The following is a 50691-nucleotide window of genomic DNA, read 5'->3' on the forward strand; positions in this document are numbered from 1 at the left end:
GAAGCAGTAGACAACCAAGGTCGTAAGGCAACTTTGGGCAGATGGAAACGTTCTGTATCTAGATTGGGCGTGAGTTATTCACATTTGTCAAAAGTCATCTCTACTCTTTAAATGGGTATATTGTGCCTGGTGGCTCAGTTGGTTAAGCGGCTGCCTTTGGCTCGGGTCATGATCTTGGGGTCCTGGAATAGAGCCCCGCATCGGGCTCTCTGCTCAGCATGAGCCTGCTTCTCCCTCTCCCTCTTCCTGCCTCTCTGCCTACTTGTACTCTCTATCTCAGTGTCAAATTAAAAAAAAAAAAACATTTTTTTAAAATGGGTATATTTATATTTATATTACATATTAATTTCTGTAGGAATTACATTGCAATAAAATTGTTTTTAGGATTTAAAAAAAAAACTTACAATCCTCATGCACTGTTGGTGGGAACGCAAACTGGTGTAGCCACTCTGGAAAATAGTAAGAATGTTCCACAAAAAATGAAACAGAACTACCACGTGATCTGGCCACGCCATTTTCGGGGCATGCAGGCAAAGGAAATGAAAACAGAGTATCAAAGAGTACTTGCCCTTCCATATCCCTTGTAAGCACTAATTCACAGCAACCAAGATGTGGAAACAGTTGATATGTCCCGCAGTGGACACCTGGATAAGGGTGTGTGCTGTGTACACAAAACAGCCGTGTCCAGCCACGAGAAGGAGGGGAATTCTACGCTTTGCAACAATAGGGAGGGACCTTGAGGGCATCGTGCCGAGCGGATGAGCCAGAGAAAGACAAATACTGCACTGTAGGATTTATATGTGAATCGGAAAAAAGAAATAAGTCAAATTCATAGAAAGAGAGAGTAGGTTGGTAGGGCCGGGGAGTGAGATCGGGAGAGGCGGGTGAAGGGATGCCAGCTTGCGGCTGCTGGTTGAATGAGGTCTGATGATGTTACGGTGACGACAGGTGACATATCGTATAACTGGAATTTACCAAGGGAGCAGAACTTACGTGTTCACACGCGCACAAGAGACAAACATGTGAGGTTATTAACTGGATGGGGGACCCCTTCCCAGGGTGTATGTTTACCAAATCACAATGATGGACACCTCAAATGTCTTACAGTTTTATATGTCATGACACCTCGATGCACCAGGTTAAAAAGGCAAAACCTTGAAGAACTCTAGAGAGTCTTTTGAACGCCAAGGAGAAGAACATCGTGGTGGCAGCAGCCCAACCTCCACAGGCTTGGTCCTCTCCCCACCGCCTGGTAAGGGTCTCAGGGAAGGCCCCTCCCCCTCCCTGCGTCTGGACCGGGAGGTCTGCAGGAGGCACCCCCGCGGCGCTAGCTGGCCCTGCCCAGGCTGGTCTCGCACACCCAGCGGAAGACCCTCTGGCAGGTGTTGTCGTTCCACTTGCCGTCGTCGACTTCGAAGTGTGCGCAGTCCTCGCCCCCGCCCAGCCCGTGCCCATCCCAGTTGTCTGGCTGGTCTGGCTTCCAGTTCCTGCGGGGAGAGGACCGCAACCTGCTGGGACGGTCCGAGGGCACCCCGGGGAGGTGTGGGGGAACCCGGGAATGAGGGGCTGAGAGCCAGACCCTGCAGGAGCAAGAGCTCCAGGCGGGAGAAGGGCACGGGCAGCCAGGGCATGCTTACTTGAAGTTGGTCTCGTAGTCCGTCCCGTCCACCCATTTCCAGGCTCCGTCAGCGTCAGTGAGGCCCATCCACGTTTGTGAGCTGATGTGCTCCTGCACAAAAGTCTGGGGCGACAGAAGGCCAAGGGTGAGGTCTCCCCAGCCCAGCCAGCTCCTTGCGCTTGACATGTCCCCTCCATCTGCTGAGGCTGGGGCTGTTTCCTCCAATAACCCAAGATGAATCCTCCGAGGGTGGCTCAGCCAACTGTGTGTGGGGGGGGGCGGGGACGTGGATGTCAAGCCCCCCAGGTGATTCCGCCCTGCAGCGAGGTTGAGAACCGCTTCCTTAAATGGGACACGTCCTGGGACCCTCGCCCCTGCGGAGCTCACCTGCTCGGCTCTGGAGTTGACGACCACCAGGTGTGCGCTCTCCTGCCGGCAGTACAGGTTCGCATCTGCCCACGTCTTCTCGGAGGAGCCGGAGAACCAGTAGCAGCTGCCCTCGTGCTCCAGCCAGTTAGGGGGGCAGCAGGTATTTTGAGACCCTGCAGGGCCAGGGCAAGGGAGGGTCTGAGACACAGCGCCCGCGCCCGGAGGGAGGAACAGGAGATGGGGCCCAGCCCACGCGCACCCCCTCACACCCCTCACCGTTGCTCTTGAGAGCGACGATCTGGCAAGTCAGGGATCTCAGGTCTCTGGCCAGCCGCTGCACCAGAAGGAGTGTATCGGAATGACCTGGGACACACACAGGTGCACGGTGGGGGCGGTGCCTGGGGCTCAGCTAGTCCCTGGTAGCCCGATGGCCCTGCCCCGGTCCGCCCCAGAACCCCCTCCACCCACCCCACCCCGTGCCCTCCCAGCACAACACACCCCGTCCTGGTGGAGGGGAGCTGCCCCCCCCCCAGAGGGGAGCGGTGTTGGGGTTGCTGACCTGCTTTGAGCTCCTGCTGATCCTTCTCGAGCTTGCTCTCCAGGGAAAATACCTTGTCATTCAAGCTACGGGCTGGAGGGGCAGGCACTCAGGACCCTGCAGCTGCCCCCACCCCAGTCTCCACCCCCAGAGCCCCAGGGTCCTGAAGGAGCTCACCTGCCTGCACCTCCTGCTTCTGATTTTCCACCTCGGCTTTCAGAGATGTTATCACTTCTTGCATTTTGCCTCCTGCAGGACAGGGGGACTTGGTGGGCCTCCAGATTCAGCGCCGCCTCCCCTACAGCCCCCGTGTCCCAAGCCGCTTCTGTGCGGGGCTCACCCTGGGATCTCAGCGCCTGGACCTCGGCCTCAGTGTTTGCAGTGAAGTTGCTGAAAGTTGCTCTCAGGGTCGCCAGGTCCCTCCGAAACCTGGAATCTGAGCAGGGAGGGGACAAGCAGGGCTGAGATTTACGGCCCCTCTGAGAGCTGGCGCTGAGCCCCCCGTGTGACATGGCTTGACTCCCTGCGTCCTCCCATGACCCAACTGGAGGGGACAGGTGGTATCCTTATCCAGAATCCCAGAGCAGGAAACAAAGTTCAGAGAGGCCAGGTCATTTGGCTAGGTTATCCAGCCCATAAGTGCAGAGCCAGCAGCCACCCGACAGGCCACTGTCCCTCCCGGCCACCCACACGCCCCAGCGCCCCGGGCGTTCTCTCTTCCCTCCCCACCCTGCGACCCTCACTCTGGGATCCCAGCACACAGATGCCGACGAGCAGGAGGAGGCTGAGGCCCAGGGAGCACAGCAGAAGCCGAGGGCCAGGGCACAGCTGCTTCAGGAAGGGCCGAGGCAGAGGCAGCCCTGTGAGAGGAGAGGGCATCAGGGCAGGAGACTGGGGGGAGGAGAGAGCCCCAGGGACCTGTCAGAGAGGGGGGTGGTGCAGGCAAAGCTGGTGGGAGGCTGTCCCAGGGTGCTGTGGGGCAGAGGACACCCAGGCCTCTGGCCCTTCCTGGACCAGCACAAGTCCTCAGTCACACGGGCCCCTCACGCCCGCAGGGACACTCGTACACAAGGACCCACAGATGGGGGATGATGGTGACACTCAAGGTCCCATCACAGTTGGGGGAGGGGACAGAAGGACCCAGACCAAGCTGGGGCAGCCAGGCCTTCAAAGGCTTAACTCACCTGCACGGTCAGGGTCACAGGTGAGGTTTCCTTCCAAACCTGGATGCTCTTCCCCAGAGTATAAGAACCCAGGCCCCCTGTGGCTCTCCCTGTCCCTGTCCCTGTCTTTCTCAGGACCTTGAATCCTCTTCACCCTGGGGCTCCCTAGGCTGGGGCCAGGCCCCCTCCAATAGGAGACCCTCCAACTGCGCACAGTAGGGGCACAGATGAGACATCACAGCAGGAATCCTCTGCACGATGGGGAGCAGTTTAAGGCGGGAACATTTTCCCCTTCCACTTACCATTTCCAGGCCCCTGGCTCTGCTTCTCGCACTCCGAGTGCTGAAATTTTTCATACTGCGTCGACATGCTGGGATTGAGACTGCGGCCGGCAGAGCCGAAAGGCAGGGCCAGGGGCCAGGCAGAGGCAGAGGCCGGACCTGCGGGGGAGGCTGCGGGATTCGGAGTTGAGGTTCGGACGGAGCCAAAGAGGAGCCCAGGGTGGAGAGAGGCTTGGAGGTGGTTCTGGGTGTACCGGTGAGGTTGGGAGTGGGGTCAGAGCCAGGCACGGGGCAGGGGGGCGGGTCCAGCAGGGGATTGAAGGTGCAGGTAAAACCTCCGGTCCTGGCCCTGGGGTGTGCCGGGGGCTCCTGTGGGAGCCGTGGGTGTGCTGGGCAAGGCCTAGCACCGAAACCAGAACCAGAGTCTAGGGTCAACTTCAGGTTTGGGCTGCTGCCAAGATTCAAGCTGACTCCGGGCTCAGAGCTGTGGTTGGGCTTAAGGGGGAACTGCGTGAGTATCAGGGTCAGGGCTCCAGCCGAGGTGGGGCTGGAACGAGGCTGAGTCCACGTCCCGGCTTGTGAGCAAGGCTAGGCCACCCTGTTCCAAGCCCAGTGCAGGGAAAGGAGGGAAGGTTGACATCCGCACTTGGCCATTCAGTCCCCGAGCTGCCCCTTACCTCTCCTCTGATTTGGTCCCACCTGAGACCCACAGTCCCCGCTCTCAGCTCTCCCGACACCCTCCCTGTCCCCTGGGAGTCCCCTAAGCTCCCAGCCCCGTTACCTGTGGAATGTCTGAAGCCTGCGATTTGGGGGTTCCTCTTGCAGCAGTGACCCAAGTTGGAAAAACACAAAATCCTGGAGAGTGGAGGTGGCGGTGGAGTGAGGGAGGAGTCCTCTAAGGGACCTGAGCCCAGCAGGCTGTTAACTGTTCTGGAGTGTCCCAGTCTTCAGGCAGTGAGTGGAGGAAGGATTGGAGGGGAACTCAGGGAGATTGCGTGAGGTGAGAGGTAGATATGGGGCAGCTTTGGCTCTCCTCCTCCGGGGTGTATCTACTCCCTTTCCGCTCCTCTGGAGCCCCCTGACTTCCTCATTTTTACCATTCGGGAGAAGGGAGCCAGGCGAGAGAGACCAGAGGTGCAGTCGGCCTATCTCCCCGGCCCACACCCCCTTTCACTTCCTGCCTTCAAGTTCCCAGAACTGTGTGTCCCCAGCACCACACAGCTGGGTCCGGAGGAGCCCATTTCTCAGCTCTTGCCCAGTCCCACTGAGTCCTGGCTCAGGATCTTCCCCGGGGGCCTCGGCTGCTGTGCTCTGAGCAGGAGGGAAGAGGAGAGGCCAGAGTGGGGTTTCCTGGCTGGGAAAGGGAGGGGGCACCCAGGAAAGGAAAAAGGTACTGATCAAAAACTGACTAACAGAGATGGGGCCAGACCCGTGCTAGACATTCAGCATTCGGTTCCCAAAAGAATCTTGTGAGGCACAGTGGCCCGGGGTGAGGCTTGGACCCGGGGTGTGGGCTGCTCCAGGTCTTGCTGAGCACAAGGGCTGGAATTCAACCCCGGCGCTCCCTGACACCCTGGGCTGCCGCTCTGTACACGAACCATCTTCAAGAAAGGGGCTCAGTCCACTACCATGACCTGCAAATCTCATGAAGGGGGCTGCCCCGACTTCACACTCACAATCTTCTCCATAGGAAGGAGCTTTAGTGTCTTAAAAGGTAGAGAAGGGGGGTGCCTTGGTGGCTCGGTGGGTTGAGCCCCTGCCTTCGGCTCAGGTCATGATCTCAGGGTCCTGGGATCGATCCCCGCATCGGGCTCTCTGCTCAGCGGGGAGCCTGCTTCCCTCTCTCTCTCTCTGCCTGCCTCTCTGCCTACTTGTGATCTCTCTCTCTCTGTCAAATAAATAAATAAAATCTTTTTAAAAAGAAAAAGGTAGAGAAGGGAAGCAAATGCACCTTACACTACATTTTCTATATAAGTGGGATTGTGCTCTACTTGCTTTTTTTTTTTTTAAGATGTTATTTATTTATTTGAGAAAGAGCAGGAGCAGGGGGAGGGGCAGGAGGAGAAGCAGACTCCCCGCCGAGCAGGGAGCCCAACCTAGGACTCCATCTGGGGGAGGCCCCAGGATCGTGACCTGAGCTGATGGCAGACGCTTCACCGACTGAGCTGCCCGGGTGCCCCTACTTGCTTTTTATTATCTGGTATTCGGGTCGGTATTTGTCACAGGCTGGGTTTTTGGAAGCTAAGGCTGAGACTGAATTTGGAGGACGAGCCATGTTTTTAGGGACCGACACCTGAGAGAGGAAGGGGGACGAAGGAGGAGGGACAAAGGGAGAAGGCGCACAGCTCCGCAGCCAGCACAGCAGGCACTCTGGGCAATCAATCTGGCCATCTGTCCCAGCTGTCGGCACCGGGCTGAGCCGGGACCTTCACACCCCACCTGGCTCAGGCACCAGGGGCCCAGGTCACCCCAGCAGGGGCCTGACCTCGGGGGAGGCGGTTGTCTGCACAGGTCGCACGCCCTGCAACTGGGCCCCCAGTCCTTCCTGGAAGGAAGCGGAGGCTGGTGGGCAGGAGGGTGTAGCGAGCTCAGAGCTGTGTCTCCGACAGCGGTGCGTTGTACCTGTGCACTCATCGGGACAGACTTCACATCCGCACATTGTTGGATCTGTCCCACAGAGAACATTCGCCCCGGTCTTCACACGTGCGTTTACTCATCCATTCCAAAAGCACTTCCTGAGCGTCTCCAATATGCCAGGCGCCCTCCTTCCAAGACGCATACTTCAGAAGGGAACAGACTGACAGAAAAGGCCAGGCCCTCCCAGAATTTACATCCTGGCAGGTGACAAATAAAATAAATGAGTGCAATCTGTATAATGTCACACAGTAGACATTGGAAGTGTCACATGGTGACATATGGAAGAAAATACAGCTGGGAAGTGAGGTGGGATCTGTTTTTAACAAGGCCATCAAGAGTGAGGTATCAGGGTCAGCCTTACTGGGAAGGTGATGTCCGAGCAAAAGTCACAAGGAGGTGAGGGAGTGAGTCGTGAGGAGCTCCGGGAGGAAGATGATTCGAGACAGAAGGCACAGCCAGTGCAAAGGGCCTGGGGTGGTAGAATGTCTAGCGTGTATAAGGATCAATCCTTTGCCAGAGATGCCAGAGATTTTATTGGAGAAGTGAGCTAGAATGGCAAGGAGAGATGATCATGGGGAAAACACGGAGCAGCAGTTCTCCAGGGCCCTCAGACTATTGTTTAGGATCTGTTTTTACTCCGAGTTAGAGGGGCAGACTGTGGAGGGGATCGGGGCAGAGGAGGGAATGAACGAGATGAGGGTGGAAACTGAGAGTTCCAGTAAGGAGCTATTATATCCGGGTGACAGATATGCCCGGGGACAGACGGACACACACACACACACACACACACACACAGAGTTCTCCTTCCAGTCCCCCCAAAAAAGTAAACTTGGAGCATTTTCCATAAATTGCTGACTCCTTAGGAAATAAAACAGCTTTATCCCTGACTTTTGCAATGCCAACGCCTAAAGATAAGTCACAGCCTTTTGCGCACATGATCCTTGTGAGGACAATGCTGTTTTGTCATCAGCAGCTGACGGATAAAACACTTGATCACTGCGCAGTTTTCCTCAGAACACCTCCTGTGCCCCCCCACCCCCACCCCGCTAAGCCTGTCCTCCCAAAGGCTGATTGCCTTACGGCTACTTTGCCAATAACCTTCTTTGCTCTCCTAAGTGCTTTTGCCTCTGAGACTTCTTTCTTCGTGGACGAGTACGGCTTCCCTGTGGAGCCTTAGCCCTCTCCCAACCCCTCTGCTGGGCAGGATCCTTTTACCTGGTGCAGGGACTGCGATTTGCCACCCACCATTTCATGATCACGCCGGGGAGCTCTGCAGCTCCCCAGACAGCCTCCCGGGCCGCAGGCTCCGTCCTCTCCCCTCCCCATTGCCAAGCAGCACAACCATGTCCCTCCTTAGCCAGCATCCATCAGTCCCCTCCAAGGATCACTTACCTCCACCCCCTACCTACTGGTGGTTTTGAGGAGCCCAAATCAGGCAGGAATCAAGAGGCATCTTCAAATTGCCACAGGACCAAGGCTGCTTTCCCTGGTTGCGGGGGGTGGGGGTCCTTTCCTTGGGCACTAGGACTCCTAAAGTCCAATGATCCCATGGCACAGATGGAGGGCAAACACTCCAACAGTGGACTGTCGGGCATCGGTGAGAGGAGATGCCACCCTCCCCAGTCCCTTGGCTGGGAGGTGGGGAAGACAGAGCCATACTGGCCACAGACTGAAGGGGTCTCACCGCCCCCCCACCCCCCGCGGCCCAGGCAGGAGAGGTCAGGGAAAGGTAAGTAAACCAATACACTTACCCCATTTCCAGCCCCCAGACCCAGAGATGTGATGAGTGGTCTTTTCAGACCAATTTCTCTGCATATTTGTACACCGGTCGGGCTATGCCCACTGATGGGGCAGGTCGCTGTTTTCCTTTTACCGAAATTTTTCTCCACGGCATGCGTCTGCCTAAAAATGGGTCTCGAGGGTTTTCCCACGCCACGGCTCATGGCCATCTGTTTAATGGGGCTCCGGAGCGTACAGGTGCCAGACCGCCGTGCATTTTGGGGACGCGGCGTCCCTGGCTTTTGTAAGTAATGTTGAAGCGGAAAGGCTCCTATTTGCCTGTTTGCACTAAGAACACATAATTGCTCTTGGTTAGATATCCAGAAGCAAAATGAGCAGAAACATCGACCTTAAAATTTAAAAGTGGACAGACACTGCCAAGGCACACTCAAAAGACATTACCAATTCACCTTCTCTCCACCCGATTTCACTTATCCACACCTTTGCCGACCAACCTGTGCATTTTCGCCGACGTGATGTTCAAGAAGTTCCTTCTGTCTTATCTCAGTTAGTACCGACACAATGGCTGGTTTAAAAGAAACAAAGTTTTGAATTGTATTTTAAGTTTAGAAACTGTCTGAGGCGCTTTTATTTAATTAAAGTTCATTATGAGCACCCACACCTGGAAGACAAATGTGTTATAGCTCTTCTAAAGCAGGACCTGCGGGGCGCCTGGGGGCCTCAGTATGTTGAGTGTCTGCTTTCGACTCAGGTCGTGATCCCAGTGTCCTGGGATCGAGCCCCTCGTTGGGGTCCCCGCTCAGCAGACAGTCTGCTTCTCCCTCTCCCTCTGCCCTTTCTCCTGCTTGTGCATGCTTTCTCTCTCTCAAATAAAATCTCAAAAAAAAAAAAAAAACCCAAACAAACCAGTAAGTACACGTCAAGAAAATGACGGTTTCCCACATTGTCAACGCACTATGACTTCCCTCCATTACTGAAATATTTCTCACAAACCTTGATGTTCACACAAACAGAAAGATGGACACCTTCTATAGGAGAAGGCGGCCTCTGACCACAATGATTTGACCAGAGGATCCTTATCTTCTCATCCCTTTATGTTAAATGACTAAAAAGCCACAGAAAAGAAGCCCATCACAATAAAATGCAAAGCAGGGCTGATTTTAATCTCACATGGAGACACTTGCTGTGACCTGCATGTCCCCAGATAATTGTTTCTTTAGCGCCATGCATTGTACGTACCCAGATTCTCAGAGCACAGCACTGATGACCCAGCACCACTGTTTTGGGTCTGAAGGGATGGGCTTTCTACCCGTCTCTCCCATCTTTGCTTCAAGTGGATTCCCTTTATAAAGGAAGGCTTCTCCTTTCCTCAAAGATGGGAGCTCGCCTTATTCTGTTTCCATAGAAGAGGTGAATTTCTCTTCAATGAATGGTGCTTTGTCAGTTTCCTTCCGTTTCCATAAGCTTTCTAGCCCCGCAGTTTGGATGTACTCCTTTAGCTACACAATCACCCATCACTTATTTCCCTGCATTTCACTATTTCTCCTAGGTGATACCCACTCCACACCCTTCGTGCTTTTTATCTGAAGGTCTCTTCTGTCACGTTTCACTTGCTCTATTTCTATTAGCATTTGTCCAGACTGTATTCCCATGTCTTGGTTCAGCATGTTTGTGTTGCTTTGTTTTAAACACAAGATCATGAAAAAAAAAAAATATATATATATATGGTCGTGGCTTATAAACAGCATGTCACTGGATTTCTCTAACCCAATGTAAAAGTTTCCATCATTTGTTGGAATTAAACCCGTTCGTATTTATTGTCATGATTGATATGTTTGAATTCTATCCTGCCATTTGATATCACATTTTTCAGTCTACCATATTTTCTTTTTTTTTTAAGATTTTATTTATTTATTTGACATACTCTGTGTGTGTGTGTGTGTGTGTGTGTGTGTGTGTGTGTGTGTGAGAGAGAGACGCATGCTCCCCACTGAGCAGGGAGCCCAGTATAGGACTCGATTCCAGGACTCCGGGATCATGACCTATGCTGAAGGCAGACGCTTAACCCACTGAGCCACCCAGGCGCCCCTACATTCTTTTTTTTTTTTTTAAGATTTTTATTTATTTATTTGACAGACAGAGATCACAAGTAGGCAGAGAGACAGGCAGAGAGGGGGGGGGAAGCAAGCTCCCCGCTGAGCAGAGAGCCCAACATGGGGCTCGATCCCAGGACCCTGGGATCATGACCTGAGCCGAAGGCAGAGGCTTTAACCCACTGAGCCACCCAGGTGCCCCCCTACATTCATTTTTAATAGACATGTTTAATCTCAAGCCTATCTTTTATTTTTTCCTGTCAATTTCTTTTTTTTCTCACATTTGCTGTGTGAGATTTCAATTTTTTACATTCTCTTCAATTTTGTTCCAGTATTCTTTTTAAGATTTTATTTTTAAGTAATCTCTTCACCCAACATGGAGCGCTAATTCACGAGGGCGAGATTAAGGGTCGTGTGCTCCCGAGACGGAGCCAGCAGGGCGCCTCTGCTCCGATATTTTTTAATGATTAATGTTTACATTTAAATAATTAATCCATCTGGAGTCTATCATTTCTGGGTAGTGTGAGATGGAACTCTGGCTTGGTTTCATGCCAAACGAAAAACTTATTTATAAACTATATTCTGTTTTGTGTTTTCTCCCAACAGATTGAAATAAGATTTCTGTTAAGTTCCTAACTCTATTCATATGTATTTCTGGGCTGGGATTCTGTGCCACCAATGCAGTTTTTCTTCTTGTGCTCATACCACACAGATTTGATTTCAGCAGATTTAGAATAAGTTATCTGAAAGGGATCTCTCTGCAACCCCCACCCCAAACCACATTTTCACACAAAGCTCACAGGTGTCTGCTCTTGGCCCTAACTTTGTTTTTCCAGGTCCCAGCGCCCCCATTCTCGGAAAGGAGACCCCAGCTGCAAGAAATACCCTTCTCTAGTCTGACCATGGCCCACATCCTGGCCAAGCATAGACCCCTTTCCCACATCCCCCACCATGGGCACAGCTGCAACTCTCTCGAGTCTTTAGAATCCCCTTAAAATGCCCAGCCAGACCAGATCTCAGAGCTGACATTTCTCTCAACATCTGGCCCCTCTCCTCCCTCGGAAACAGAGTCAACTCGTACTACTCCTTGGTCTAATCTTTTTTTTTTTTTTTTTTTTTTAAGATTTTATTTATTTATTTGATAGAGAGAAATCACAAGTAGATGGAGAGGCAGACAGAGAGAGAGAGGGGAAGCAGGCTCCCTGCTGAGCAGAGAGCCCGATGCGGGACTCGACCCCAGGACCCCGAGATCATGACCTGAGCCGAAGGCAGCGGCTTAACCCACTGAGCCACCCAGGTGCCCCTCCTTGGTCTAATCTTGATGCAATTCCTTGCTGCCCACATCATGGGCCAACCCAACATTATCTCTCACAATTTTTTTAACCATAAAATTTTATACACGGTTAGGCTTGTATTCCTCTATGTGAATATTAATGTTATTTTCTTCTGCCCCCTCCATCGTTGGCATTCAGGTCAAAATTGTATTATGTTTATCTATCACTTCTCTAATAGACATTTCTAGACCACCCCACCCAGCCACAATGGGTTGGACAGAAGACACGATGTTTTCAATTACATATGCAACTCCCACCAGATAGACCTGATCATGTAGCACAAAACAAACCTGAACAGACTTAAGCAAGTTGAAATTTTACCACAAAGGTCCTCAGATCGTAATGGAGTTAAGCCAGAAAACAATCAGATAGAAAACCGAAAGATCATTTAAAATCTCCAACACCGGGGTGCCTGGGTGGCTCAGTGGGTTAAAGCCTCTGCCTTCGACTCATGTCATGATCCCAGGGTCCTGGGATCGAGCCCCATGTCGGGCTCTCTGCTCCGCAGGGAGCCTGCTTCCTCCCCCCTCTCTCTCTCTCTGCCTGCCTCTCTGCCTACTTGTGATTTCTCTCTCTTTGTCAAATAAATAAAAATTTAAAAAAAAATCTCCAACACTGAAAAAAATGACACAATGCTTTCCTAAAGAATCCAAGGGTCAAAGACAAAGTCTCCAGAGACATTAGAAACTATTTTAAACTGAATTATGACTAAAATACAACAAATCAGAATTTGTGGGACGCAGCTGAAGAAATGCTTGGAGAGAATTTTGTAACATAAAATGCTTATGTATGAAAAGAAAAACAGTCCTGGGGTGCCCAGCTGGCTCAGGAAATACAACTCGTGACTCCTGATCTCGGGTTTGTGAGTTCGAGCTCTGCATCGGATACAGAGATTACTTAAAAGTCAAATCTTTTTTGGGGGGGGGTGGCGCCTGGGTGGCTCAGTGGGTTAAGCCGCTGCCTTCGGCTCAGGTCATGATCTCAGGGTCCTGGGATCGAGTCCCGCATCGGGCTCTCTGCTCAGCAGGGAGCCTGCTTCCCTATTTCTCTCTCTCTCTGGCTGCCTCTCCGTCTACTTGTGATTTCTCTCTGTCAAATTAATAAATAAAATCATTTTTTAAAAAGTCAAATCTTTTTTAAAAAAGAAGAAAGGTTTCAAGTCAACAACTTAACATCCCACTTTAAGAAATTAGGAAAAGGAGAAAACAAACCGAAAGCAAGAAGAAGAAAAGAAACACAGAGAAGAGCAAAAATCAATCAAAATTTTGTTCTGAAAACAGAAAAATAGAGAAAATCGATGAAACCAAAAGTCGGTTCTTTGAAAGGATCAGTATAATTGATAAGCCTCCAGCAGGCCTGACAAAGAAAAAAAAGAAAAAAAAAAAACAGGGAAAAAACAGAAATTACTAACACCAGGAATGAAAGAGGGAAAGTCCCTTAGACTCTGAAGATATTAAAACGATAATAAAGGATACTTCTGGAAAAGTCTATGCACAAAATTTTAGTGACTTCAGTGAAATGGGCAATTCTCCTAAGACCACAAACTACCCAAACTTACCTAAGATAAAATAAATCAACTGAGAAGTTCTATAACCCTTAATAAAGACACCAGATTCATAGTTCAAAGTCTTCCCAAGAAGAAACCTCTGGCCTAGACAGCTTACCTAGAGGATCCTACCAAACGCTGCAAGAAGAAACAACCACCAATTCTACGAATCCCATCCAGAAAGTAGAAGTGGGGGAAACACTCCCTAATTCATTTTATCAGGCCCGGGCGTTTTCCCGGCTGCCGAAACCAAAGATAAGAAAAGTGAACCACAGGTCTGCATCTCTCGGGACCTCAGAGACTCAAAAGATCAGGACTCAGAAGAGTCATGAGTTGGGGCACCTGGGTGGCTCAGTGGGTTAAGCCTCTGCCTTCGGCTCAGGTCATGATCTCAGGGTCCTGGGACCGAGCCCCGCATCGGGCTCTCTGCTCAGCGGGGAGCCTGCTTCCTCCTCTCTCTCTGCCTGCTTCTCTGCCTACCTGTGATCTCCCTCTGTCAAATAAATAAAAATCCTTAAAACAAACAAACAACAACCAAAAAAAAGTGTCATGAGTTACAACCAAGGGAAGCTCTCCCCGGGATTCGAGGCTCAGAATTCAGAACTCGATCGACGCCATCTGCCCCAGCAGCAATCTCAGAAGAAAGTCCACGGCACCGGACCCATCATCCAGAATAGGCACAAGACAAAAAGGAGACCCATTCCCATTTTTGTTTTGTTTTGTTTTTAACTCTCTGCAAACAAGGAATAGAAGGGAATTTCCTCGCCCTGGTTAAGGATGACTGATGCGTCTTTCCACTGTTATAGGACAAGCTCTCCTGGATGTTTCTGCCCCATACATTTAGCTCTAAGATGGGGCTTAACTCTGGGTCTCCAAGTCCAGGCTGGACTCGAGCGAAGCTTTATGTACGGGCCTCGGAGTCTGCAAGCATGGGGAGGGGGCAGACACCGCCTGGCCTGGGCTTGGATCCCGTCCAGGTCTGTACGCTTGTCCTTCTTGGCTGGCACCTGTGTCCCATGGGAGCCACAGGGACATGCTGCAACAGGACGCACAGACAGCAGGAGCTCCTTGGGACTGCCTCACTCGACCCCCAACGGCCGCCGGGTACAAGACTAGCCATACTCCAGATCCCTTGTTCCTGGCACGTTGTAGGGGCTGGGCTCGTGACCCGACCACCCCCATGGGCGCAGGACCCTGCCCGACGTTATGTGGACACACTTCCTAATGGGTCCCTCTCACGGCAGCCTCCCCTCGGGGCCAGCTTTGGCCGCACCCTTGGGTGACTTCCTCCTCTTCCTCCTCCCGCTTCCCCATTCCCCAATCCTAAGTTTTCCTAGGAACACTGTCTCAACACACCACATGTGGTCTCGGGGCCACCGCAGACGATCTAGGACAGGAGTCATAGGCGGCCATGGTCCCCCTTCCTCTTTCTTTCCTCTTCTCCTCTCAGAGCTCAAGAGCTGGGGCGAAGGACAGAGGAGTTCAAGGACAGGGCAGTGATCTGGTGTCGCGGTGGCCGGTGGCCAAGACGCTCTTCACAGCAGCGTCTAACACGGCCTTTCGTGGGGTCTGAGGGTGGTGTCCCTGAGATTCTGAGGGGACCCACTGCACCAGAGCAGTCCCTCACGAGGAAGACGGGTGATGTGGCTCCAACGGCTGCCATCGGCTCCCGCCCCAGGGAGCAGCCGCCTCCCCAGGGTCTCCTTCGGCCTCCCTCTGCCCCAGCTTCTCCCGGGCGGGGTCCTCCCTGCATGGCTGCTGGAGTCCACCAGGCTCTCAACCTTGTCCCCGCCAATAACCAAGAGCAGCCTGACCCAATCCCGCCCGGGGCAGCTCCAGCTGGTTCTTTGCCTGCAGAGAGCTCCTGGCAGGGGTGAGTCTCTTTCTCCATGATCGCCCTCGAGACTCCTGGAGACACATCCACAGCCTCCCCGAGAGCTCCTCCCCTCGCAGACGCCCCAGCTCTCCTGTGGTTCCCTTGGGACTCCGGCGTCTGGCTAATGGCATGTGCAGAAGCATTTCCCTGCTCCAGATGCAGGCAGAAAAGACCCCCGGTGCAAGCCCTGCCCAGAGGCATTGGGCTCCTCTCCGCTGGAAAGGCCTGACATGATCAACGATCCCTCTCAGCTTTGGGAATGCCGCCAAATTTCTATAAAAACAGGAAAAGTGTCGCTTAATCTCTCATGTGGCCGTGTCACTTTTCTCACTTCCTTAATCGGGCTTTGCCAAGATTTTATTCTTTTCACATGAGTGTTTGGGTAAACAGATTTTTTTTTTTTTTTTTGCTAAGAGGGTAGAAAAGACAAGCTACAGACTTGGAGAAAATATTTACAGGCCACACACCCAACAAAAGACCAGAATACGTAAAGAATTCTCCGAACCCCACTCAGTGAGGAGATGATGCGTGGAGGCTCTAACGTCTTGTCCCGTCGCATTCACTCACTGATTTGCTCCCAGAAGACGCTCAGATATAGGTATTGAAAGAAATTATTCAAACGGCCCAAAAATACTTTCTAAGCCTTTCGAATAAATTCATGCAACTACAATTATACAATGAGATATATTTTTTAAAAAAGAATTCTCAAAATCCGACAGTAGAAAACCCCAAGAATCCAATTAGAAAAATGGGCCAAAAAACCCACAAAGAGACATTTCCCCTAAAGAGGATATGCAGATGGGAAATGAGCATGTGACAGGGCACCCTGTGCCATCAGCCATCCAGGAAACACAAGAAGCCACAGCGATGAACCACCACACACTTACCAGAATTTTTAAAATGAATGGTAGCAGCCAAACGCAGGGGAGGCTCTGGACAAAGGGATCGTTCACGTGCTGGTGGTCGAGCGGGACAGAAAATGGGGTGACCACTCGGGAAAGCAGTTGGGCACTTTCTTCTGGAACTCAACATGCAACCCACCTTGTGACCTTGCATATTCATCCCAGAAAAATGAAAATTTGTGTAGACATAAAAATCTGTGCATGAGGGGCACCGGGAGTGGGGGGCTCAGTCGTTAGGCGTCTACCTTCAGCTCAAGTCATGGTCCCAGGGTCCTGAGATCGAGCCCTGCATCGGGCTCCAGCTCAATGGGGAGCCGGCTTCCCTCCCTCTGCCTTCTGCTCTCTGTCTCTCTCTCTCTCTGTCAAATAGATAGATAAAATCTTTTTTAAAGAAGCTTAATTTTTAAAGTATTTATTTATTTTAGAGAGTGAGCTGGGGGAGGGGCAGAGAGATGGGGAGAGAAGCAGACTCCCCACTGAGCAGGGAGCCCCACTTCCCAAGGCTCAATCCCAAGACCTCAAGATCATGACCAGAGGCAAAATCAAGAGCCAGACGCTTAACCAACTGAGCCACCCAGGCGCCCCAAAAGCTTAATTCTTAAAATGGGTTTTAGCTTTACCCATTCTGCCAGTCTGGGGAATCTTCTAATATTTTATATTAATTCCCTCCCCTTACTATATTTTGGGTTATATTGTAATTGACTTTTTCCGATTTTTTAAGTTGAATATTTGGTTTACTTTCAGTGTTTAGTTTTCAGCTATGAAAACATGAGGTTGGGCGCACCTGGGTGGCTCAATCAGGAAAGCATCTGTCTTCAGCTCTGGTCATGATCCCAGGGTTCTAGGACCCTCGTTGGGTTCCCTGCTGAGCAGGGTGTCTGCTTCTCCCTCTCCCTCTGTCACTGCCCCTGACTCGCGCTCACTCACTAGCTCTCTCTCAAATAAATGAATAAGATATTTTTTAAAAATGAGGTTGTACATGTTCCTCTGGGCCAGGCTTTTGCTGTGTCCTATAGGTTTTGACATGTTTCTTTCTTTTCTAGAAAATTTTCACTTTGAATCATGGTGATAATAGGATAGCAGCTCTTCATTTACAAACAGCTAAGCTGTCGTGGTTCTCTTTTTGCTATTTATATGCAATTTTAATTTTAATAAGAGAATGCAAACTTAGAAAAAACATCTCTCCTGGGGTACCTGGGTGGCTCAGTGAGTTGGGCCTCTGCCTTCGGCTGAGGTCATGATCGAGGGTCCCGGAATCGAGCCTCATAGCAGGCTCTCTGCTCGGCAGGGAGCCTGCTTCCCCCTCTCTGCCTGCCTCTGCCTACTTGTGATCTCTGTTGAATAAATAAATAAAATCTTTTTTTTTTTAAATCTCTCCTTTTGGGGGGTGCCTGGGGGCTCAGTCAGTGAAGCGTGTGACTCTTGATCTTGGAGTTGTGAGTCTGAGCACACTCTGTTGGGCACAGAGATTACTTTTAAAAAATTGACTTTAAAATAATTAACTTTAGGGGCGCCTGGGTGGCTCAGAGGGTTAAAGCCTCTGCCTTCGGCTCAGGTCATGATCCCAGGGTCCCGGGATCAAGCCCTACATCAGGCTCTCTCCTTGGTGGGGAGCCTGCATCTTCCTCTCTCTCTCTGCCTGCCTCTCTACCTACTTGTGATCTCTCTCTGTCGAATAAATAAATAAAATCTTTAAAAAAATTAACTTTAAATTTTAAAAAAACTTTAAAAATTAAAAAAAAAATTATCTCTCCTTTTGGCATGTGTTCAGGTCTTTCTCTGATAGATTGCTGTGGCAAAATTGCCTCTAAAAGCACAGTATAAGCAAGTTTTGTTTTTGCTTATTATTATTCTAGGAAGCTGTTGGCGCCGCTACACTTTCATTCCCCACATCTCTCAGACACGGTTCTACTTATGAGAGTTCTGCTCACAACTGGAACGCGCTCGGGTTTACTCTCTCCACGATGAGTCATCCTAATAACTCAAAAGAACAGAAGATTCTGTGTGTGGCCATTTCTGTTTTATTTTTGTCTTTCTTTACTTTCCCGTCTTGCCTTTAATATAAAGGTGACTTTGATAGCCCTGATGAGCCAATATTGACTCTTTGTTTTTTATTTTTTGTTTTTTAGATTTTATTTATTTATTTGACAGACAGACATCACAAGCAGGCAGAGAGGCAGAGAGAGAGAGGGGAGGAAGCAGGCTCCCCACTGAGCAGAGAACCCGATGTGGGACTCGATCCCAGGACCCTGAGATCATGATCTGAGCCGAAGGCAGAGGCCTAACCCATTGAGCCACCCAGGCGCCCCTCTTTTTTTGTTTTAAAGAAATCTTCACCGTCTCGAACTCAAGACCCCGAGATCAAGAGTCACATGCTCTACCGCGTGAGCCAGGGGGAGGCCCCTTGATATCTTGTTATTAACTAAAGTCTGTAGTTTGCTTTATGGGTCACTGTGAGAGAGAGCACAAGCAGGGGGAGCCGCAGAGGGAGAAGCAGGCTCCTGGCTGAGTGGGGAGCCCCATGTGAGACTCGATCCCAGGACCCCAAGGTCATGACCTGAGCTGAAGGCAGATGCTTTACCAACTTAGCCCCCCTGGCACCCCAATCCTGTGGGTTTTGACTCATGTATAATGACATGTATCCATTAGTAGAGTATCCTATAGGACAGTTTCACTCCCTAAAAATCCTCCGAGTGCCACATACTCATCCCTCCCTTTCTCGCTCGGAATGCCCTGGACCCACTCATCTGTTTCCCGAGTTTCAACTTTTCCAGAATGTCATAGTGTCGTAATCCTAGAGAACGTAGTAGACTTTTCACATTGGCTTTCCTCACTCAGCAAGACTTAGCACTTACTTCTAATGTGATCATTTAAAAGTTATATTTTCAGGGCACCTGGGTGGCTCAGTTGGTGAAGGGTCTGGTCTGCCCTCTCCTCAGGTCATGATCCTGGGGTCCTGGGATCGAGCCCCGTATCGGGCTCCCGCTCAGTGGAAAGCCTGCTTCTCCCTCTCTCCCCACTCCCCCTGCTTGTGTTCCCTCTCTCTCTCTCTGTCTCTGTCAAATAAATACATAAAATCTTTAAATAAATAAATAAATAAATAAATGTTACATTTTCAATTCATAATATGAGGTAGGGCTTAAAAAGATTTCAGTTTGAGCATAAAAGCCTAAAATCCAAGATCGGAGGGAAATACAGAACAGCAATGTGAGGTCAGTGGTGTGACTCAGTCACAGAGTTTTTGAAGGGGAAATTTTCCGGGGGGCGCGGGGGATCGGAGCGGCAGGGAAGGTGGCCCAGCCGGCGCATTTCCAGCAAGCGGGAGCACAACCCTCCCGGCAGCCCAAGGGACCAACCACGTGCCTCTCAGCCACAGTCCTGAACTTTGGTGAATTATGAAAACAAAAGTGATTTTGACTACACTCAGCTCTGGTGACCAGCGTCCCCTCTTTCACACCACCCCCTCGGTCAGGTGGGCTGTTTGGGTCAGGCTAGCAAGTTAGGCGGGAAATCCATTTGGTGTGAGTGCGAGGGACATGGGCTGTGGTCTGCAATCGTGCCGCATCCTCTGGGCCCGTCCACCAGCAACGGCTTTCAAGGGACCTTCTCTCACCGGCCGTGCAGACTCCCTGGGCGGCGGGGGGACCCCAAGTGCTCTGAAACACCTGACAGCAGCAAGAAAGGGGAAGCCACAATGACCCTTCTCTTTTCTCTCTAGAAGGTCCCCCGACATCTCCACCACATGCAGAAGCGAACAGAAAAAAGTGTAGGGAAAACGCATCTTTGAGGTGTGTTGGACGATTGTTACAAACGTCCCATCGTTTTTCAGGACTGTGATGTTCGTGGTAGCGTTCAGCTTTCTGAAGTTGGGGGGGTCCGACTTAAGTAAATATTAGCTGTGATGCTTTTGTATTCACAGTGGGTTTTTTTTTTTTTTAAGATTTATTCATGTATTTGGGAGAGGGAGAGAAGGCAAGGGGGAGGGGCGGAAGGAGAGAGAATGTTAAAGCAGACTCCCCCGCTGAGCACAGAGCCGACCCGGGACTCGTTCCCACGACCTTGAGAGCATGACCTGAGCCAAAACCACGTGTCACACACTTAACCGACTGTGTCACCCACACGTCTCCATAATGCTATTTTTCTAAGGCAGGCTCCTCAAAACTATGTATGCTTTGGGCCCCATAAACCTCCTGTTCATTCGCTCACAGGTTTTCTCCAGGAAAGAGGAGCAGCTCAGATCCTGGGTAGACGACAGGGTCAAGCCAGCCAGAACAGATACAGATCCTAAACTAGGATTTAAATGAAAATTGTTGCAGACTGAATTAGAAGGTCGTGCCCATCAACAGGAAAGAAAGTTACTAAGTAATACAATGGCTCCATAAGAGATACCCATTGGCAGGCATTATTTAGAAATTCTGATGTCTACGCAGGGAGACACAACAAAATGACCAGAGAGGGCTTCTCTGAGCAGCAGGGGCGCAGCATCCAGCCCCCTGAGACTTCCAGCTCTACCTGTGCTCACCCGGACAAGTGTCTGAAGATGTCCTGGAGAACTTGGCAAGTAAATGCCAGGAAGTGTCCTCGCGAGGACAGAAGCAGCAATCGCTGGAAACAGGACGTGTGAAAACAAGCAAGTGGCAGCTCGCCGTGGGCCCCGGCGGGTGTCTGAATTAAGTGTGGCCATGTCAGGTCCGTACTTGGGAAGTCTCTAGCACTGGGACAAAACTTGCTGGGGACAGCGGAGGTTGGATGGATGCCCGCAGGCCCGGGGGGAGTAGGAGGAAAACCCTTCCCAGGGAAATATGTTATGTTGCCTCCACACCGGGAACCCAGGAAATGTCCTGATGGGACACCTGGGAGGGGTGATTTTAATGGATCAATGGACAGGGACCACAGGGCACATCGGTAGTTGGTCAGACAGGATTCTGGAGTGGGGGGTGTTCGGGAAGGAGATGAGCGTTGGAACTAGCAGAGCAGATTGGCCGGGCCAGCTCCGTTGGCTAAAGCCCAGACAGGAGCAAGAAGACTGACCCTCCCAGGAGTAAGAGAGAGTCCTTCCCACCTGACCCCTTCACGCTGGGACATGGGCTGTCTTCCTGGCTTGGGCTGCCGCGGAAACACCGCTCTTCCTGGATCTGGCTTGCTGCCTTCACAGGAGCTACACCTGTACTCTCCTGGGTCTCAGGCTTTGGACTCAGACTGGAACTGGGGTCACCAGCTCTCGGAGGTGTCCTGCTTGCCCGCGCCCCTGCAGAACCTGGGACTTGCCACCCTCCATAACCGCGGAGCCCACTCCTTGTTAAAGATCTCTTTAATAATCGCACATACACAGACAGATCGTGCTGGTTCTTTGGAGGGCCCTGACTAAGCCAATGGCCATGAAATAGTTAAGTCTGGGAGAAGCGGGAGGGTGAGGAGCATCCTGTATGAGAGAGAAGCATTTTTTAACTAATAAGATCTATTACTTTTGCAGCAAAAATAAAACAACACTAATTGTTTAAAGAACCTCTTAGTATCGGCTTCAGAATGATTTTGGGAAGTGACGTTTAGAGGTGGAAGCGGCATGACAACCTGTGCTGGAGAAAGGTCTAGATCTCTTAGGGGTCCAGAAGAGGTGATCCCACCACAGACAGGATACAGCATCTCACCAAACCCCGTTCCCTTAGTGAGCATCTTCTGCAGCCTCCTGTCAGCCAGGCCACAGCCCCTGGGGTTAGGGGGAGCCTCACTGTTCCCCAAGACTTCTTCTGTGGGAGACCCCATGGGGCTGGGGGTAGCGGCTTCCCATGGCAGCCCCCACCTGCTGGCCCAGATGAGCATCTCTGCTCCAAACTCCCCTCCCCTCCCTGACCCATGTCCCTTGGCATGGGGTCTCGAGGAGCAGCTGTCTAGGACAGAATCTGTCCCCCCTCTTCTGTGCTCCCCACACCTCCCAGTTGCAAACGCCCAGTCCACAAAACCTTAAGTCTGAGCGCCTTCTTTCCCTACTCCATGGAGCGGGCTGAGGATTATAATGATGACGGTGACTTGGCCGAAGGAGGCAGGACCTCAGTGTCTCCAGGGGTCTGGGATGCTTACAGCCCCCCCCTCCGATCCGTCCCGACCCCACCCCTCTATTTTTCCTTTCTTTAAAATCCCCACTCTGGCTGCAGAGAGCTGGGGGCGGGGCAGGGGGCGGGGCGGACCCCTAGGCCGTAATGTTTCGCCTCATCTCGCACACCCAGCGCTGCACCTGCTTGCAGAAGTTGTCGTTCCAGCGGCCGTTGGTCCGGAGTTCCGCGCAGTCTTCGCCTCCACCCACCTCGTGCCCCTGCCAGTCATCGGGCTGAGTGGCCGCCCAGTTCCTAGGAAGGCAGGACGGAGCTCAAGCTCCCAGCCCTACCCCTGCCACCCCCACCTCAGAAAAGCACAGCGGAGGAGGAGGGGTTCAGGGAGCAGACGCAGCAGCCTAGGAGGGAGAGGGTTGGGGAGCCTCATGGGGGGGGTGGCAGTGTCTTGGGATGAAAGACCAGGGGGCTGGCCCCAGGCCAAACCAACAAGACAGAAGGAGGCCACTCACTTGTAGCTCTGCTCATAGTCGGTGCCGTCCACCCATTTCCAGGAGCCGTCGCTGTCGGTGAGACCTATCCAGGCATCGAAGGGGTTCGTGTGTTGCATAATGAACTTCTGCAAAACAGGCGGGGAGGAAGGTTCTGGTACACTGAATGTCCATGCAGGCAGCAGCTACGGCTGCCTCCGCCTTGTCGAGCTCCCTCTTCCCCTAGCCGAAGAGTCCGCTCCCGACACAACTATTCTTGCTTTTTCTCCTGGAACTGGAGCGACTGCTGAGTGGAACTGGGTGGGGCCACGCCTCGTGCTAGGTGCTTTCGGAAGGTTATCTTTTTCAATCCTTCCAGAGCTCTCTACATTGGGTGGTCTGGCGATTCGCACTTCACCAAAGCAGTTGGTCAAGCCCAGGAATCCCAGTACCGGGGTTCATGACCGTTGTCCCCTGACCTGGCACCCCACCTCATTCCCAGCGCAGAGCTGCTACACCGGACTCCCATCTTCTGGCATCTTCTGCCCATGACCTCAAACTCTTGGAGTCCTGACTCTGGCCCCTGCTGCTCCCACGAACTCCAGAACCCATTGTGGATCTCAGCTTCGCTCGCCTCTCAAGGGCAGGTGCCCCTGGTCTGGCTTCTCTGGGTAGCTGTGCTCTCTGGAGTTTTGCCGGGCGGGGGCTTCCAAGCTTGGACCCGCTGCCCAGAGCCCCATTATGACTTGGCTACATTGGGGTCCACAGTCTGCTGGCAATGTGCGAGGACAGTGTGGTGGTGGCGGAGGAGATCTCTGAGACACCCCCCAGGACTCATGCACACACCCCCAAGGACAACACACCCCCATGTGGCTTTCTCTTACAGAAGGGACTGAAGTCCCAGGGTGTGGGAGGGTAGCAGTGGGAGGGTATAGAGGAAACCATGCTTGGCTTGACTAACATACACGCCAAGCCCTTCCCTTGGACGGCGTGTACAGGGTCTGCAGTCCCATTTGGGGGGAAATTTCCCAATTCCATTCACTTCCTAGAGATCCGATCATGATCCCGGACAACCTCACCGGAGCACAGGTGTGGCAGTACCCTCGAATTCTAGAATCCTGCCAACAGGACAGTGTTTTGTGCCCAAAGAGCGACCCTCAGAGTCTGGCGGGCCTGGCTCAAAAATTCAGAGGACTCAACAGAGCCGGAGGGAGAATGCCAGAGACCAGATATTCTATTTGCTGCCACCTGCTGCCCCCACCCCCTCTTCCCATCACCCCTGCAGCTGAAGAGCTGAACAGAGTACAAATCACCAAACTTCCGGGGGCTATCCAGCTCTCTGTGGTGAAGACAGAGGTGGGGGGATCAAATAGTGCCAGGTATCGGAGAAGATGGCCCTGGAGAATTCATCTTCCCCATTCCTGGGTAAGTAACAGGCAAGAAAGAATTGTGCCCATTTATAAAATGGTGGCATGGCGAGGGCAGGGATGATCAGGAAACTTACACAAAATCAAAGAGGAGACGGATGATAGAAAATATCAAAGAAGACATCCAAGAAGAAAGAGAACACAATGATAAGGGAAGGGAAGCAAAACCCAAGAGAAAGATTTGAGCCACGCGAAAAAGCCCAGGGACTCAGCAGAAAGCAGAGTCTGGGGTGTGCACGACAGGCTGGAGGACAGGACTACAGCACAGAGGGACAGAGAAAGAAGCGCAGGCTGGCGGTTGTGGTGGACACATGGCGGAACAACGTCTGGGTGACCCATTCATCCAAGAGACCGCACAAGAGAAAAATGTTCAAGTATTTAAAATTATATTTGAGGGGCGCCTGGGTGGCTCAGTGGGTTAAAGCCTCTGCCTTCGGCTCAGGTCATGATCTCAGAGTCCTGGGATCGAGCCCCGCATCGGGCTCTCCACTCAGCAGGGAGCCTGCTTCCTCCTCTCTCTCTGCCTGCCTCTCTGCCTGCTTGTGATCTCTGTCTGTCAAATAAATAAATAAATTCTTTAAAAAATAAAATAAGTAAAATTATATTTGAGAATTTAGAAAACCTACATTTACGAATTTAGAGGATACTTCTGGCCCTGGAGGGAAACCGCAGAGAGAAGGTGCAACACGGAGATATATCTGGGCGAGGCTAATGAGATTCAGAGACAGAAAAGACTCCAACTACTCGGGCAAAATGCTTGCGGAATCTCAGAGAAGAGAAGGAGGCATGATAAACTTCAAAGTTGCTAAGAGACTAGATCTTCATTGCTTTCTGCACTAAAAAAGTAAGAATTCTGAGATGGGCTAAGGGTGTTAGCGGATGGTGCTGGAGTGATTCTGTTGCAACACGAGTATCAAACCAACACACTGTTCCCTTGAACTTCCATGTTCTATGTCAGTCACATCTACGTTTTAAAAAAAAAAACAAGGCTGGCGCCTGGCTGGCTCAGTCACTAAAGCGAGCCACTCTTGATCTCAGGGTCATGAGTTCCAGCCCAGACTGGGCCTGGAGCCACCTTACCAACAAACAAAAAGCAGGAGACCCATGAAGAACACACGAGGACTGGTTTCCTCATCTTTCGTACGGAAAATTGTATGAACTGTTCAATTTTCGGAAGCCGATACATTTCAGCCCATCCTTTAAAATGATCGAAGTAATCGCTAGTATGGCCCAAAACAAGCTACATCTAGTTCAACATACCGTAGGGGAGAAAACAAAAAGAACACATCTCACACAGCAAAGGCGAGAAAAGAAAAGAATATCGACAGGGGGAAAAAAAGAAGAAGAAAAAGACAGGCTGGAGATGAAACATGCCTGTTAAAAACGAATGCAAATGAGAGACACATCTATTAAAAGAGAAGAGGCTTCGGTTTTTAAAAAATCAGAAACCAAACGTATTCACAACCTGTAGGAGAAATCACGCGCGCGTGCACACACACACACACACACACACACACACAGTTTCCTTGGTCCCCTCATGTCTCTCTCCCTCGAAGGGGTAAGAGTGGCCGCCCCCGTGGGGCCATGAGGGTTACGGGTTATTTTACGAAAGTGCCTGGCACAGAGCAAAGCCTCAGCCACTGTTACCATCACATCCTCCTTTTCTGAAAAAATGCCCCCTGTTATCCTAACAGCTAGGCTGTCCCCTGTGAACTCTGCTGTTCAGGCTTGTGGCCGGTGGTGGCCGTGGGCAGGGGAGACCTGGAACGCTTTGGAGGGACCCAGTAATCCGAGGTAGGCGTGTCCCTGGGAATCCAGCCCACTGCGTCCCTTGCTTCCAGGGGCCACTCGCCCACATCCAGCACGAAGGGACTGAGCTCTCCACCCAAGCCCACGGCCCTGCAGCTCGTTGCTTCTGGAATTCTGACCCCCCCCCCACGCCATCCCCGCCTGCCTCAGGTCACCTGCTCACCTGGCTCCTGCCCCTTTGCCCTGAGCTCTTGGCCTTAACAATATCCCACATGCTAGAGTCAGCCGGGGCTTCACCATGAACTCCCGACTATCCCTTTGGTTAGAGACCGGGAAGAAAGCAGCCTGAGCCCGGCCCACCTGCTCCTCCCGGGAGTTGATGACCACCAGGTGCGCGCTCTCCAGCCGGCAGTACCGTTCCGCATCGGCCCACGTCTTCCCGGAGTGGGAGAACCAGTAGCAGCTGCCCTCGTACTCCAGCCAGTTGACGGGGCAGCACTGTGTGCCTGGCGGACAGGGGGCGGGGACAGGGAGGTGAGACGCAGTGGCGGCGGGCACAGGCGTGCTGCGGCGTGGGTCCCCTCCGTCCCTACCGTTGCTGCGCAGGAAGGCCATCTGACAGGTGAGGATGCGGAGGTCCACCGGGAAGTGCTTCACGTGCAGCAGCAGGGCAGCGTGATCTAGGGCACGGCACGGTGGGGGGGTGCGGGATGCGGGTGCTGCGGAGCCCACCTGCCGGGACCCCACCCCACAGGGCGAGCCGGCCTGGGACTGGGACACGCGGGGTGCACACACCGGTGGGGGGGGGGGTGTCTCTGACCTGCTTTCAGATCCTTCTGCTGCTTCTCCAGCTTGGCCTCCAGAGAGGTCAGCTGCTGGCCGGCACTGCCCCCTGAGGAGGAGGAAGGCTCATCCATTCTCCCACCTCTGCCTCCTTCACTCCCCTGCATCCTGCCCACCCGAGCACCTGGGGAGGCCGCCCCACCCTCCGCCCCCGGCCTCCCCACTCGCCCCCACCCCTCGGGGGCCTCTGCAGCAGGTCCCCGTGTTCTCGGTACAGAGCCTCGCTTCGTTGCTTAGTGCAGTGCCCGCCTGGGAAACCTGCCCTCACCCGCCTCTCTGCCCAGCCCTCACCCCTTCGCCCCTGCCATGCCACAAGGGGTCACACTCCTGAAATGGAGGGTGGGCTTTCTCACCTCCTGGCTTTGTGGATTCTGTTCCCTTTACCTGGCACCAACCCCCATGGTTTTCACCCGCCTAGTCATCCTTCCAACTCCGTCCACCCAGGGGTCAGCATCCCTGGAAACCTTGCCCCGCTTCTCAGGCTGGGTTCCCGATGGCCCAGGCAGCCCGCACACACCCCTCCTGCAGACCCCACGCAGGCGCCCAGCATGCAGCGCTGCAAAACCACGCGTGCAGATAAGCTGCAGCCGCTGCGGCACGGAAGCCCCACGCACCGTGGAAGAGAAGGGTGCTGATCTCCGACAGGACCCCGTTGGAGAAGTGGGTGAAGTTTTCTTTTAGGACCCGCAGCTCCTCTTGCAGCTGTGCTCCTGGCCAGGAGACAGGGAACAGGACAAAGAGAGGAGGGCTAGTCCCACTGGACAGCTCCAGCCTGTCCATGGCCACCCCTCCCAGCGCCATCACCCCCAAGGTGTCCCAGCGCTGCCCCTTTCCGCTCCTCTCTGAGCTCTGTGAGCTGTTGGACCCCTCTCACTCCGCTCCCCCCGCCCCGCTGGCCCCTGCGACCCTCACTTTGGGACCCAATCACGCAGATGGCCACCAGCAGCAGGATGTTGAACCCGAGGACGAGCAGACTGAGTCGGAACGTGGAGCAGACGCGCTGAAGAAGGGCAGGGCTCCGAGGCCTCCCTGCAAGGCAAGGGGTGTCAGAAGAGGGCCCTGGGGAGCCGGGAATCCCAAGAGGGGACATATGGGAGCACCCAGGGGCCAGAAGTCTGAGGAAGCACAGCCCGCATGGATAGCAGGAAAGTAGACTGGGGAGAGGTGCGACTTGTGGCAGAGTCCCAGGGCTTTGACCCCAAGGGTCAGGCATCGCACACACGTGCATCTGCACACACATAGACATGCACACACACCAACACAGGTGTGCACAACACAAAGTTCATGGCCCACGATACTCACATCATCTGTGTGCAAAGCCCGCGCCACACCTGGAGGCCCCAGAGGCCGGCACCATGTTCTTCTTGCAGTCCATGCCAGGGCCCCTCAGACACTCCCAAAGCACAACACACCCCTCATCCCTTCCGTGCGGTTCACTCCGCCGCAGCTGCACACCGCTCCCCAGAATCCGCCTTCCCACCCCTGCCCTGTCTCCCCTCAATTCCCTCTGCCCTGGGGCCTCCAGAACCCCCAGCTCTGTGGCCAGCTCTCGCCTCTAGCCTCAGCCTCCTCACAGAAGCCTCTCCCTGCCCTCGGCCACTGGAACCTCGACCCCTACACACACGTGCACATGCTTCTCTCATCTCGCTGTCACACTCAGTGCCGTGCACACAGTCACTGAGTGGCCACACTCGTGGCCCCCCAAACGGCCTCTGCCACCTTCGCTTTGGGACCTGATCACACAGCCGGGCCCCACGTTGACGCAGAGAGACCATGTCTCTGACACATGCACTGCCTGCTCCCCTCTCTGCGCACAGCCTCCCCTGTGCACACCCTTCCCTTCACACCCTCTCCTCCCCGCGCATCTCTCCATGCAGAAGCCCACCCTGACCACAGTCTTCCCCACCCAGCCAGGGCCCCATGGCTGAGTCCGACCGTTCTCTCAGCCGTGTCCCGCTGCCGCTGCCCTGCTTCCCAACCTGACCTATGATCTATAAACCCCAATTCCAGGCCGCCCGCACCTCCACTCTGAAGCCAGACCTCCTTTGGTTGAGCCCAGCTGTGCCACCAACTGGCTCTGGGATCATGGGCAAGTCACTTGACCGTTTGGTGCCTCAAATCTTCTCATGTCCACTTCTAGTATCTAAAATAGCCAGACTCGGGACACCTGGCTGGCTCAGTGGGTTAAAGCCTGTGCTTTTGGCTCAGGTCATGATCCCAGGATCGGGCTCTCTGCTCAGCAGGGAGCCTGCTTCCTCCTCTCTCTCTGCCTGCCACTCTGCCTCCTTGTGATCACTGTCTGTCAAATAAATAAATAAAATCTTTTAAAAAAATAAAAATTAAATAAAAGTTAAAAATAATAAAATAGCCAGACTCACAGACAGAGTCTGGGAAAACAGAAGTCGCTGTTCTATGGGTATGAAGTTTTGGTTATGCAAAATGAGGAAGGTCCAGACCTCCACTGCTCCATCCTTAACACCCGCATTGTCTCTAACCAGGTTCTATGGCACACAGAGATGCTGGTGAAGGCGGCAGGACTCATGCTGGGTATTCTTACCACAGCTTTTCAAAATGGGGGTAAAAGAGTAGCGACCTGATTGGACTGTCCGGAGAACAAAATGAGGTCACACATAAAAAGCACTGGCCAGACAAGTTGGAAGGTGAAAGGTTCTGCCAGACATGGAAACATGGAGGCTAGATCACCCTCTCCACCAGAAACAACTGAGACCAAAACAAAAACAAAAACAAAACAAAACAAAAAAACAAGAACAACAAGAAACCCAGACAACTACGAGAAGCCATCTTTTTCAAGACACCTGAACTGCAGGCAACAAAGGGCACGGATCCCTGAGAGATGGGGGACAACCCAATAAGCCTGATGGTCCCCTGGCCACTGCTAGGGGAAAGTTTCCAGCTGGGCAGCGGGGAGGGAAATCCAAGCAGAGCCCCGCAGACTCCCCGAGCTGAGGAAATGGAACTGAGAGTCTGGGGAGACCACAGTGGCAGAGGTCATGGGACAGTGTGTCAGAGAGGAGAGAGCTGCCCATAGAATTGGGGAGGTCTGCAGAGGGCTCCCCCCATCCCAAGGAACTGCTGAGTACTGACCAACACAAGCATGTCAGGAAAACTATCCCAAGCCAGGACAAAACCAACCCAGAAGGGCTGGGGAACAGAGCCTCGCACTCATACAGGTCAGGGAAAGGTGCTATGGGGGAGCTTCGGACCACCTAACAAATCATAAAAACAGGGGCACCTGGTTCGCTCAGTCGGAAGAGCGTGCAGCTCTTGATCTTGGGGTTATGAGTTCAAGCCCCAATTTGGGTGTATAGATTACTTAAAAAGTTAAATAAACTTAAAAAAAAAAAGTAACAGCTTTTCTTTAAAAAAAAAAAAAAGTAATAAAAGCAAAACAAAAAGGATCAACCTGATTCCATGTTGCTTGACGGCACCCCAAACAAAGCTGGAGAGTATCTAGAGGGATACAAACATATCTAGCACACAGAGCGGTAAAATTCACAATGTCTAACCCACAGTCGAAGATTACCAGGCATGCAAAGAAACAGGAAAACCCAGCTGGTACTGGGAAGGTTAATAAATGTATCAAAACACCCAGAATGGACACAGGTGTGAGAATTAGCAGACATGGGACTTTACAACAGACATTGTAATTGTATGTTGTTCAAAAACACATGTACAAGTCAAGGAAGATACTCAAAAGTCCCAGGTTGAACTTCTAGGCTTAAAAACTACAATGTCTGAAATGGAAAATACATGGAGTAGCATTAGTGGACGGTTAGACGTCAGCATAGACACAGCAATAGCAACTATCTAAAAAGAAACAATGAAAGAGAAAAGATTTTTAAAAACAACAGAGGGAGCATCCGTGAACTCTGGGGCCATGAATCCCAGCATAATTACATTTCTGGAAGGAGAAGGAGCGGGGGGGGGGGGCAAAAAAAGGGGGTTTTGAGGAAACAGTGGCTGAAACATTTCCATACTGGTGGAAAGCCCAGGCTTCTCAAGTGCTGGGAAAAGCAGAAGCCTGTCTTGGAAAATCAGGTGCCCCAGTCTCCTGCCTTGCGGCCCATCGGGTCTTTTGGGGTGAGCTCCCCCCGCTCTGTGAAATCCAAAACCTCTTGACTCTGTCCAAGCCTCCTGCTTAAACTGTGAATCCTCTCGCCCTCAGAAGATCCGACATCATTCCGAGAGCTAACCACATACCAGGCATCACGCGGGCACTGAGGACACATAGGGAGTGACTCATGTGGCCCCTGGCTCACTCCCTGGGAAAGGAGAAGCTGTGGGTGAGAATGCCTGGCCCCCCTGCTTACCTCACCCTAATCAGCACCCACCCGCCCCTACAGCAGTACCAACCCTCCTGCTGTGTGCCAGCCTCAGGCATGAGGGCCCCCTTCCCAACCCAGGGTAACCAACCCCCCGCCCTAAGCTCGGAGCCCCAACCCCCTGGTCTCCATGGAGCCTCACTCCATCACCAGACCCCCTCCCAGGCTCCTGGCTCCTGCCCCTCAGCCCAGATCTCTCTTGCCGGAAAACATTTCCTAGATACTTGGAGCCTTCCTTCGGGACTTGGCTAGGGAAGGATCTAGGCAGGGTGCTTAGAGGAGTGGGGGTCTCCTGGGAACTCTCTGTGCCCCTCCCCCATCCACCAACCTTCCCACATACACACTGTCCTGCCTGCACGTGCTTTCCTTTCCTTGCACACACAGACATGCGCACACACGTGCACATAGACGTGCGCACACACGGCACACACATGCACACACACGTGCACACACGCTGCTCAGGCTGGGAGGAAGGAGGACAGAGTCATCGTCATCTCCAGCCTCCAGTGTGCCCTGACCCTCAGGGCAAACACCTTTCCCTTGGATCTCCAAGGGAGAGGAAGGTGAGGTCAGGGGACCAGCAGAGGAGACAGGCCTCCTCTACCTAGAGAAGCCCTGTGCCTTGTCTCACCTGAATGTGACCTCAGAGGGACAGAGAGCGATCCACAGCCAGACGGAGGGGAGCAAAGCCCCAGAAACGGACACTTACCTACGTAGAACTGGTCTCCTCTCCTGGGGTTGTGCGCACGCGGGCCCGGGCCCTCCCCTCCAGGCAGCTGCTGGTCATTGTCCTCGGTGTCCGGCTGCCGGATGGCCATGCCGGGCCCAGGGCTGGAGCTGGTTCGGACTGAGGCTCTAGTTGCAGGGGCTGAGCTCGGAGCTGAGGCCTGTGCTAAAAGGCTGCTTCAGGGAGAGGCCGATGATGGGGCTGGAGGTGAGCAGGCCGAGGCCACCACCTGGGCTGGGTCAAAAGGGGGAGGTCAGTTTGGGGCAGAAATACAGCTGGGCCTGATCCTTCTCAGGAGACTGCTCAGGGCTTGACATGGCCAGGAGCCTCCCTTCCATACTCTCACGGACCGAACCACCCCCTCCTCCATCCAGCTCCCGCCGTCCCCGAACTAGGGTCTCCTCATTACCTGATATCCCCAGCCCCACCGGCCGCCCAGCCCAGGTTACCTGTAAGAGGTGCGGAGGACTGACTCCTGGGTCCCTCGGGTGGCCTGGGCCCCAGGGCGAGGAGGGGCTAGGGCGAGAAGTGGAGCAGGTGGCACCAGGAGGGGCCGTCCCCGTGAGGTCCCTGAGCCCGTGTGTCCTGGCGTCCGAGTGGTTCTAACCTGGCGTTTCCTGCCCCCAGGACTTTGGACAGTAAACAGAAGTGGAAACAGGGTTGGAACTCGGGCAAAGCATGGCGGGGGCAGGGGACACGACGGTCTCTGTTCTTCCCAGAGAAAGGGGTCTCCTGGCCTGCCCCGCCCACCCCCACGGCCACCTCGCTCCTCACCACACAGTTCGGAGGGGTCCAGGCCAGGAGGGGCTGGGGTGCAGGTCACCTGTCCCCCTGCCCCTCCCCCGCTCTCCCTCTCTGTGCCCGGATTTCCCATTATTGCTGGTGTCTCCAGATGTCCCCAGCAAGGATCCAAGGGGCCGGTTCTCTGCTCTTGCCCAACATGAGGGATCTGCAGCCAGGCTCCCCAACTCTGGGCGGGGTCACCTCGCTCTCCCGGGAATAAAGCTCCTCGAGTGCCCGGAGCTTGCGGGGAGGAGGCAGGAGGCAGCCCTCCCTGGGCCTAGGGATCCGACCTCACCAAGCCCCTTCCGTGGCCCTGGCAACATGAACCTTCTGACCCTTGCCCAACGGCTGCTGGCCAAGGGCAGAGTTTCTCCTCTTCAACAAAGCCTTCGTGCTGAAAAAGGAATGAGGGGCCTGTGTGTTCTGGTGGTAACTTTCTGACACACACAGTAACCCTCCGTGAAGGACACAGGCACACACACTTGTGTGTTTTACTTTCTTCTGAATCTCCTAGTTCATAGTGGACACTCAACGAGTACTTACGGCAGGAATGAGGGAGAGAACGGAGTCTCACGTTATTGACAGGAGGGTTTCCGTCCAGCAATGTTACCTTTGCTCCTTGCGTCCTAGTTCATGACCAGCTGAAGGGAGTTTCCCAGGCCACTACTCGAAGTCTGGAAAACACTGCTGGGAGTCCCCGGTCTTGGCAGGTTGTGGTTTTCGTGCCAAGATTTATTTTATTTTATTTTAAGATTTTATTTATTTACTTGATCAGAGTATCAAGATCACAAGTAGGCAGAGAGGGAGACAGAGAGAGAGGAGGAAGCAGTCTCCCCACTGAGCAGAGAGCCCGATGTGAGACTCGATCCCAGGACTCCGGGATCAAGACCTGAGCCGAAGGCAGAGGCTTAATCCACCGAGCCACCCATGCGCCCCATGTTCCAAGATTTAGGTAAGAGCACACCAAGTGGATTTTCTGCTGTAGGCCAAGGTTGACTGACAGCCATGTGGACATGGAGGGTTCCTCACTGGCCACACACTTCAATGGAACTGATTCCGAGTTGCAGGGTTCGATCCCCATACCCCCTCCTGGGAAGAGAGAGCAAGGACCATGAGAGACATCCTCTGCCTCCTTCTCTTTCTCCCTGTTTGAAAGTCAGCATCTTAATTTACCAAAAGTCGACATAAACATTCTGAAGGTTTCATATGGTCTTGTCCTTTTTTGGGTTGGTTTTTTTCTAATTTGGGTTATGGAATCCTGTTTTATTACTCCTGAGTTCATGATACGCCATCTTCTCCCATCTCTTGTCCTACTTTCCGTCCTCCATCCAGTTTCCCAAACCAATTCTACTCTCCACAGGCAGCCAAAATGGCGCGCTTGCTTATGTGACAGTGTCCGAAGAGGGTGGCCGTCAGCTTCCTCCCCTGCCGTACATGCAAGTCCCACCACCCATCCATAGCTAGAGTCTGCTTTCCCTCCCCTTGCATCTGAGCTAATGGCATGACTTGCCGTGACCAGTAGAAAGTGCTAGAAGGGACACTCTTGCCAGTTCTGGGCCAAGCCTTCAGAGACCCGGAAGGTTCAGCTTTCAGTCTTTGACACCAGCCACGGGCTTTAAGAAAGTCCTGCTCTCCTGCTAGACAGAGACAGAGAGACAGAGAGAGACCACACAGAGGAGCCCTGAGGCCCAGGGACTTCTGGGAGCTCCCAGCCCAGCCCCGCCCAACCGCTGAGTGCCCCCAAGCGTGTAACCCCAGGACAATACAATGTGGGCCACCAGGCCTCGCCCTGCCCAAATTTCTGGCCTCCGAGAATCTTAAGAAATGATGCGTAGTCCTTTATTTTAAGCCACTGACATTGGGGCTGGTGTGTTATGTATCCATAGGTAACACAAAGCGTTTCTATGTCTCAGTAAGAAGCATTCTAAAACACGGAGTGGCTTTTGTGTGTCTCTGCTCTAGACGTAATCGGATCTCCCATAAACCTTTTGTTCCTAAGCTTCTTCACCCAGCAACAAATGTCTAAGATCTGTCCATGTTGCTATTTGTACATCTGGCTTGTTGCCAGGAACCCATGCGTGGTAGGCACTGGCATGGATCCGTCACGGTTTATTTCCGCGATGCCCCGGTCGTGAACCCTAAAATGTCTCCTACCCCTGGCCACCACTGCGGTCAAGGTTCTCATGATGCTCCCATGAAGACCTACACGAGAAGTTCTCCTGGAACCATATCCAAGAATGAAATCACTGGGTCCCAGACAATTCCTCCGCCTCATTCCAAGCACAGGCACTTTTTTGTATTTATGAGATTGTATCCACAGTATTATTTTTTTGTAGTAGTAGTCTTTGCTCCCTTTCTTTCTTTGCTTGCCTAGTCCTCTGCCTCCCTTACACACCCCCTCAGAGCACCGTCCATCCCTGCTCCTTCTATGAGAATATTAATAAGCCAGAAATTATCTTTCTGTCTTCTCTCTGCTATAAAGGCTTCATCATGTTCCTGGGTGGCTCTAGAGGAGACCTTCCCTGCAAAGTCCACCCAGGGTCAATTTAACGAATCACAACTTCGCAGCTGCTGCCAGTATTCTGCTGTCCTCCTGCTTTCTTTTTCCACATTTCTAGAGAAGAGGGGACTTGGACACTTCCTCCTCTCTGCGCTAATCACTTGGGTTTCCCCTTGTGTGTGTCACTTTCTCATATCTATTTTCCTCTTGGGTTCCTCTTGAACCCACATCGTGGATTAACCAGAATTTCCGGTACCTTCTATTCCAGATACTTGTTCAGAGAGCAAGAAAGATCTTTCAAAAATAAAAAAAAAAAAATGATAATAATATTGCTACTAACTAAAAAGTTGTTAGTAGGAGCTGTGGGAGATACATTTTCAGAAAGTTCCAGAAAAAGAGAGGGAGAGAGAGGGAGCTAGAATGACCGAAAAGACAAAGTCAAAAAGAAAAAAATGAGGAAACAGCTAAACTGGGAGACTTTTTTCCCTGGCCTCATGTTTCTGTGGTTATTTCTCAGCAGGGAAAGTCTCTGCACCTCCCCCAGCCCCTCACTCCCACGCCAGGGAGAAAGCCCGGGAGAAAGCCCGGGAGAAAGCCCAGGAGAAAGCCCGGGAGAAAGCCCGGGAGAAAGCCTGCCTTGGGGAGCTGCTTTCCACCCACCGTGTAATCCGCCCTCTGCCCGGGGCAGCGGGGGTGGGGGCACCTGGCCACAGGGCCGACAGGGCTGCGTGGTTTTGGGATGAAATCTTAAATAGTCCTTTTGATTTAAGGTTTGCTTTGCTTTGTTTTGTTTTGTTGGTTCCTTGGTCTTGATGTTAGGTTTTAAGCCAAATCTACCTTTCACTGCTGATCAGCAATAAAGCGAACATTCTCCGCTGGTTTGAACCTTTGCAGGAGAACAGGGTCTTCTGTAATTAGCCCCATAGGACCTCCACAGGTAACATAAAGGACCAGCGTGGGGAGCCAACCTCCCCCTCATGGGAGTTCTAGTAGGAAAAGCAGGAAATCGAAGCAGGAAAGTTACCAAAGAAATAATGCAAGAAAGTTTGTTAGAATTAAAATGTTAAATTAAATGTTTTTTAATCTTTTAATTAACATTAAAAATGTCAAAATTAAAATGCTCCAATTTCAGATAAGCTATGAATGGCTCAGCTTTCCACTGAAGAATGACCCAACACGTACCGCCGTGAAATTCCAGAATCCCGGGGACGGAGAGAAAGTTCCGGAAGCTGCTGGAGAGGGAGAAAAGTCACCTACAAAGAAACAAGGATGAGCAAGGATCGCACTCATCAGCTGTTACATTCAACCCTGGGGGACGCCACTCCAGTGGTGCACGCGCTCCAGCTTCCTGCAGAAATTGCCTTCATCCAAGAACAGCAGAGTCAAATGACCGTTGGGGTAAGAGAGTAGAAGCAGCCACTTCCGGACCGGTCTTTGCCAGAGCATTTACCTCCTACCGCCCCCATGCTGGGAAATGCCATGGAAAGTGAGGGAAGAACCCAAAACAAGACATGCAGAGCATGTCCATTTCAGACTTTTCCATTATTCTCAGATAAAGTCTTCCACAACTCTTTCTGACTGTCTGCCTACGGGTGAACACAGACCAGTGAAATTCAAGGGTCTGTCCTTGAACATGCAAGTCGTCCTGAGGAACATGGGGTCAGCGGTGGCCGAGTCTATCAAGCACTGAGCGGGTTCCTGGCAGGGCTGGGTCTGAAATGAATGAATGGAAGGTAAAGGAATCCATCTTCAGCCCAGCAATCAAGCCCGAGAAGGTCTTCTCAACCCTTCCATTGCGCAGAATTCCATCTACTCAAATCTGACCGCATAAAATGTGCACTGGGTGACATGAGATTCAGGGCATGGGAGCTGGAACTCGAATCCTATTTTAGCAGCTAGAGCAGGGGCTCAGAACTTCTCCCTGCGGCTCCAGGCCCCTTCTCCCAGCCTCAGAGCTCCGACCAGTAAGATGCCTCCGCCCTGGGTGACACGGCACGGTGAGGCTCTCCTCCAGGGAAATACATCGGAAGCCCAGGAAGATTTGAAACTCAGGCATAAATGACAGAGTAAACCAAACACATGCTATTAACGGTTCTGTGTTAAATGTGAGAGCAGTCCGTGTTTGGTGTTATAGTGTGTGAGGGAATTTTGTACACCAAAGAATTTGAAGTGAGCCTTGGGATATCAAGATAAAATCTAAAACCAAATACTTGAGTTTAGATTTGTGGCTTCAGTCGAAAGGTGTAAAATAATCTGACGGCATCTGTCACAGTCTTGGAATTGTTTAAGAGACCTGGAGACTCATTATGAATATTTAATAATTTAACGTATTGGCTTAGGTCATGTTTGCTGGGTCAGGCACTTTTAAATACAATACATGAAGTTTGAAATATTTAAATTATTATTTAAATTATTTAATGTATTTAAATAAAATACATCGAGTGTTTAAAATGTTTCTGAGGGGGCACCTGGGTGGCTCAGTGGGTTAGACGTCTGCCTTTGGCTCATTTGGCTGAGGTCATGATCCCAGGGTCCTGAGATCAAGTCCTGCACTGGACTCTGCTCAGCACAGTCTGCTTCTCCCTCTGCCTGGGGCACTCTTATGCACACTCGAGCTCTCTCTCTCTCTCTTTCTCTCTGACACATTAATAAATAAAATCTTAAAAAAAAATTCACCTTGATGGACACCGGGTGGCTCCGTCGGCTGAGCATCCAGCTCTTGGTTTCAGCTCTAGTCGTGATCTCACGGTCAAGAGACCGAGCCCTGTGCCAGGCTCCTTGCTAATCGCAGTCTGCTGCAGATTTTCTCCCTACCCCTGCTTGCGCTCGCTCGCTCTCTCCCCACTCTCTGTCAAATTAATTAATTAAATATTTTTAAACCAATTCACGTCGACATTAGGGTGCACAAGCAATGTGATGGGGAAGAACTAGGAGGAGGCAGTAACAGTGGGGAGAAGTGGACCACAGGTAGGTCTCAGAGGAAGACCTTGACTGAGGGCAGAACAAGGGGACCTTGGGCGTGGCTGGAAAAGTGGGTAGGTTGAGTGAGGCAGGAAGACAGAAGAGGCATGGATTCATCAGCAAGGTGGAAGAAGGAACAGGAAAAAGCCTGAACTGGGACATGGTGTGAGGTGCCTTTTGGGCCCTGAGGTGTAGATGGGGTTCAGGGTGACTCACACTCACCCTGGTCCCCGAGAGCTCCTGCCAAGCCAGCCCCTCCCTGGACACTGGCCCTACCAGCCCAGGCTGGGTCTCCTTCCCAGGCCCCTGCATTTCAGGGTGTGGGGGCACTGTGACAGGGAGTTCAGATAGGAGTCCGCTCCTACAACCTCCAACAGAGCCCCTCCATGCCAGAAACCCCTAGCGGTTTGGACCGTCCCCCGGGATCAGGACACCCCTGTCTGACTCACCACCTTCACCTGAGGACAAGGAGGGGGGTAAGTGTTGCTAAGGGGACACAGACGCTCCCACGGGGTCACAAGGACGCCAGGAGCCGCAATGGCTGGAATTGCCCACGCCCTTGGGGGTATTAAAGACGTAATATGTCGGGCGCCTGGGTGGCTCAGTGGGTTAAGCCGCTGCCTTCGGCTCAGGTCATGATCTCAGGGTCCTGGGATCGAGTCCCGCATCGGGCTCTCTGCTCAGCAGGGAGCCTGCTTCCTTCTCTCTCTCTCTCTCTCTGCCTGCCCCTCAGTGTACTTGTGATTTCTCTCTGTCAAATAAATAAATAAAATCTTAAAAAAAAAAAAAAAAGACGTAAGATGTCAAAGAAGCTGGGAGCATGACCATCCCTGGGAACCTTCCTGGAGTCTTCAAACCATGGTGCTTTCTGTCTTCTCAATGTGGCCACAAGATCCTGTGGGCCGAATGCACCGACAGGGTCCCGGTGATGACGCCGGATGCCCGAGGCGCGCAGCTCAGCGCCCGTGCAGGGAGTACAGGAACGAATGGGGACAGGCCTGTCAGAGACACACACGCTCCCTCACAACGAAGGAGAACGTTCAGGGCGGGTTTTCTGGAGAAGCCAGTGGCTCAGCAGCTCGGCTGCCCTTGGGGACCCCAGGCTGAAACCTCAGCCTCCCGGCTTTCCGTGGACATCAGAGCCGAGCAGACTCTGGATCTCTTGCCACACCGTCTAGTGTCCATTGTCATGCATTTGCGTTTGTTTTAATATAAAAGTCACCATAAATATTACTGAGTCAGATGGAATCTCCAGGAGGAAAAGAATGCACCTGACACATTACTACGTAATAACACAGTCGTAATAGCTCAACGTCTGTCGGGAGCTCGTCATGCACCAGGCCTCGGAGGACATTCCCTGCGCCCATGACTTCAGTAGAGCCTAATAATGGCCTGGGGAGAAGAGCAGACTGAGGTTTAGAGAAGTCGAACGGCTTCCCTATAGTCACTCACAAGCCGGTGGTAGAGTCAGGGTGCAGTAGGCGATGCCCTCGGCTTATGCATCCCTGGGGTGTGGGGCTGGGGTGTGGGATGCAGGGGTGCATCCATCCACCAGCGTCCCCATCCTTTGTTAGCTCGCTCTACCCCACCCTGCAGGGACTTGGGCAGAAATCATGGGTGGAGAAGGGGAGGCTGAATTCCAGCCTGAGAGGCCCTGGGGAGACCACATCTCCCCGTCCCGGGCTCCCTCTTGTCCCGGGCATCCGCCCTACATGCTGTGTGGACGGGACCCCACAGGACCCTTGAGATCCCAAACCACAGAGACGTAGGACCTTTGGCGGTCTTGCACTGTGCTGGGTTTCCACCACTTGGAGCAGCACCGGGTACACAGGAGGCTTTCAAGAAATGTTAGTTGAAGGCGCCTGGGTAGCTCAGTGGGTTAAGCCTCTGCCTTCGGCTCAGGTCATGATCTCAGGGTCCTGGGATCGAGTCCCGCATCGGGCTCTCTGCTCAGCAGGGAGCCTGCTTCCCTCTCTTTCTCTCTCTCTGCCTGCCTCTCTGTCTACTTGTAATCTCTCTCTGTCAAATAAATAAATAAAATCTTTAAAAAAAAAATAGAAATGTTAGTTGATCTGAGGACTTCGATTAGAGGAGGCATTCTTGTGTGATCGTGGTAGGAAGAGCCCCTGAGCTCCCCCACCTGGCCGGGGGCACTGGAACACCGTCTGTTCGGCACCTTCTGCTGAATCTGTACACATGAGCCAGGAATGCCAGGCCAAGGGGTAAACCCAACAGAAATGCACCCCTGTTCTCACCAATCACATGTTCAGTGTCCGTGGCAGCACTCTTCCCGGCAGCCAAAAGCAAGAAACCCCCCACATGCCCTCGGGCAGCCCAAGGATAACTATCTGGGGTGTCTTCACATGGTGGGACACTGTGGGCAACACATTTGGGGGACTGTCTCCCTGGGCAAAGAACGGGAGAAGCCAGAGTCAAGGAGCACGAACAGGGGGTTCCATTTACTCAGGGACAAAAAGGGGCAACACTAACCTATCCTGCTCGAAGTCCCAGATGGCAGCCCTGATTAAATGGGCCTCCCGGGGCTGGTAATAATCTTCCCAGATCGGGTTTCTTGTTGCACATGTGTTCAGTTTGTGCAACTGGATATGCATGTGTGAGATCATATATATATACACATATATATGTATATGTATGTGTGTGTGTATATATATATATATTCCCCCCTGTTCCCGTTTCCTGACACAGGGCTCCTGAAACCCTTGTAAACCCCTGAGTGGCCAGAACACAGGAAGCCTCGTTCGTCCTGTCAAGGTGACTCTGGGTGGACTCCTGGCCAGCTCCCGGCTGGGACTGACCCACAGAAGGACGGACAGGACCGGAAGCTTGGAGTTTTCAGCCTTGACCCCCTGTTCCCCAGGGAGGGGAGAGGAGCTGGAAATAGTTAAAATCGATCCTGCCCATGTGGGACGCCTCCATAAAACCATAATAGTCAGGGACTGGGGGCTTCCGGGCCGGGGAACACATCCACCGGGGTGGGGGGCGGGTGACGCACCCCAGCTCCATGGGGACAGAAGCTCCCGTGCTCAGGACCCTGCCAGACCTCGCCCTGTGCACCTCCTCCTCCAGCTGCTCACCCGTGGCCTTCATTGCGTCCTTTAATAAGCCGGGAACTGTGAGCAAGTGTTTCCCTGAGTCCCGTGAGCCATGGTCACTCACCAGCCAAACCCAGGCAGGGGGTGGTGGGAACCTCAGATCTCAAGCCCGGGGTCAGAGGCATGGGTGGTCCTGGGCTTGGGCTGGATCTGGAGGAAGAAAGGGGCAGCCTCGAGTGACTGAGCCCCTGACCTGTAGGGTCTGATGCCACCTCCATGTAGACATCCAGCAGGTGTCACAGGTTTGCTTGCTGTGGGAGGTGGGGGGAACAAGACACCTCCACCCACCTGGGGACCAGGAGTATCAGAAGAACTGGGGTTTCCCCTGCATTTCTGTAAAACTTCTTTCCAACCCCCTTAGAGGCATCTCAGTTCCTTTGCGGGGGAGGGCAGGACTCTCACCGGTGAAGAAACTGGGTCTGTCTTCCCCGTGTCTCTCAGCTCCCAAGACGTGGGATGACAGCGCCACCTCATGGTCACAGCCGCGGGAGGCTGTGGGAGGCTTCTGGGGGAACCCAGACTCTCCTGTCACACACCTACTCTTTTTTTTTTAAAGATTTTATTTATTTATTTGAGAGAGAGACAGTGAGAGAGAACATGAGCGAGGAGAAGGTCAGAGAGAGAAGCAGACTCCCCGCAGAGCTGGGAGCCCGATGCGGGACTCGATCCCAGGACTCCGGGATCATGACCTGAGCCGAAGGCAGTCGTCCAACCAACTGAGCCACCCAGGCGTCCCCCACTCACCTACTCTTTAAGAGCATGTCTCCCTCCCAAGAAGAGAAGCCAGACTTCATATACAGTCCGTGGTCATTCTTAGAGCTACAAGGTTTCAATCATTGGCAACTTTTTCCCTCTGATCATTTCTTCATTTGCGTTCACCTGCTCTAGCTGGAATCCTGCACTTTCCGGTTCCTCTGGGACAGATGGATCACCAATGTGTGAAAAGTTTGCAAAGACCCGAAGATGTCAGGCCACGTGATATCAAAAGGGTTAGGGTTAGGGTGATAGTTTCTCTCCCCCGTTCAATCCCAGGATCTGTGGGCCTTGGGGTCAGAAACCAGGACAGTGGGGTTTCTAAATTCTGAGCTTGTAAAACTTGGGCTTTCCTTCCCACGAAAGGACCCAATGCACCCTGCAACTCCTGCCAGACTTTTGCTTCCTTTCTCTTAGGAAAAGTACTTTTTTTGTATTTGCCTTTCTCCATCTGGCTTCTTCCACTAAGCGTAATGCCTTCAAGGTCCAGCTGTGTTTTTACAAATGGCAAGACCAAAAGTCTTCATTGTGTGGAGGCTGAGAAAATTAAGGCCATCCCACCTGAGTTTCGAGTTTCGCTTTAGCACGAGTAGAGCCATCTCAGCTTGGGCAGCCATCTCAGGCCCAAGGGTGAACTTTCCCCTACTTTACTTTAGCTCCAGGAACCCCCACCCTGCTTTAGTTCCAAGAAAGTACCCCACCCTGCAGCACCCCAGCAACAGCTAATCAGCTTACTGCAGAAAAGTCTGAAACTTCTCCTCTTCCCCCCCAGGCCTCTTGTAATGACCCACAAAAACCCCTGCCTGAACTAGCCTCGGGGTCCACGTCCCTACTCCACTATGTGGCGTATACTTGGGCCCAAGCTTAAGCTTGTCAAATAAACCCTCATGTGACAGCATCGGTGTTGGCTCCTTGGTGGTCTCCCCGATATGAAAACTTGGCCATTACAATTGATTTGAGGAAATGACTTTCTTTTAAACACGCAGCTGCATAACTTACGAAAAATACAAATGTCTGGGACGCCTGGGTGGCTCAGTCGGTTAAGCGTCTGCCTTCAGCTCAGGTCATGGTCCCAGGGTTCTGGGATCGAGCCCCGCCTCGGGCTCTCTACTTGGCAGGAAGCCTGCTTCTCCCTCTGCTGATGCCCCTGCTTGTGTTCTCTCTCTCTCTCAAATAAATAAAATCTTAAAAAAAAAAAAAAAAGAAAAGAAAAGAAAAGAAAGAAAGAAAGAAAAAGAAAAATGCAAACATCCCCATTGGAAACCACAGTAGGTTTGTTATTCTGATGTGGAATTTGTTTTAAGTGATTCTAACGTGTTGTAATAAGCTAATTTAGGTTTAAACGTGTTCCTCGCAGCCCCTCCCCCAAACCAGAAAGTGCTGATAAGGAAGAGTTCGCCTGTTCTTAAAACAAGCCTAAGGTTTTATTCTACCAGTGGGAACATGATCCTCCATTTTTTTGAGGTCCTTCGGTGTTTGCAATCAAAATACAATTAATCAGGCGAACCAAATGGCCTGTTTGTTTAAGGATTTAGCACCTCCCTTGAACAACAAACCATATTGTTTCATCACAACTGTCCTCTTGTGAAGGACATTAGAATGTCTTCATTTCATTCCTGAACAGGATCCAAGACAAAGAATGCCAGTTGCAAGATCAAAAAAAAAAAAAAAAAAAATCATTGTCAATTGGATTGAATTTGAAAGAACTCATTTGGCGTTTCATGTTTGTGAATTGTTCTCTCCCCCCACCCACCCCACACAAAAGCAGAAATGGAGGCCCCTGCTGAGGACGCCAGTGGGAGCACCCAGCGGTCACGGTCACCCGTGGCAGGGAAGCCTTCGGCCCCAGCGGGCAGAAAAAGGCGTGGAAAAGAAGAAAGAGATGACAAAATCCAAGCGAAAGTTTAAACCCACTTCTGCTCCTTTCACCCAGGCCTTTCTGGGACAGAGAAACAAACCGCTAAAAATACAACAAAAGCTCTCGTTTGATGGGAAAGGCCCTCCTCCGCTTTCTGGCTGGGGCAGAGTGGTCCTTATGGGATGGGATCTTCAGCAGCAGGAAAGAAGGAATTTCTCCGCCCAGAAGCTGCAGGGGTGGTCCAGAGGGGTCCCGAGAGGGGCAAGTTCACGGCCATCACTCAATGCGTGTCACTGTTCAAAGCAGTGATCCCGTCACTCCCTGGCCTTGTCTGCCCAAACCGGAATTCGTTACTATGGCTCTTGCGGGAAGCGATCCTCCCTTGTGGAGTTTTGCGAATTCGTCCTAATTTGGGCACACAGGCATGTTTGTTGGTGGGTTTGGTTATTTCGCGGTGTTGCGGTTTTCCCAGAGTGACGGCATGTTTTATGGGCATCCACGTCAGAGGAGAGCAATCTCTGTTTGCTAGGGCTGCCCTGAGCGAGTAGCACAGGCTGGGGGGCTTGAACAGCAGAAGTGTAATTCCTGGGCATCTGGGGGCTCAGTCTGTGCAGCATCAGCCTTCGGCTCAGGTCATGATCTCGGGGTCCTGGGATCAAGACCCGCATGGGGCTCCCTGCTCAGCAGCTCTCTCTGCTGCTTCCCCTGCTCGTGCATGCTCTCTCTCTAACTCAAATAAATAAATAAAATCTTTAAAAAAAAAAAAAGAAAGAAAGAAAGAAATGTAACTCTTCACAGTCCTAGAAGCTGGAAGTCCAAGGTCAAGGTGTCATGTCATCTGTGGGTCCGAGAAGGCGGTGAGGAAGGCTCTGTCCCAGGCCTGTCTCCCTGGCTCACAGGCGGTCGTCTCCCCTCGTGTCTTCACATCATCTTTACTCCTGTGCGTCTGTGTCCAAACGTTCCCCCACCCAGCTACAGTTCAGCCAGGTGGGCAACAGACAGGCAATATTTGTGTGATTTTTATCAAGCATTGGAATTGTACTGACTTAATTAAAATAATTTGGAGATTTCTCTTCTTTTTCCATGCCCTGGACCACTATCCCAAAATCTCCTCTGTTAGAATTTTTTGTGAAATTGTCAGAATATGGATCCTTCAGGGGAAGTTAGTGACTTGTTGAAAACTTCTGTGTTTCTTTTATAAAAGCCCCTGTTTCTATTTTTCTCTCTTCTGGGATCTTTCTGACAAGTTTTCCCAGAAAATGATCCACCTTCTCAAAAAAATTTTTTTGATGAAGATGAATGAATTAGCTTATATCTTCACCTTCCCTCCTTCTGTCTCCTGACCCTACCACCAAACTTTCGTGTTAGTTGTGTGATAAATATATTCGCCACTACCTTCCTTTTACTAAAATGCACTCAATCATTCCATGGTTGACCCGAGTTCATCCTCTAGTGATTTCTTCAAGAAGAGCTCATGAGACTGTTCTCAAATTATGCATGTCCAAAAGTGTCTATGGCTTAGAGAATTAAAAGACAAGCTTCAGACTAGGGGAGAAAAATTGTAAAATATATATCTAATAAATGATTTCTATTCAAAATATACAGAGTTGGGGCACGCAGCTGGATCAGTCAGTGGAGCTTGTGACTCTTGATCTTGGGGTTGTAAGTTTGAGCCCCACATTGGGTGTAGAGATTACTTAAAAATAAAATCTTTTAAAAAAATTTCATGAAGAGCTCTTAAAATTCAACTTAAGAAAACAAACAACCCATGGGGTGCCTGGGTAGCTCAGTGGGTTAAAGCCTCTGCCTTCAGCTCCGGCCATGATCTCAGAGTCCTGGGATCGAGCCCCACATTGGGCTCTCTGCTTAGCAGGGAGTCTGCTTCCTCCTCTCTCTCTGCCTGCCTCTCTGCCTGCTTGTGATCTCTGTCTGTCAAATAAATCAATAAAATCTAAAAAAAAAAAAAAAAGAAAAAGAAAGAAAGAAAGAAAGAAAGAAAACAAACAACCCAATTGGGAAATGGGCGAAACATCTGAACAGTCACTTCCTGCAAGACAAGCAGATGGCAGGTAAGTGTATGAAAAGATGCTCACATCCTATATCACTAGTGCACTTAAAATTAAAACACCAAGGGCGCCTGGGTGGCTCAGTGAGTTAAAGCCTCTGCCTTCAGCTCAGGTCATGATCCCAGCGTCCTGGGATCGAGCCCCGAGTCAGGCTCTCTGCTCCGCGGGGAGCCTGCTTCCTCCTCTCTCTCACTCTCTGCCTGCCTCTCTGCCTACTTGTGATCTCTGTCTGTCAAATAAATAAATAAAATCTTAAAAAAAAATTAAAACACCAGTGGGACACTGTGGCACACCTATTAGAATGCCTAAAATCCAGAACACTGACAACAGAAGTTCTCGTTCACTGTTGCTGGGAATGCAACATGGCTCCTCCACTTTGGAAGATAATTTGGCCATTTCTTACAAAACTAAACATAGATTTACCATACAATTCCGCAATCACACTCCTATGTATTTATCCAAATCAGCAGAGAACTGATGTCCACAAAAAAGCCTGCCCGTGACTATCTATAGCAGCTTTATTCATAATTTCTCCAAATAGGAAGCAAGCAAAATATCCCTCAAGAGGTGAATGGATAAGCAAAGTGGGGAGTTTTCACACAATGGAATTTAAAAAAAAAAAAAAGATATTAAGCAACCGAAGGCCATGGAGGAAATTTAAATACATATTGCTAAGAAAAAGAAGGCTCTCTGGAAAACCTACACATCTAGGGCTCCAACTATATGATATTTTGGAAAAAGCAGAACTATTCTAAGATGGTACAAACATCAGCATTTGCCAGAAGCAGGTGGGGTGAGGAGGACAGAAAACAGTGGCCTTTTTGTAAAATCCTGACTCCCCTTGCTTCCTTAAGAAACTTGTTTCAGCTCTGCTAGCGTTGGCTGTGGATCTGTGGATGGGCAGGTCTGGCGTGATCTTTATTCTCTGGTGAGGAGCTTGACCCCCTTTTCTTTCCTCTGGCTGCTCAAACAGTTCTTTATTTTTGAAATTCAACAGTTTCGAATTTCAAAAAACAGTGATCAGTTTTCCCCAGCATATGGTTTTCTCTTTCGATATATAGCATCACCTGAGGAAGACTTTCTTGAATAATTTATTGAACTGTATATATGTTCTATCAGTCGGTTGGGGTTTCTTTCTCAGAGAGCCCAACTCTGTGTTTATGAGATCTCTTTACATGTCATGTATGGAGTATAAGACATGTGTGTATCATATAGAGATATAGTACACATATTCCATATCTGTGTAATTACATATATATAATTTCTCTCTCTTTCCTTTTAGCTCTACCATCATTTTCACCTCATTTGCTTACTTTTATCCTCTCTGTTTGTTACGTCCTGTGGTATATTCTGCAATGTCTGTCCCCTCTCATGCCTCCTCCACCTGCATTTTTATTCCTTTGCTGTTTGTGACGTTTGTCTCCCATATCTTTCAGCGACTCGGTAGCTCCCAAGGCCCCATAATCTCTGAGACCTTGCATTTCGGACCAGTGACCTCCCCTCGTCAGCCGGCTCGCTTAACTCCTGTTCCTAAATCAGAGCAAAATGTCTAGTCGTCGTCTTCAATGGCTCCAAGCCCGCATTTTCTCCGGAAAGCATTCTCCATCTATTCGAGAGTCTTACGGTCGTTTTCCGCATCTGCCTATCCGGGCATCTCTTGGCAAGGCCATGCCAGCTACTTGCTTGTACCGAATGGGTTGGATGGTCCTGGGCCAGCTCATGGCACAGTGGCCTCCAGTGTCACAGCCCAGGGGCGCTCACTCTCCTTGGCTATTTCCTTCGGATAAGACTCAACAGTGCAGGGCGCCTGGGTGGCTCAGTGGGTTAAAGCTGCTGCCTTCGGCTCAGGTCATGATCTCAGGGTCCTGGGATCGAGCCCCGCATCAGGCTCTCTGCTCAAGCAGGGAGCCTGCTTCCCTCTCTCTCTCTCTGCCTGCCTCTCCATCTACTTGTGATTTCTCTCTGTAAAATAAATAAATAAAATCTTTAAAAAAAAAAAAAGACTCAACAGTGCGATTTTTTAAAATATTTTATTAATGTTGAGAGAGAGAGAAAGTGTGTGTGTGTATGTGTGTGTGTGTGTGCAGGGAGAGGGGCAGAGGGAGAGGAAGAGAAGCCAACTCTGCTGGGTAGGGAGCCTAACCTAGGGCTTGAACTCACGACCCTGAGATCATGACCTGAACCGGATTCTTAACCGACTGAGTCACCCAGGCACCCCTCAACTGTGGGATTTTTTCTGGGGCCCCAAACCCCTCCCCTTAGTGAGCTTGCTTCTGCAGCTCTGGCTTCTTGCTTTACCCCAGGGAGATGCCAGAATGACCCGCCACCCCCAACCCCCTGGAGGGGTTTCAGAAGTCCTTTTGTTTTTTGGGGTGTTTTTTAAGATTTTTATTTATTTACTTGACAGACAGAGATCACAAGTAGGCAGAGAGGCAGGCAGAGAGAGAGGAAAGGACCAGGACGGGTTTCAGACACCCCGAAAGCCACAGGCCCCACGCCCTCTTGCCATGCCCCCCTTTCTCTTCCTCCTGACCCTAGCTTCTGTCTTCTCCGATTTTGGAGTCTGTGCATATATCTAGTTTCCAGTTTCACTGAAAATGGAATCTCTTTTCTTTTTTTTTTTTCCCATGCTCTTTACTCCTTTTATATGCTTTTTGGGCATCAAGTTTAAAGCTGTCTTGTGCAGACGTGTTCCCGCTGGAGACATGCAGAGGTTCACAGGGCGCAGTGGCAACGGGCTCGTGGCCAGGCAGGCTTGGGGGACCGGTGCCACCATGTGGAGGACAGGGAGGGTCCCAGCCGCCTGCCGTTCCTCCCAGGAGTGGCGAGGATCAGCTCCCACCCTGCCCTGCTGGGCTTTGGTTTTATAAGTCAATAAATTCTTGTTGTTTCTGTCACTCTCCCCCCTCTAGCTAGGAGTTCTGACGAACACAGGAAATAGCCACACTCTCTGGTAACCTTGTCCTTGTGTGCCTGGCGTCTCCGGGTCCCACTGCCCCAGCCCAGCACCTCACACAAAGTGGCTCTTGTCCCACAACAGGGGCGGGAAAAGGCCTCTGCAAGGGGCTGGCAGCTCATCGGCAGGACATGAGGGCCGGCCAGCCAGTGAGCCTGTCTTCCCCACGGCGTCCCCTCTGCCCTGTGCTCCCTCCCTGTCCGCGACATCATTTCCAGGCCCATTTCCAAGCCGTGCCCAAGGCAGCCTCCATGCTCTCAGAGGGACACTGGGCCTGCAGAAAGGCATTCCAGGGAGGGAAGGGGATGGGGTGAGGCCCGACTCAAGGTTGCCTCCGGAGTGACCCACTGCAAAGAAGCATCCACTTCAAAGAGGGCTTTCCCGAATAAACACGTGGCTAGCCCCACCACGAGATAAAGAGCGGGCCACCTCCCCCCACGGAGGCTCCAGTTTTAGAGATCTTGGTCGATTTCCCAAAGCGACCATTGGGTCACTTGCGTTTTGTCCTCCCTGGGCTTTTAATTTCCACGCCGATGTTTCAAGTTCACCAGTAGGGGGCGCCTGGGGTTGCTCAGTCGGTGAAGCATCTGCCTTTGGCTCAGGTCATGACTCCAGGGTGTCAGAATCGAGTCCGCATCCAGCTCCCTGCTCCATGGAAAATCTGCTTCTCTCTCTGACCTTCTCTCCTTTCGTGCTCCCTCTCGCTGTCTCCCTCAAATAAATAAATAAAATCTTTAAAAAAAAGAAAAAAAGCAAGAAATGTCTCATTTGATCCAGACTTTTTGAGAAGTATCATTCCAGCCATGCAGAATGGAGAAAAATAACATAAAAATAAATTCTGTCCATCATCCAATATTTTTTTAACTTGACGAGGTCAGCGGATGGGGTAATTCCTGTCCCACCAGCATTTGCGGCATCTTTTCTCCTCGGGTTTGAAACTCCTCCTTCATTATTAAAGGGGAACTCTCATTTCCTCTACTCGCAGCACGTCTGGCGCCAAATGTTCGGGGAGCGGGAGGGGGGATCGCACGCCAACCGATTCTCCAACTCCGTAGACATCCTACGGTTCCATTATGACTGTAACTACCAGAGTCGGTGCAGACCCACAGGTGAGCGCTGCATTCCTCCAGCTTAGAGGCCTCCTGCCCTTCCAGATTGTCACCTGCACGTGGGATCCGGTCAGCTGTAAATCAGGGGTGCCCATGGGCCCTCCCCAGATTTGACATTCGCTCTAATAGCTCACGACCCTCAGGGAAGCCCTTACATGCACTGCTTTGTTATAACGGATATGGCTGAGGACACAGATGAGCAGCGAGAGGAAGAGGTACAGAAGGAAAAGTCCTGGAAGGTTCCAAGCACACGTGCGTGCAGTGGTACCATTGTCCTGGCAGGTGAAGGTGTCCATGGGCCCAGAAGCTCTCCGAACCCCGTGGTGGAGGCTTCAGCACGTAGGCGTGGTCAGTTATGAACTTGGTCCCTGGCCCCTGGCCCCTCCACAGAGGATGGCAGTGAGTTGGAAGCCCCGAGCTTCCAAGGTCTTGGGGGTGACCAGGCCCCACGCTGAAACTCTCTGGGAGACCACCCAGGTCACCTCTCTGAGAACAAAAGATGCTCCTGTCACCCAGGAAATGCCAGAGGATTTAGCAGCCTGGTATCCGGAACTGGGGACGGAGACCAAAAACGTATTTTTGATTATGTCCCAACAAGCTACGACACTGAATCTGTATTTTGATGTAATAGCTATCTGTTGTATGGTTGGCCCAAGCCCACCTCCACCCACATTCTCCTGAGTCACCATTTCTCTGTGATCTCTCCCTCTCCTTTCCATGCGGTCCCTGTGGCAGCCACCAGGATGTGACCTGGTCCTTGGCTCTCCCGTTTATTGGCCTAGCATTAGCTGAGCCAGAAAGAGCCAATCGGTGTCTTCCATCCATGAGTATTTGGAGAAGGGGAGAGAGGGGGAGAGAGAGACAGGGAGAGAAGCTATAAGACCCAGGC

The 50691-nt window shown here is 51.7% G+C and overlaps 2 protein-coding genes across 8 annotated transcripts; both read right to left on the reverse strand.

Annotated features, from left to right (window-relative positions):
• Positions 1-1094: 1094 nt before the first annotated feature.
• LOC101682410 (asialoglycoprotein receptor 1) lies at positions 1095-8468 on the reverse strand. Of its 2 annotated transcripts, none has more exons than XM_045083243.1 (11): positions 8358-8468; positions 4751-4824; positions 3991-4140; positions 3269-3385; positions 2866-2961; positions 2703-2774; positions 2547-2618; positions 2264-2350; positions 2006-2160; positions 1638-1741; positions 1095-1487 (listed from the first exon to the last, which is right to left on the reverse strand). In XM_045083243.1, exons 1-11 carry the CDS (start codon positions 8360-8362, stop codon positions 1328-1330), a joined length of 1092 nt encoding a protein of 363 aa, XP_044939178.1. In that variant the 5' UTR covers positions 8363-8468; the 3' UTR covers positions 1095-1327. The 2 variants fall into 2 exon arrangements, with proteins under 2 accessions (XP_044939178.1, XP_004760438.1); XM_004760381.3 differs by lacking the exon at positions 8358-8468 and adding an exon at positions 6592-7623.
• Positions 8469-8531: 63 nt separating this feature from the next.
• On the reverse strand, positions 8532-33570 carry ASGR2 (asialoglycoprotein receptor 2). Of its 6 annotated transcripts, none has more exons than XR_200041.3 (11): positions 32153-33570; positions 31686-31937; positions 27546-27662; positions 27248-27343; positions 26611-26682; positions 26384-26470; positions 26151-26296; positions 22657-22763; positions 22330-22441; positions 8841-8911; positions 8532-8673 (listed from the first exon to the last, which is right to left on the reverse strand). XR_200041.3 is itself a non-coding variant. In XM_045083246.1 (11 exons), the coding sequence occupies exons 3-11, from the start codon at positions 31792-31794 to the stop codon at positions 19589-19591; spliced, it is 1020 nt and encodes a 339-aa protein (XP_044939181.1). In that variant the 5' UTR covers positions 31795-31937; positions 32153-32332; positions 33030-33570; the 3' UTR covers positions 19207-19588. The 6 variants fall into 6 exon arrangements, 5 of the variants coding, with proteins under 5 accessions (XP_044939181.1, XP_044939180.1, XP_044939182.1 ...); XM_045083246.1 differs by lacking the exons at positions 8532-8673; positions 8841-8911 and adding an exon at positions 19207-19762 and having other exon boundaries at positions 32153-32332; positions 33030-33570; XM_045083245.1 differs by lacking the exons at positions 8532-8673; positions 8841-8911 and adding an exon at positions 19207-19762 and having other exon boundaries at positions 32153-32332; positions 32478-33570.
• Between the last annotated feature and the right edge of the window lie 17121 nt (positions 33571-50691).

The sequence above is a fragment of the Mustela putorius genome, unplaced genomic scaffold (genome assembly GCF_011764305.1).
Source record: "Mustela putorius furo isolate JIRA1106 unplaced genomic scaffold, ASM1176430v1.1 tig00000695_pilon_pilon_pilon, whole genome shotgun sequence".
Taxonomy (NCBI): Eukaryota; Metazoa; Chordata; class Mammalia; order Carnivora; family Mustelidae; genus Mustela; species Mustela putorius.

Coding starts and splice junctions, on each gene's coding strand:
- LOC101682410 (XM_045083243.1), bottom strand. Junction 2,619..2,702: donor GAAGCAGGAGGTGCAGGCAG/GTGAGCTCCTTC, acceptor CTGCCCCTCCAG/CCCGTAGCTTGAATGACAAG. Junction 2,351..2,546: donor TCAGCAGGAGCTCAAAGCAG/GTCAGCAACCCC, acceptor TGTGTGTCCCAG/GTCATTCCGATACACTCCTT.
- ASGR2 (XM_045083246.1), bottom strand. CDS start 31,794: ATGGCCATCCGGCAGCCGGACACCGAGGACAATGACCAGCAGCTGCCT. Junction 22,764..26,150: donor TCAACTCCCGGGAGGAGCAG/GTGGGCCGGGCT, acceptor CCTGTTTTGCAG/AAGTTCATTATGCAACACAC. Junction 19,763..22,329: donor ACGACAACTTCTGCAAGCAG/GTGCAGCGCTGG, acceptor TGCTGCTGTCAG/GTGTTTCAGAGCACTTGGGG.